The sequence below is a fragment of the Colossoma macropomum genome, unplaced genomic scaffold (genome assembly GCF_904425465.1).
Source record: "Colossoma macropomum unplaced genomic scaffold, Colossoma_macropomum, whole genome shotgun sequence".
NCBI classification, from domain to species: Eukaryota; Metazoa; Chordata; class Actinopteri; order Characiformes; family Serrasalmidae; genus Colossoma; species Colossoma macropomum.
This window is the reverse complement of record NW_023494807.1, coordinates 3,655,131-3,727,219: the sequence shown is the minus strand read 5'-3', so window position 1 is coordinate 3,727,219 and position 72,089 is coordinate 3,655,131. Positions and strand designations below refer to the sequence as shown.

At 38.0% G+C, this 72,089-nt stretch overlaps 2 protein-coding genes across 2 annotated transcripts in view; one reads left to right on the top strand and one right to left on the bottom strand.

Annotated features, from left to right (window-relative positions):
* The window catches only part of rnf152 (ring finger protein 152), a 1,883-nt gene extending 826 nt beyond the window's left edge, over window positions 1–1,057 (top strand). Inside the window, exon 1 of the mRNA XM_036556341.1 lies at window positions 1–1,057. This exon is cut by the window's left edge and continues 826 nt beyond it. The gene's annotated coding sequence lies outside the window, so the exon portion shown is untranslated.
* Window positions 1,058–19,526: 18,469 nt separating this feature from the next.
* Window positions 19,527–53,121, bottom strand: gad3 (glutamate decarboxylase 3). The gene is made up of 15 exons (XM_036556379.1): window positions 53,017–53,121; window positions 49,278–49,419; window positions 36,908–37,150; window positions 35,551–35,641; window positions 34,184–34,296; window positions 32,478–32,593; window positions 32,193–32,272; window positions 32,047–32,101; window positions 29,531–29,647; window positions 29,352–29,416; window positions 27,475–27,553; window positions 27,220–27,369; window positions 23,998–24,105; window positions 22,532–22,621; window positions 19,527–21,117 (listed from the first exon to the last, which is right to left on the bottom strand). Exons 2-15 carry the CDS (start codon window positions 49,402–49,404, stop codon window positions 20,944–20,946), a joined length of 1,608 nt encoding a protein of 535 aa, XP_036412272.1. The 5' UTR covers window positions 49,405–49,419; window positions 53,017–53,121; the 3' UTR covers window positions 19,527–20,943.
* Window positions 53,122–72,089: the final 18,968 nt, after the last annotated feature.

Here is a 72,089-nt window from a genome sequence, read left to right as displayed (position 1 = left end):
TGGGACACTCTGAGCAGCTGCACACGAGCTCACCATGCCCAAAGACAAGTGTCGGCTTGAGGTGTATAAAGTCCCCCTGCATTGGGCTGTGGAGCAGTGGAACTGTGTCCTCTGGAATGATGGAGCTCCAGCCACTAACTTTGGAATGTGTTCCAGAACTAATCAGCAGCTGACTTGACTAATGTTGTTTTGGCTAAATGCAATCAATTCCTCACAGCAATGTTCCAACATCTAGGGTAAAGCCTTATCAGAACAGTAGAGGCTGTCACTGCAGCAAAGAGGGGACAAACTGCTTATTATTACCCTTGATTTCAGAAGCAGTGTTGGATGAGCAGGTGTCTACAGACTTTTGGACATTGTGTCCATGTGTTCAGTGCTGGAGTTGACAGGAAGCAAAACAGAGAGACATGAACTTCATTTCTGACAAACAGTTTATTTATGATTTTCTACTACCATTCAGTATGAATGCAAAGCTGGACTGGATGTATGTTTAGCCATTACGGGAGTCAAAATGCAGTGAGGTGGACAGATGTGAATATTTGACTGTTTATTTATGTTTTTCTTTATGATTCAGCATCTTTTCTTGCAAATGATTGACTAGACTGGGCTTTGTACATTTTACCATTTGATCAGCACTGAGGCTGACAGGAAACACAGTGGACAGACATGGACAAATAGGAAGATGAAACAAAAATGGATTTCAAATTGACTTTATATATGATTTCTACATTCTGAATGTATGAAGTCACTTGAATTTCTAAAGGATAGTTTATTTATGGGGATGAAATGTTAGGCCAGGTTGGTACAGCAGACCAGTCTTGACATTGTCCGCAAGTGAAGCAGAAACATGGCCACATATGAATTTTTGATAGACTGTTTATTTCTGATTTGCCAGGTTTGTTTACAGATGGGAATCGAAAGAGAGAAATGTGGTCATATATGGAATCTCTGATTTCTTTTACTCATTTTTTATGATAATAGAATTCAAAGGCTAGACTCAGTGTGCACATTGAACCAGTGGTGAGGCTAACAAGAAATAAAAATAAAATAAAACAGAGAGACATGGAAATATATGATTTTTTAATATGTTGGACTGTTTATTTAATGAATCTAGAAATCATGCCTTATTTATAAACATTTTAAATTAAATATAATCTCATGAGATAAATTGATTTATACATTTAACCAGTTCTGAAGTTGACAGGATGCGTACATGAACTTCTGATTTGATAGACTGTTTATTTATGATGTCTACATAACTTCACATCATTTCTTGCTTGATGTCCCATTAAGTGATTCCCAAGCATATATACATTTCTGATATGTTATACTGTTTGTGGGGGTGGGGGGTGGCATGGTCCAGTCTTCTAGCTCCAAGCAGAGGCCAGCTAGATCTCCAGCCTAAATTCTTAGATTTTGCTCCCCTCACTCCGTCATTCTCCCCTCATACTACCACCATATGTTGAAGGCATAGGCTGAATTATACAAAGTGTAATTTCATATAAAGAGATTTTTAATTTTTTTCTTCTTCTTATTTTTTTTTTTTTAGTCCAAGTGGAGTGTTTCTCTTGATCTGTTCATTGTGAAAATCGTGAAAGCTGTCATGTTGAAATCATGTAGAAAAATAAAATCTGACAAAAATTGACTTTTTTTTGGACAACAATAATATATTCAAAAAAGTGACCTGAAAAGGACCAAACAGGGGATTCTGTTTTGTCAGAAACTGTGCCCTGATTGGTCTAAGAGCTGTTTACCACTGGTATTCCCAAACTTAAACTGTCCTCCCTGGAGCAGGCAAGTTGTGCAGCATGAGTTGCCATGGTCATGTCCCCCAATAAAAAGTGATCTACTGTCATAAAACAAAAAAAAAATCCAGGGTTTGCTTGAACTATGCTTGAAGACAGGCCCGCAGTTTACACGACCTCTTTTATTGGCATATAAAGCCCTACATGGGCTCGCTCCTGAATACCTGCAAGACCTTATTTCCCATTATGAGCCACCATGATTACTCAGATCACAGAGTACTGGCTTTTTAATACTTCTCAGAATTCAGAAGGTTTGAGCTGGGAGAAGAGCCATTTCTTATAAAGCCCTCAGAAAATGTTTGGGACTCAGACTCAGTCGCAATCTTCAAATCTAGGCTGAAAACTAGTTTACTTTTGGTAGTTAATGTTCCCCCTTAGATAAAGGCAGCAGATCCAGGGGTCCATGGACGCAGGGAATTATAGTAAACAGAGACGCTGGTGCTGTTGTCCCGCCGCTCGCACGTGATCACTCAGGTGATGGTTTGTGGACGGTGGAGCGGAGGAATGCCAGATTGTTTCAGGGTGCTCCTGTGTCTGTGTGTCCTTGGTTCTCTCCTTTTAGTTAAGCTGTTATAGTCAGATCTGCCGGAGTCGTTAGCCGCACTCTGGAAATGTTCACATTCTGTTTTACATACACCCAAACAGAACAAAACTAATTCCATCTCCCTACCTTTTTCCGAGTAAATGACTGCTCACCTGTCCAGCCGGACACTGATGGATGATTGTCTGTGGAGCTCTCCTGCTACCCGTTTCAGACCAGTTGCCCACGCCCCAGTCACCGCCACTTGCCCAGCTACCGCCACTTGCCTTGGATTAGCTGCCCACCCTACACTGAAGATTTCATGGACTCCTAACTATTACTACTACTACTATTAATATTAGTAGTATAATAATTTTGTAGGTAGTTTGACCAGAGGAGGATGGGTCCCCCCTTGTGAGCCTTGGTTCCTCCCAAGGCTCCTCGCCCCTGGCTTGCTCACCTGGAGGATTTACATTTCATGTTAAAACTTTGTCTTTAATGGATTTCTGTGAAGCTGCTTTGTGACATCAGTTGGAAAAAGCGCAAAACAAATAAATTTGACTTGACTTGACGACCTCCAAAAACCGCATCCCCCAACAGCTAAACTTTCTATCATAGTTACAGAATTAGCATAACAATAAACACAGTTTATCTCTTTAAATTACATCGGTGTGAACATGTGAACAAGACTGTATCTTGGCTGAGAAGTATAGTGACTGTGAGCTAGTTAGTTAGGTAGTTAATTAGCCAGAGTGTGATTGTACATTAACATTGAGCTAACCATCTGTAGGCCTTAGTATACAAGTAGACTGAATGAACTGGCCATCTCACCCCTTCTGCACTTCGGCCCTGTGGTTCCTTGCTCTGATATACAAACAAATCATGCTCTTTCACTTTATCATTTGTTTGCATCTTTTATCATGCAGCAGTTTGTCTCTATAACCATTAGGGGTGGGAATCTCTAGGCATTACGATTCAGAGGGCTGCGATGCGATTATAAAACGATTATCGATGCATCTTTTTTTTCTATACAGCATTTCTATTTACTCACTGTGTGAGCACAAGTTTCAAGTTTCAAGTTTATTTGTCATTTGCAGAACATGTCAGGACATTTATGCATTGAAATGCTTGTGGTGAGGCTCAGCTAATCACTCTACAGAAAGTAAATAAGTAAAAATAAAAATACAAGAAAAACCAACTGAAATATATTAAATATACACAAAATATACACAGAACATAGAGACAATATACATTTTAAAGTGACTAAGTGACTCAGTGTTATTGTTATTTAAAGTGACTTGGTAGTTTTAAAGCAAAGTATTTGTAATGATCCATAATGAATTTACTTCCAATATCTCTTATTAATATCTCTTATTAATCAAATGGAAGTGATGTGGTAAGTGATCTAGAAGGCTCTCATTCACTGCTCTTGTTTGGAGCATGAGAAGCTGCTGCTACTCATCTGCAATAAAATGCGCAGGTACGGTGAAATAAGCTATTCTCGTTTTCTTTAGTGATTTTATAACTTTGGTTTTGATCTCGTTGTAGAAACGGGGTGGCGGTGGGGTGGATCGCTGTGTCAGTAAAGTATCTTCGAGACATAGCCCTGTTTCGCAACGACTGAGAATTGGCGTGAAGACTGCAGGTCACCTAGCAGTGATGCGTTATTCACATTTATAAGCAGCGCAGTTGGTTTCCTGGTACGTTAAATCTGCAACGAGAGACTGTCACACAGTAAAAAGTGCTGAAGATGAAGTCGCTTCTCTTTCGAATTCTCCCGTTCCACCTTAAATGGTGTCGCAGTTACATTCGGTGCCTCAGTCAGAATTTAAGGTGGAACGGGAAAATTCGAACAAGAAGCTGGAGAATAAGAAGTGACTTCAGCCTCGTAAAACAGTCGAACGTTGAGAGACATTTTACAATAAGCTGCTCTAGTTTTGAATAAAAGTTTCCTGTCCGAAAGGGGAGGAAAGCGGTTGTAGGCGAAGCTTAAAGCAGAGCGAAGTAAATCTGCGCTCTCGTTTATAATTTTTAGCCTATACTAGGACATCAACACACACTGAGACATACTGGACATAAAATGTTGTGGCTCCCAAGACGGTTTGATTTTTGTTGAAAGGGCAAAATGGCTCTTCTTATCATTTGTGTTGTGACTCCTGATCTAACCTGGCTTTAATGCAGAGGGAGCCGGTCGGATTTCTCACTCATCCAGTTGTGGTTTTGTTATGTGCCGCCACAGACTGTCCGGGCGCTGCACTTCCCCACTTCCAAGCTCCGCCTTTTGCGTTCCATGAACATTACGTTGTAAATTGAATATTTAGAAAATCGTTTTCTGACATTTGTTAATCGATTCAGAATCGTTCACGTCCGCATCGCGATGCATCTAAGAATTGATTTTTTCCCGCACCCCTAATATATATATATATATATATATATATATATATATATATATATATATATATATGTATAGTCACTTATATGTACACTCACTAAAATCTACAATTATTGTCCATTTTATCAGCTCCACTGACCATATAAAAAGTTTTAAAAGTAGTGAACATAGTGAAAATGCTTGTAAGCAGTTATAACTGTAAAGAATGCTTAAACAAGCATTGGTGCCGACTGCAATCAGACATGTGCACATCAATTATATATATATATATATATATACCGATCAGGCATAATATTATTAGCCCCCTTTTACCCTGTTCTTCAGTGGTCAGGACCGCCATGGACCCTCAGAGAGCAGGTACTATTTGGGTGGTGGATCATTCTCAGCACTGTAGTAACATTGACGTTGTGGTGGTGTGTTAGTGTGTGTTGCGCTGGTCTGAGTGGATCAGACACAGCAGTGCTGCTGGAGTTTTTAAACACCTCAGTGTCACTGTTGGACTGGGAATAGTCCACCAACCAAAAATATCCAGCCAACAGCGTCCTGTGGGCAGCGTCCTGTGACCACTGATGAAGGACTAGAGGATGACCAACACAAACTGTGCAGCAGCAGTGAGTGGACACAGTGGACACAGACAAACAGACAATAAAATGGAATGACATTGGGTTATGAAATGTTATAATGTAACATTGCATTTTTAAGAATTAGGACCGTAGAGTATTACAATAACAATACTTTACTGACAGTTAAAAAGATGAAAACTTTGCCTTTTATCAGTTTTACTGTCATCAATGACTAAATGTCATTTACTGGACCTACTCGACAAACATCATGTTTTTAAAAAGGCTTTATTCTAATGTGAGTAAACTCCAGCCTTACACCACATTGAGTGTCATTCCTGTAACTGCTGTGCTGTTGCTGCACTGATATGATCATGCAGGCACTCTCAGTATTAATAGTCTCCCCTCTGACCTTGGTGTGGTGGTCTTCGAGTCATGCCTCTGGGCTAAAAGGTTAGGTGTAACATGATCCTCATAATGCAATGAGCAATCAGTATTGGTGCATAACCTTATAAGTGTATTATGTCCAGAGTGCAATTTGTTAACAGTTATTTTCTGATTTTTTTTTCCCTTCTCACCAATTTAGTCTTGGTCAGTTCCCACCCACTAGCAGGGTCTCCCCTTATCACACAAGGCTAGGCTGGCACCTGCTTTCTCCACTCACAAAGTGAGCGTCCACATCATTTCAAACTACTCCTAACACAACTTCATTGAACAGCTCAACATGCTTGGAGAACATGCTGACAATTCAGTTGTGTCTGTTGTTTGTGTGGAACTGTGTTCTCTGGAGCGATGGAGCTCCATTCAGTTGTTAAGGATGAGTTGGAGTGGTAATCATCCAACATCAGTACTTGATCTCACTAATTCAATTGTGGCTGAATGCAGTCAATTCCTCACAGCAATGTTCCAGCATCTAGTTACTGCAGCAAAGAGAGACAAGCTCCCTATTAATACCCTTGATTTTCGAAGAAATGTTGGAACAGCAGGTGTCTACAAACTTTTGGACACATAGGGCAACATTCATCAAACTCATAAAAACATTCATAAAAAAGCGCCATGCAATGCAAAACATGCAACATGGTAAATAATATTATTTATTTAATATTCATATTCATCACCTTCACCGTGTCTTTTTAACACTGCAGTATTTTCACCGGCGTCCTGGGCAAGAGCCTATCAGAATGGACAGGTAAATAAGGTCATACATATTAAAGACCAAGTGAAGCTCTGGTTGGCTGCCAAAAGAAACAAAAACACAGAAATAAGGAAAAACTCAATTTTTCTATGTATTTTAAGGGAGGAAGTTCTGCCAAAAAACAGTAAATTATCTGATGAAGTTGAAGTTGCTTTTAACTTTTAATCAAGACACAAAATGATGTGTAAAAATTAAAATAATAACATCTAAAAAATCAGTAAATAAGTCTTTTTTCTCCTCTGTTCTTCTACAACAGCAGTGAGAAGGTTTGTTATGCTGCTCTGTCGAGTATGTACACTGATCAGGCATAATGTTGTATCAGCTCCACTTACTATATAGGTGCACTTTGTAGTTCTACAGTTACAGACTGTAGTCCATCTGTTTCTCTGCCCCCTTTTACCCTGTTCTTCAGTGGTCAGGACCCCCATGGACCCTCACAGAGCAGGTACTATTTGGGTGGTGGATCATTCTCAGCACTGCAGTAACGCTGATGTGGTGGTGGTGTGTTAGTGTGTGTTGTGCTGGTACGAGTGGATCAGACACAGCAGTGCTGCTGGAGTTTTAAACACTGTGTCCACTCACTGTCCACTCTATTAGACACTCCTACCTTGTCAGTCCACCTTGTAGGTGTAAAGTCAGAGACGATAGCTCATCTGCTGCTGCACAGTTTGTGTTGGTCATCCTCTAGTCCTTCATCAGTGGTCACAGGACGCTGCCCACAGGACGCTGTTGGCTGGATATTTTTGGTTGGTGGACTATTCTCAGTCCAGCAGTGACACCGAGGTGTTTAAAAACTCCAGCAGCACTGCTGTGTCTGATCCACTCAGACCAGCGCAACACACACTAACACACCACCACCACGTCAGTGTTACTGCAGTGCTGAGAATGATCCACCACCCAAATAGTACCTGCTCTGTGAGGGTCCATGGGGGTCCTGACCACTGAAGAACAGGGTAAAAGGGGGCTAACAAAGTATCAGAGAAACAGATGGACTACAGTCTGTAACTGTAGAACTACAAAGTGCACCTATATAGTAAGTGGAGCTGATAAAATGGACAATGAGCGTAGAAACAAGGAGGTGGTCATAATGTTATGCCTGGTCGGTGTATATATGCAATTCGTTGCATGTGTCATGAAGCATGTTTGTAAACATTGTAGAAAATATAATTTAGTCTGCAGTAGCGTCTTACTGTCAGAGGCAGCTCCTTGTTGTGTTATAAATTGATACCGTCATATTTAAGTGAAGCAAATGCGCAGCCACGCCTCACATCCTGCAAGAAGCCAAACTCGCCAGTAATAACCATCAGAGTAAATCTGGCACTGCATTTTATGAATCTGGCCCATAGTGCATCATCCATGTTGGTGGTTTAACATAGGCATTATTCAGTTATTAATAAAGTGCATTATTCAGTTATTAACGAAGTGCATTATTCAGTTATTAACGAAGTGCATTATTCAGTTATTATATCTATAGATTAATGGGTGTTAAATGGCTTAAGTAGCGATATCAGTGGTCCAATAAAGACATTAAAGCACCCTTTCTCCATTGCCCCCAGTGTAATGCCCACCTGCCCTGCTACTAGATATGCTACTGCTGCTTGCTTGTAACATCATAGCAAACATCTCAGAAAAACAGCAGAACAAAAGCATGTTCTGAAGCAGCTGCACTAGCTGAAGGGCACATATGAGCCAAGGTCACGTTTCAGGCCCAGCAGGACGTCTCGGTGGAGAAATGTTCAATTAAAAGCCTTTCCGTTAAATCGTCGTATCCAAGACATTATTAAAGATGCTATCTGCACCCTGTTTGACTGTTTGACATCTGATCAAAGTCAGATTGCGATGTGCTCTCCTTACAAACAGGAAACGTGTGAGGTATTGCACAGCAACATGAACTGTCAAAGGAAGTGCACTCACCTTTTAACCTAAAGCTGATTCATCACACCTCAGTGTTTTTCCAACTTTGACATGACTGATTTAGCCCATGACAGGCTTGATAACACAGGCCAGCGATACTAGAATGCAATTTTTCATCATATTAAGGAAAAATAAGTATCCAGATACTTTTTATTTGAATTTACATACGAACCCAATTCCAAAAAAGTTGTGAAATGCTTGTAAGAACAGAAAGGAAATTCTGTTTAACCTGTATTAAGCTAAAAAAAGTATAAATTTTATCTTATAAACATTCCAAATATATTGCCGGCAACCCATTCCAAAAAAGATGGGACAGGAGCTTGTTGCCCACTGTGTTACATCACCTTTCCTTTTAACAACACTTAATAAAAGTTTGGTAACTGAAGATACAAACTGATCCAATTTTTGAAAGTGGAATTTTTGGCCTTTCTTCTGTTATACAAGTCTTTAGCCATACAGCCATTGCCTTCATTGTCTTATTTAGCACTTCATAATGCATCATGCATTTTCAACAGGAGAAAGACAGGTCAGTCTAGCATCTGCAATCAGATTACGCAGCCATGATGTTGTAACATGTGTTTCCTGTCATGGTCATGTTGAAATAAGCATGGACGTCCATGAAAAAAACTGCATTTAAAAGCAGCATGAGTTGCTTCAAAATGTGTATATATCTTTCAGCATTAATACTGCTTTCACAGTTGTGCAAATTTCTTCACTAATGCCCCTTCATACCACGACAGACCCTGATTTTTTAACTTTATGCTGGTAACAATCCGCATGGTCTTTTTTCTGTTTGTTATTTCCATAAAAAGATTCCAAAATTTAAAAGGTTGACTCGTCAGACCACAGTAAACATTTCCTCTGTGCATTATTTCATTTCAGATGGGCTTAAGCCCAGAGAAGTCGGCAGTGTTTCTGGATTTTGCACATTGTTGGCATATAGTTTACACTTTGTATAGTACAGCCTTAACTTGCATTTGTGGATGAAGCGGCAAACACCAGTTTGTCTAAGTATTCTTGAGCTCACGAGCATTTAGTTGCGGTTTTGGGCCTTGCCCTTTATTCAAAGATATTTGTCCAGATTCCCTAAATCCTTTGATAATATTATGCACTCAGGAGGGTGACATACTAAAAATTCTTGCAATCATTCGTGGAGAAGCGTTGTTCTTAATTTGTTGCATTATTTGTTGACACATGTTGTGCAAAGTGGCAAGGCATGACCTATCTTTGCTCATAAAGGTCTAGGCCTTTTCTGGATATTTGCCTTTTAGCCAAGCAAGATTGCATCACCTGTATAAGTTTTTTGTTTGTTTGTTTTTAAACATTTTCCTAGTTTTAAAATTTTCCTGTCCCATCACTTTTGGAATGTGTTTTTACCAAAAACATGAGAAGATAAAGCGTTAAGTATCTTGTCTTTGAACTATTTTGTTTAAATATAAGTGACAGTGAATTTATAAATCACAACTTCCTGTTTTTATTTACATTTTATCTACTGTCCCAGCTTTTTGGACCTGGGTTTGTACATCTGCTTCAGATTTACTTGGCATTTATTGCTTGTTAGCCCCAATAGCCTCATAGTTCCAGGTCAAAATGTATATCGCAAATCTTTAGACAGCAATCATTTCCGAAAAACAAGGTGTGTAAAATAAAAAAATCATGTAGATGTAACAGATTTCATAGCGGTTCTGTCAGGTCTGACTGGATGAAGTGAGGAATTTGCATCTGTTTGATTTTGGTTCTCCTGATTCCTTATAAAGGGTGTATTAAGAAACATTTCAAGGTCACTATAAGAGACAGATGTTTGATATCATTTGACAGGTCTGCAAAAGTCAGAGACCACCATTCATTTATTTTATTTCCAGTCCAAAAAACAATTACATACACTACTGTAATTTTCCATTAGATATAAAAGAATTCACTTGTGTAACGAGGGACAATGTCAACCTCAGTGAATGTGTTTTGGATTACTAAGATTTTGAGATGCGGAAAGTGAAACCAACTGCTAAGACTGAACTTAGGAGGTGTGGAATAAAGTCCCTGCAGATTTCTTTAAAAGCTAAAAAAGCGAGACTTCTGAAAAGAGTGGAAGCTGTAACAAAGGTCATACTATATACTGAAAAAAATTATATTATACAAGGAGATTCACTTGAAAGAGGCCCCGAATATTCTATAATAACGCTCTCTAGGACGAAGCAATCTCAATTCAAACGTGCAATGTGCTTCTCAGTATATGGAGCTTCAAACAAGCTGGGATGCCCCTGCAACGGAGCGATGAGGTAGGCGGCGGACAGCCGTCGTGATGTTTAACCTCTGTTTGCAACTTCCGGGTGCACACCCCCGTAAGCCTTCATGTGTCTGGCAGAAAACTGAGATCACTTCCAGCATCACCTGTAATGCAATCGATTACACATACATCAAGTTATGTAATGCATTTTTGTGGTTCAGATTGCTTCATCCTAACGGGAGTTACAACAGAATATTCAGGGCCTCTTTTGAGTGAATCTCCCTGTATATAGTTATTGAGGCTTCTTTGTAACTGTCATGTAAATATGTGTACAGCGTTTTTTCTTGATGCTAAAATTAGTAACTACAAACTACAAAATATGTAATTGACTGGAAATTAAAGAAATGATAAGTGTTGTCTGATGTATATCACTGCTTTTCAGAAGAAAACCTAGTATCTTCATTATCATTTTCAGTTTTTGACATAATTTGAAAATACCTGTTGTCCTTTAAATTGTGTGTAAATTTCATGATGAATGGACCAAAAGAAACGGCCCGAAATGACTTGGAAAAAAGTCCATTTTCTTACATTAAAAGTAAAGTATGTTTTTTCCTTCTCCTGTACAGTTAGCATTTTGGAGATACAAGGTTTTCTTCCAACAACAGCGATATGCTTTGTACTGCATCAATTTTGGAATATCACAATCAGATATACTTCATTATAAGGAAAAAAAAAAACAAAGCAAGTCTATTTAACCTTAACTTACCAACTATCGGTGATCAACTTTTTATTCTTTTTTAAAATATATCATGATGTCTCTAATGCAGACAAAAATGAATAATTACAGTCAAAATTACAGTCAATAAAAGCTCAGATATAGTCACTGTTACACTAGTTGAGAATAACTGTATTGGTTTTAAGGGCATTTATCTAACGGGCTAATATTAAATTCTTAAGAGCTGGTGCAATCGCACCCCATTATCCTCGCAGCTCTAACACTAAAGAAACAAACTACAGACACTCTTGGCTGCTCAACTGTGTCTGGTTTAGAGTTGGAATGTGTTGAACCAGTTTTGCATACACCATAAAAATGAATAATATGAAAACAATCATATTAATTATATGGTTTTTATAAGAATAGACCTCGGGGGTTGTCCGTGAGGGCCGGCGCCCTGAGGTGCATGGCAGAAACCAAGAATAGTTAATTAGCAACCCCTCTCCCCCGCCCGCATCAGGAGCTGTCAGTGGCGTCACATGACACACTCTCCTGCCTCTTCGCTCACTGGCTAATGTTCTCACCTCAGTGTTTCTGAAGGGAAATTTCATGCACAAATCTCTCCCGCTGGAGAACTGTAAAAATAGCCCAGCTCTATTACACTGTACTGGTGCAATCTCCACGGCCTGGAATCCAATTCCAAAAATGTGATCCTCACAAAAGAAACAGAAATATAACGGATGGATTTATAAACAGTTCCCTGGTGGTCCCGACTGGATGAAGTGAAGATTTTGTTTCTCTTGATTCCTTATAAAGAGTTTATTTGAAGACAGTTCAAGGAGACATTTCAAGGTCACTGTTCATATCTACCCGAACTTCTAAAGACGAGACAAACGTCGATTTGATAGTCAAATCATGTATATCTCATCAGGTAGGGTCACAAATTAGAGTAAAGCGTCAATTTTTGGAATGATCTAATAGAGTATGCACTCATTTTGGCTGAAAATAAAGCTCGGAATTATTTGTCTACTTTTAAATGTAAAAGTTTTTGCACCTTTAGGCCATGGCATGTGGGACGTGGTGGTACTGCTAGGGGGCCCATGGCCATCAGTTTTTTGATTAACTGCAAAGATCGTTAAAATAGAGACATTTTAATCAAACATAGTTTTAAAAATGTCAAATATTGGGGATTATTTGCAAAAAAAAATCTTCGTTATATGCAGGATTCGCAGGAAGTGTTGCCATATTAACTCATTTTTAATTTGTCCTTGTTTTATGGTCGATCATAATATTGATGCTGTCCATATCTTTCCTTAATGTCTGCTTCATTTTCTCCTCCAATCACTGCTTAGCATCATTATACTATCTGCCATTACCTCTGTCATGCTTTTTAGCAGTGAGTTAGCATAAAAAATGTGCTTTGAATTTGAAGCTTCTGAAAAATTAAAAGACGTGATTCAGTGACAGGGTAGAGGACGCCCTCCTTCCAAAGCTGAATACAAATTAATAACGTGAGCCAAAGTTAAAGAAAAAGTCGCATTGTCTTTGTTGGTTGCACAAACTTTCTACTTCCACACAAGTCATCAGAGGTAAGATATAAATTAAAAAAAAAATTCTACGTCTGCCGTGCAGTGTGCAGGGGTTTTGGGCTTTCTTCCATCTTTGTTATGTACATTTCAGCTGTTTGATTGTAATTTATGATGTCTTCATAGGGTTTAATGTTGTACTTGTAGAGAGTGGACGCATGCTTTATTGGGAAATGTTGCGTGATCTCATTAATATGTCTTGGTGTTGTTTTGTCTTAATTGGGAAAAAATATTTTCATTCACCTTTATAGCGGTGATGTGCCCAACACTGCGGTTAGTATGCCGCCATCGTGGTGCTGCATAACACTCATGAAAAAAAAAAATCACTAGCCATAGCCAGGCAGGGGCCCACTAGATATGCCCAGGGGCCGATAACTTGATGATCCGGCCTGTGCATGTGTTTTTTTTTCTTTCTACATACTAAACTGCACACATTCGCACAAATTCATGCAGAAGTGGCAGGCAGCAGAGGAAATGATTGATGGCGTTGTCGGGAGCAGTAGCATGTGCCATTTTCTGCGCTAACAGTGCTAAATCACCTGTATGAAGGCTCCTTAAACAGACCATTAACACAACACACAAAAACAATCTGTCCTCTAGGCACAGGCAAGCATAAAGAGTGCCATGTTCCACAACATAAATAAATAATATAATAAATAATTTGTGTGCCTTTGGAATTTGTTTGAATATGTGTGGTTTTTACACACACACACACACACACACACACACACACACACACACACATATATATATATATATATATATATATACACACACCAATCAGGCATAACATTCTGACCACCTCCTTGTTTCTACACTCATTGTCCATTTTACCAGCTCCACTTACTATATAGGAGCACTTTGTAGTTCTACAGTTACAGACTGTAGTCCATCTGTTTCTCTGCATACTTTGTTAGCCCCCTTTTACCCTGTTCTTCAGTGGTCAGGCCCCCCATGGACTCTCACAGAGCAGGTACTATTTGGGTGGTGGATCATTCTCAGCACTGCAGTAACACTGACGTGGTGGTGGTGTGTTAGTGTGTGTGTGAGTGGATCAGACACAGAAGTGCTGCTGCACATGCGAATACATGTGTTATGAAGATCCTACGTAGGTACCTTTCAAATAAAGTCTTACCCAATATTCATTTCCTCCTACCCAGGTGCGTTTTAAATATGACTTGAAAATGAATGATCACAAGCTGGGACTAAACAAAATTGTCACACATGAAATGGAGGAAATGAGCTGAATTTCAGTGAATCATCTGAGCGTTTGAATTTTTCATAAAGGTTAAAGCTGAGTGTTAAAAAGAAAAACTGATGTCTAATTGAATGACAGGATTCTGAAGAAAAGCAGGTGTGCCTGATTTTTTTTTTTTTTCTCAAGCAATAATAAATAAAGATGACTGTTTATCTACTACAGACGGCATTAAAGAAAAAAATTCCACTGATTTTTCTATAATTCTGCAAATCATAAAGATGTAAACAAAGAAGTTCAGAGTAGTTTTCAGGGGTTGTTTACATGTTAACCATCGAATTGTGCAGAAAATTTGAAAAAAATAAGTAAAAGTTGGAAGTGAGCTAAACAAGGTTTCCCTCTGCTGACCAACCTAAGGAAGTACATGATCAACACTAAAATAAAATATATTGAGATATACTGTCAGTGCAGCTCCAAAGTAGTATGTAATGTAAAATATATTGTCCAAAAGTATGTAGCCACCTGCTTCTGAAGTCAAGACTATTAATAGTGAGTTTGTCCTCCTTTGCTGCAGTAACAGCCTCTACTCTTCTGAAAAGGCTTTACACTAGAGGTTGGAACATTGCTGTGAGGATTTGATTGAGCATTAATGAGGTCGGGTACTGATGTTGGATGGTCAGTTCTGGATCACTACAAATCATCCTAAAGGTGTTGGATGGAGCTCCATCACTCCAGAGAACCCAGTTCCGCTGCTTCACAGTCCGATGCTGGGGGGGCTTCATGGGCACTGTCACGTCTGACCGCTCCGGAGTGTCTCATCCTATTGCCAATGCTTTTCTATGAAGAGTGTACAGGCTGTGTTTGTGTAACTAAATATTTGTTTCAGCAGTGAAATTATTCTGCAAAAGTCTATCAGAGTGGTTTGATGAGGAAATGATGCAGTATAGAGACATCAATTCTGATTACAGTGATGGTGATAAAAACCAGGGGTCACAATGTCTCCGACACAAATATAGCCATTTTATTTGCTTTCCAAAATGACCAGTGAATGTACACATCTTCTGAGGTTTTATATGAAATGTTGATGATGGGAAAGTGTGGTGAATCAGAAACAGCAAGTTTTCTTTGGGGACTATTTTAGCTCACAACGTTCTCCATTTACTTTTTCGACCATGAGTGTATTAAAAAAAATGCTTTAGGCCAAAGCTTGTCTTACAAATATCATTAAACAACAATTTAAACAACTAAACACTCTTTAAGTATCTCTAAAATGAGACATTTCACATTAAACCTCTCTGAACGACTGCTTACAAATCAACGTTTGAATTGGAGAAACTGGCAGAATTCCGTAACTGAATTGACTAATTAGAAGGGGTGTCTGATTAGGTTTGGACAGATGAGACATGTAGTCCCAATCTAGGCAAAACAGAAACTTCTGATCATTATTAGTAGTTTTTACAATATATATGTCTTCACACATCATCTATAACCATAAACATATCCTACTTTTATCAGCAGATGGCAGTGGTAGACTAAAAAAAACTCTCCTTATGCTCTGTGGAACCCAGTATTGTAATAATTTCCCAGTAATGTAATATCACCCAGAAAATCTAATTAAAATTTGCACTTAACTTGGTCAAACATGCAATAAATACCTTCCCCAATAATGTTATACATATCTAAACTAATAATATGATAATAAGTATAAGAATAATGTAATACCTTATAACATTATTGGGAATTTGTGGCATTTTCAGCTTGTAAATATAGTAAATTTCTAACAACATAATAAGATATTTATGTGTATATATGCAAACGCTCAGCCCCTCCAAGGCCAAATGAAACACTGTTTCTGAATGATCCTGTGTTTGTTTCAGAAATATTTTTGTATGTATGTCCTTCAAGAACAGTGGTCACCAACCCTGGTCCTGGAGATCTGAAGGTTCCAGCAGAGCTCCAACACAATCTGCCACACCTGCTCCAGCTAATCTACCTGTTACGTTCTCATATGAAATTACAAAAAGAAAAAAGTAAATATTTATTTCTACATACACAAATTTTAAGACACATTGTAATGTCCAGTTATGTCCAGTAATGTCCAGTAGTGACGTAAATGGTAACACTTTCTATGAATGTCACCTTTGTAAGCATCTATAAACACATTTATAACATGTTATAATGTATTCATAAGGCATTATAAACATGGTTAGAAATATTTATAAAAAAGAATTACACTGAATTATACTTTATAGCCATGTTTATTATACATTATGAATTGTTAATATAATGCATTATAAATAATGTTGATAACATGTTATAATGTCAGTGCCAAAGAAGTCAGTCCCAGCTTGGAGAGTGTAAAGTAAAAACAAATACCAAGCTAACGGTGGTGTACATTACCTTTCCCACATTGGGTAAAACACTGATGGCAGCCCTAGTTTAAACTCTGACATTTGAAGCCTGTAATGTGCTTTACTGTGTATGTTTTAGTGTTTCAGTAAATCCTTCAGTAAATACTTCAACTTGAAGCCTCACTCTTAACACTTGAGGAGGCTTTAGTACAGTATGCCTCACTTTACTTAGAGCGGACAAATACGACTTATGAGCTCTTATACTTTGTTATGATCAGTACTTATAATGTATTATGTTAACATTCATAATGCATAATAAACATGGCTATAATGTATAATGCATTTTTATAAATATTTATAGCTATGTTTATAATGTGTTATGCATGCATTATAACATGTTATGAATGCGTTTATAGATGCTTACAAAGGTGACATTCATAGAAAGTGTTACCACATAAATTACACTTTGATTAGTGTTCTAGACTCACGCACTACAAAACGCAATCATTAAACATCTTGGTTTATTGGAAAAAAAGTACAATCTTATGTCTATTTGTAGGTGATGTTCTGTGAATTTGAGGACAATGTTATTTTTTTAGTGATTTCAGAGAAAAAGTAAATTAGTTTTTTTTCCTTTTCCTGTACCAGTTTTTTCCATTACCATTTTGGAGATATGAGGTTTTCTTCTGACAGCAGTGATAGGTAATATGTAATGTAGCTTATATATAGTATGCTGGACACTTAGTATTATATAATTCCCAGTTAAAATAAATACATTAATTAATTAAAATGACGTATTATATTATTTAGGATAGGATAGGACAGGATAGGATTCTGTTCAGCCCTGTTTCTGCAGGACCAAAAACTGACCAAAGCGTCCTTTCTGCCGGTTTAAACATCAAGATCCTCTTACAATAACTGAGACATTTGCTGAAGCAGCAGTTGGTGGGCGAGGGTGCAGCTGTGTGCTTTCTGCAAGATGATTCAGTGTGGCTTCAGATGTTTGCAGTACACAGGTGTTCATTTAGTTGTTTATTCGGTGTGTATCATGCATCATAAACCTTCCTATAGATACATTTATGAATTCATTCATTTTCTTTTTTAATTCAGAGGTTTCGGAAAACATTTACAGCATTCCCCCAGTTACAGCAGTTACAGACAATACGACTGACACAAACACTGAAATACATAGGATTACTTGTAGATATAAATAAAGTAGAACAAAACTAATTCAACAATATACTGATAAGATATATATAAAATAAAATCAACTAAAACTAATTTTGCCATAAATGAAATTTGCACAATTTTCCATGTTCCCATTTTCTATGTTCCAATGGCCAAGACATGTTGAATGTCCAAAAATGTAAAGGAGAAACCTGAACAAGTGTAGATGCGAAATAACATCACAGCTGTGATCTTATTTTGCGTCTACACTTGCTCTTATTCGCAATAACACATGACCTTGAGTGTTCTATTGCTTTTATACAACAGTTAAATAAATAAAGTAATAAATTAATAAACTGGGCCGCGAACGCAGCGTTTAATATGTTTTAATGTTCGCAGTTCCTTCACCAAATTATAGTTCCTTAACAAGCAGCTTGTTGCTACATCAGAGTAACAAACTCGGCTCACTCGCTGCACAGCCGGCAGTTCGTTCTCCAGCTCCTTACACTAAATTCCCAAACTGTCATCACCACTGAGCAGCTTTTCAGTCGGCAGCTGTGACAGAAGAACAGCTAAACAACCTGGAATCAGCCAGAAATGAACCCAATACCATTCACCAAACGTGTAGTCTGATCTTCAGAGTCTGACCAAATCAGACTGAGCCATAAAACTGCCGCAATATCAAGTTTAGCACAGTTTTGTACATTTTTTTCTAGATCAATATTAATTGTTTTGTTCCAGCCAGTCTTTAAAGCATCTTACAGCCCATTTAGTTTGGCGAATGGTGTTGGGTTCATTTCTGGCTGATTCCAGGTTGTTCAGCTGTTCTTCTGTCACAGCTGCCGACTGAAAAGCTGCTCAGTGGTGATGACAGTTTGAGAATTTAGTGTCGTCTCATCTTCAGAGTCTGACCAAATCGGCTGTCGGTCAAATGTGATCTTAAAAGTATCCATTTTCTGTTTGTGCAAAGTAAGAAGTAAAAACGTTCAAATGGCTTGAGCGTCTCCTACAGCTGTCAAAGTCGTTGCTTAGCAACGGCGTCTCAGTGATACAGTTTTTGTGAAAAAAAGGTGATGTTATGGCGAAATAACAGCACGGTTGGAACACTTCTCGACCCATCAGCTTGCATGGCCGGAACTAACTGTTGTATAAATTAAGCAGTTAACATCCTACCATGTAATGTAGCATGTCTGAAAATGCTGATCAGTTCCAACTGACATCAATTGCGGTGAGAGAAGAACAGTAGCAGAAGAACTAGAAACTGCTATATTAGTTATAAATATATATATATATCAATCACTAATATAAGGTAGTGATGGGGAGTCAATTCCAAAAGAGTCGATTCTTTGACTCTAGCATGTCTGGGAGTTGTGGTTGACTCTGAGCGTCAACTCTGCAATAACTGGCTCGAGGGCCAGTTTGTCGAAGGAGTTTGAATAAGAGTTTGAGTTTGTTTAATTCCCAGCTTTAAACAATGCCAGCGTTGCTCCTCAGTCTCTGCAAGCTCTACTCGCAGTTTTTCAGAGAACATTACGTAAATGTATGTAAAGCCAAACAAAGCTGAAAGCTTCTTACTCAGATTTTCTGCTCCACCTTAAATGTTCCAACGGACACATTCTGGCGCCTGCGCACCATAAAGGTAGCTGCTGTCTTTGTTAAAATTAAGTGGAGTCGAGGAGTCAAAATTACAATTTACTTTCTCATAATTATGATTTAGGCCCAATCCCATTTCATCCCTTGCCCCTACCACTTAGCCCTTACCCCTCCGTTTTGCATGTGCACACCTAGGGGTAGGGTGTCCTCCTGATTTTTGTTGAGATAGAGGGGTAGGGTGGAGTGTTGGGGTTACACAGCCCTCCAAACAGAGGTTTTTTAGAGGCACACTCCAAACATAGTGTTATGAGAAAAAAAAGGAAAACTGGCAAGATGGCTGAGCAAGAGACCAACGAAACCCACAAACCTGAGAATTTTCTCTGTTGAAAAATTACGATAACCATTATTTTATCTTAGTTTGATGTGGCTTCAATGTATTATGCTCCTTTTCTTCATAAAAACCATAGAACATTGCAAGTAGTTTGCTGATGTCTCGGTAGCTAGCTAGCTAAATTTGCCATTCCACCTTAAATGCAGCAGTTCTGATGCCTGAATGTAAGTGCTGCACCATTTAAGGTGGAACGGGAAAATTTGAAGCTGGCGAATATCCGTCTCCAGCTGTAGAATTACAGGTGGGCGATAATAACTAATAATAAATAACTGCCCCCCTTTGAAGGCATATTTTTCCCAGTGAGGTTGCAGAACTTTACCCTCCTCTGCTGTCACTGCAGACTGGAAGGGTCGCCTACAGAGCAGCACTAGTAGCCTGTTAATGAAGTAATGTTCTTAACTCAGTTCCAAAAGTTCAAAACTTAAAAACAAGGGGTCTCCTTAGTATCCTGATAATGACTCAGTATCTCATAATAATAACTTATACAATCTTATAATTACAACTTATTTTCCCATAATTATGACTTAATTATCTTGTGATTAAGTATCACATAATAATGACTTAGCATCCCATAATTTTTCTCATTATTATGAGATTGTAAGTCATTATTATGAGATCTTAAATTATATTTATGAGAATCCTTTTCATTGTGACACTGAGCCATTATTGTCACATACTAAATCGTAATTAAGAGACATATTCTCATCATTATTAGATATCAAGTCATATATATAAGTTATTCATTCATAATTATGAGATATTAAGTCATAATTATGAGAACCGTTCCACTATATGGCCTTTTTTTAAGTGGCATTTCAGCTTTAACTTTGCTGCTAGTGCTGTTTTTTATATGATGTACTTTTGTGCATGTTATAGACAACAGTAAGCAAGTCTAATAAAGACTACTCAACAAATCAGTGCAGTTTGAGGTGAATGTATAAAGATTTAGGCAGTCGCTTAGCATGATTTCTGTGAATAAGCTTCTATTATTTGATAGCTACATCAGCCTTGTAGCTCCAGTGCAAAACTAAAAAAGCAAATTTCAGACACCAAACATGTCCTGGCTGACTGACTACGTTGAGAGAAAAGGGGAAAAACTGTGTATATTTAAATTTTGGCCGAAACATCACTTTAATTCTGTCCTTTTCAATAAAGACTAAGAAGGAATTCTGCCACAGAACAAATCAACACAGTGTAGCTTCCAGGCTTAGGGAAAGTGTCTACGTCGAGCTACGACAGAAATGTCTTCAAACAACCCATATATACTGAGACTGGTGGCCCATTTAAGTCTATAGAAAGTGCAGTTTAGTAAGTAAGTCCCATATTCATTCAGCTCTAAAGCTCACGGCCCAGACGGGCGATTTCATCCAGGAGGAAGTCCACGTCTTCTTTCTGCGTGGCTGGGTTGGAGAACACACAGCGGAAGAAATTCACTTTGTCTCCGAGAGGCTGGTAGCCAATCATAGTCACTCCTTCCTCCATCATTTTCGCCTTGATTTTTGGAGCCACCTTAGAGAGAGGGTGATGTGTTTTAGTAATCAAAGAACAGCTGTTGGTGCCCAGTTATGCTCCAGAGGAGATTAGTTCCAGCCTCAATCTAACATACTGGCTTTAAGGAACCCCTGATTAGCTATGCAAAGAGTATGAGCAGCAAATGTAGTGTGATATATTCAAAAAATAAACCAACATATAAAAAAATATATGTAGTGTAGTATATAAGCTAGCATGTATTGGATATATTGGCTGATACATTGACTATATTGTATACAGTAATGCATATAGTATGTAGGCCAATGTCATATTTAGTTAATGTACATTGCAGTATTAGTTCATAATTGGTTAAAAGGGACAAAATGAAAAGTTTAACCATTCCAGCATCTGTCGTAAAAATTCTTACTTACGTCCATCAGGGGTGCCACAATGGTCTCTGAAGTGAGGTTTTCCAGGTTAAAGACAAGGAAAACCTCCTTCTGATGCTGTATCTTGAATGTGGGAGAAACGTTTGAAAACCTACACCTACTTTGTGGTGGATTTTTGGGTGTGGGCTGTTTTGAATTTTAGCTGTTGAATGCAGGAGGAGATCAGATAGCTAACATCACTGCCAGGAAGCTAAATATATTATTTTAGTCATTCAGTTTTTGACCATCATTATGGAGAGCATGATTACTCAAATTGCAGAAACGACTCATAAAATGAGGAGGACAACAAGCTAAAAGCTAATATTAGCAAGGTAGCTACATGGTTTTCTAGATACCTTGTCTCAGTTGGGCTTCTTTTCTTTGGCTGAAAAACTTGTCTATTTGTATATTTTGTGCTGAATAAAGGTAAAAGTGCTTTTTTCTTACAACTGTGTCTGAGGTAAGAGTTACACCAGTGCTAGCTTGGTCGTATTTATTAGCCTATAGGTCAGTCAGGAGTTGTTGATGCCACAGGGATTCCCAATGCATGTATGACGTATTTGTGCAATGCATGCTGGGTATTGTACTGAGAGAACATTCATGAACAACAATATAAAATCATGAATGTTGTTATACTGATGAAGCTGAAGGAAAAATCAAATCAAATCAAATTCAACTTTTAAGACAGAATGCTCTCAATTTTTTCCAATTTTTTCAGTATTTTTGAGTCACCAATGTCTAACAATACTAATTTAGTTGTGCAAGTCACTGTGTCTTAATATCATTGTTTATATCTTGTTTATATCTGTGTAATTTCATGACTAAAATGCAGACATTAGCATTAGCACTAAAAATAAAAGCTTTATCAAACACAAGATCATGGTTGAAACCAAATTCTGCAGGGTGCTAGATGTTTGGACACTGGGTAAGGCTTATATTTCATTATTTTGCAGCTGTTAGCCAGCAAACAGGTTGTGGTTGTTTTTGTTTTGGACATTTCTGATAGTAGGTCAAGTGGCCCTCACCATGTGAAGCTCTCTGTCTCTCTCTGGACCTGGAGGCATGTTCCTCACACGGGTTGGAAGGTACCAGAAGCAGACGTTAGTGTGTTCTGGCTGAAGTGACATTAGATATGAAGTTAGTATGGAAATGGCAGCACAAGTAGAGTAAACAAATGGTCTGAAGACATTGACCCCACTATAGTAAATTATATCTATAATGAATATAATAAATAATCACTCTTGTAATGAAATCTCATACAGTACCGTACCCTTTATATTGTTCCCAGTCAAAATGGCCTTTGAGTGCAAGTTATTGATTTTTAAGAAGATATTTCTGAGGAGCCTGGGTTCGATTCCCGGCCGGGTGACCAGGGTCATTTCTGTGTGGAGTTTGCATGTTCTCCCCGTGTCTGTGTGGGTTTCCTCCGGGTACTCCGGTTTCCTCCCACAGTCCAAAAACATGCAGTCAGGCTGATTGGACATGCTGAATTGCCCCTAGGTGTGATGTGTGTGTGTGTGTGACTGTGTATGTCTGTCTGCCCTGCGATGGACTTGCGACCTGTCCAGGGTGTATCCTGCCTTCCGCCCAATGACAGCTGGGATAGGCTCCAGCACCCCACCGCGACCCAGAAGGATGAGCGGTTTAGATGATGTATGTATGTATGTATATTTCTGAGGAGATTAGATATAATCAACTTGTGCAAGAAGGAGGAAGTTAAAGGACAATTAGTGAAAAAACAAGACTTTCAAAAACCGTAATTCAAAAGAATTCTCCTAACAAAAGTGACTAGAGAACCCAAAATTCTAGAAACACTAGAAAAACTTTCAAAGTGAAGCCAAGAATATGGGTCTAAAAGAACACATAGCTGTTAAGAAGCTGTTACTGAGAAAGGAAAATAGATAAAAGCGACTTAAATAAAGAAGCTGCTGGTGTTCTCAGTACAATGGACTGTCCACTTCAGAGTCCAGTCCTCAACATCACTGAATGTATTAACTTGGATTGCGAGAAGCAGAAAATGAAACCAACTTCTAAGACTGAACTTTGAAGGTGTGGAAAAATATCCCTGCAGATTTCTTTGAAAAACTAAAAGCAAGAATAGAAGCTGTTAAAAGGTAAAAGGTGGACACACTAAATGCTGAAACCATGAATATTGTATATTGTTGAGGCTTCTGTGTAAATTTCTGTTAAGTATATGTTTCTGCTTTTTTCCTGAAACTGCAGAATAAATAACTTGTACTTAATGGCTGTTTTGACTGGAAATTAAATAAATGAAGGATGGTCTACGGCTTTTGCTCATTATTGTATCTCTAACAAGATCACATTATTGGAAAAGTAAAAAAATACAACAACAACAAAAGTGTTCAGAACTTGTATTGGTCCAATCATCATGAAATGTTTACACTGGTATTTTTTTAAGGAGTTTGGAGGTTTTGATAGAACAGCAACAATATGAGTTTGTGTGGTACCTGTGCAAGATCTGGTTGCTTACTTTGCTTTGAAAGACCAACTGGAAGTCCTTTCTGCTCTTTAGCTTGTAGTAAAGGTACTCTGCGTTTTCCAGGCAGTGGTTGACCTGTGATTCGAAACCTTCTGAGCCCTGGAAAGCATTCGTTTAAAAGTGAGTCAGAAACAACTATAAGGACACCTCTCTATAGCAATTGTTAGCTATCCCTCATTGGACCTTGGAGAGAAACACTTACCAAGGCTTGTTATTCAGTAAATACTTCATTGTGGTATGTGCTAAAGTTTGGAGACCCTGCTAAGTTAGTACTTAATAGCACCTCTTTTGCAGATGTCACGTCTTCTAGTCTTGCTTTAGGAATTTTCCCCCAGTATTCCTTTCAGAACACTTGCAGTGCTGCAATAGTCTTGTGCTGTCTTGCATGCTTATCATGCTTATTATTCACAGATTTTCAATAATGTACATATCAGGGGACTGTGAGGGCCATTCCAAAAGCTTTAGCTTGCATTTCTTGAGGTAGTTCATTGTAGATTTTGAGGTGAGTTTTGGATAAATGCCAGTTTCTTTAGCTTTAGTTTCTTGACTGAATGTGTCACATTTGCACTGCCATACTGTACAGTGGGCAAGGTGTTCTTTTCATCACATGCTGCTCCTTTTTTCTGCAAACCTACCCTTTGTAAATGTGGCCAAAGAGTTCCATTTCTTACTTCATTACTCCACAGCACTTGTTTCCAAAATGCCTCTGGCTTGTCTAGATGTTGTTTTGTATACTTCAGATGTTGACGTTTGTGATGAGTTCACAGGTGGGGTTTTCAGTGAATGACCCTTCCATGTAGATCATGTGCAGGCGACACACAACAGCAGAATGGTGCACCACCACTCCTGTGTCAGCTAAGCCTTTCTGCAGTCTTTTGCTGTTATATGGGGGTTTTGCTTTGCCTTTCTAGCTGGCATATGTGCAGTTCAATGTGAGAGGTTTTGTGATCTTCCAGATCTTGCCTTGACTTCCACAATCCCTTTAACAATATGTTTTAATGATATTTATGACAGCTTCCTCTTGCTTTCTATGCGTCATTGATCTTTATTTTCAGATCCTCAGCCAGCTGCCTAGAGGAGCCCATGATTGTGGAATATTAGCACAAGTCTTGAAGAGTCAGAGAAATGTTTGCGCTCTGGAATTGCCATCAGCTGGTAATTCCTAATTACAATTCCTGACCTGCCTAAACAGTCCAAAAGAGTCAATTAAGGCCTAAGTAAATAGTTTGTAACAATTGGAAGGGTGTCCAAACTTTTTTACATGACACAGTTACTATTTTTGTCCTCATTTTTAAGTCAATCATTTATAAATAACTGTACAGGACACATAATCTGACTAACACTTTGCATGCAATTGTAGGTGGAACTGGTAACGTGGTGAGCAGATGTTTCTAATGAAGTGCATTTGAGTTATTGCATGTTTGGTCTGTTTTAGGCAGTCGCTGTATTATCGCATGCACTGTAATTCTGCCACTTTAAATGCAAAGCAGTTCTGTGCTTCTATATGTAAATCACATTAATATAACCCTACTGGGGTCCTATGTAAAACATAGCTATCAGCGCTGAGTAATCAAACTATACTCTTTCACAGAAAACTGCTCGAGGACAATAAACTCTGCGTGAGAAGTGTAAATTAGCATTGAAAACATCAGTGTACTGTCGGCTGCGCCTTCCAGTCTCATTATGTTTTTCTTTCTTCCTCCTCTTAAAGACTCAAAATCGAACCAAACTGGTTGTTTGACAGAATGGCAAAATATGTTGATATTAAAAAAAAATAAAAAAAACATTCAGTGAAGAATGAATCAAAACACATATCCATATGTCCACATATAAGTCCATATGTGCTGACTCTTCTCTAAGCTGATGGTGGTGCACATGACTGTTTCTTGTCCTTTCTAGGTTAAACATGGGCATCTGAACCTTGTAAAAGACATTCCATGTGTTTTATATGAGGCCTGTAACAAAACATTAACATGTGCTCTTCCTTATATGTTGCAGTTTACAGTCATAGTAAAGAGCTATGACATAGAGCTGTCACTGTTTGTCACCCATTGGAAATCAAAACATGAATGGTATGTTGGCAGTTAATCCATATAAGGCCTTCTGTTCTGCTCCTGAAGTCCTAACCAATGGATACCTACCTAGATACTACAGGGAAGATATCTGATTGGTTCATTTCAAAACATAGCAATGAAGTCAGAGAAGTACCACAATAACATTTTTCCCCCCAGAAATCGTTAGGCTTTCTCTGCGGGCCTTGAAGGCTCTGATGTTTGGCCTCTGAAGTACGCCTAGACTTGCCATTGTGCTTCAACAATTTGAGACTATATACAGAATTTAAAAACTTATACCAGACTTTAAAGTGGGACAAGAACTATGTCAACTATTGACATCAATATCTTGATATCATCAACCCTCGCAAAATGAAATAGGCTGCAATACATTCTCTTTTGATTTTCAAGCCTTTTTTCAAAAGCTCAAAAGTTTGCAATCAGTGTTTTTTCAATGATATCAAGTTGTTTGCAGATGCATGTACAAAATGATTCTTTCAGAAATTTCACGGCTTTAAAAAAATATGTAGGAAGCTGTAAACAAAGAAAGACATTTTAGATGCATCCAGAATGATGAACAGAACTGTACATGATTCTAAAATGAAAAAAAAGCTCTATAGCATCACCAATGAAGTTATAATAAAGTTATGATCCAAATATTCAACATATATCAAAATCATCTTAGGGTTGATATCTTGACAAAAAAGTTATATATAGATAATTACAGTGTGTATCATTTAATCTTCTTGCTCTGAAAATACTTGAAATATTGTAGAAATCACCTAAAAATAGCTGTTGGTGTGTAGCTTATAACATTTACTTCAACATTGTATATACTGTACATTGTATAAGTCATTACTGTATAAGATAATAACAAGAATTATTAATGTGACTAGATATTCCACATTTTTGACAACCAGACAACCCTGACTATGAGAGTAAGGACTTTAATGCTAATTTCTACTAACACCCCTATGAGAGTTCAAATAGTATGTTAGTGCTAAGCTAATGGTGGTGCACATTTTATTTTTTCCAATATGTTAAAAAAAGTCCTGATTGGACCATCTTCCACAGAGTGCTTCAAGAATTTAACCCATTTTGTTTCCAACCAAAACTTAACAATGAAAGGAGAGGATTACTAGAATAAACAACAGCAAACTACCTTAGCTTTCCACATGAGCCACAGCTTGAAGATGTCCACATGCCTCCCACACTGGATGCTCTTGTCTCCAGTGTCATAGGACACATCATAGTGTTTATCAGGCTGGAAAAGATACTCGGCACACAGTTGGTTGCACTCCTGAAGCAGACCCTGACAGCAACACAAACAACAGCTTTATCTGCAGCTTTACCCACAGCTGGATCCATATATGTTGTTTTCTTTGCACGCACTTTGAGTTATTGTGATTTCACTGACCTTCTTTCGCACTAGAATAGCTGAACACTGCAAAGGGACGCCCATCATCTTGTGGGGATTCCAGGTGATGGATGAGGCCCTGTAGTGGAATGGAAATTAATGGAATTCCTCACTCCAAAAGCACTAACTTTGCATAAAAATGAATAAAATCTTGTAGATACCAATTACCATGACCACGTTTAGAGTAGCCTTAGGGAAAAAGACTCCCAGGGTAAGACGTCCCACGCTTTCCTCTTTTTTTTCCTACTGATCAATTGATAGCACCAAATTTAATGACTATGGCCTAATTATGAAATCTCGTCTGAATGATGGCATTCCTGGCATTCCTGTCTGACATTGGATAATAGTGATTTACGGATTTATGTTATCACCAAAGTCATATCAAAGTTATCATTATGAGGTGTGTAGAATGAGCAGTACCTTTGGTTTTTTGGGAAAAAGTTTTTGTTCTTTTGAAATGAAAATGGAAATTAGGACATCTAAGACAAAAACTCCACCAGTCAAAGGGCAAAAGGTCTCCTCTAGCATATTACTTCTAAAATACTACTCACTGCCTGGCTGGCTACATGCCAGATATAACGACTGTTAGCAAGAATTGGGTAACATCTTTCCTGGAGTTGACAGATTTACATCCACATCTGATTTGTTTTTTTTAATGTGCACTAATTATTTGTACTTATTAGTTAAATGTTAAATGTTACTGCTTTGTTTCATACTACTACGATTACTACTACTTTTATTAGTGCTATTACTATTATTTCTACAACGTTTACTATTACTACTACTATTACTACTATTATTACCACTGTTAATACTACTTCTAATGTTATTATGACTTTTACTACTATTATTACTAGTACTATTACCACTATTATAACTTTTGCTACTACTATTACTATTACTACTAGTATTAGTACAACTACTATTACTGCTACTATTATTATTACAACTACTACTATTACTATTACTCTTAACATTATTACCATTACGAATATAACTATTAATATCACTACTATCATTATTACTATTCCTACTACTGTTACTATTACTCTTACTCTTAACATTATCGCTAATATTAGTACTTTTGCTACCACCAGTATTATTAGTACTATTCTTACTGCTATTACAATTACTCTTATTATCACTAATATGAATATTACTATAAATATTACTACTATTATTTTCACTAGTACTACTACTATTACTACTGTTACTACTACTACTGTTATTATTACTACTACTATTACTACCGTAACTACTACCATGACTACTACTTCTATGACTATTTCTATTACTGCGACTAATACTACTAGTACTATTACTACTACTTCTATTACTATTTCTATTGCTACTATTACTACTTCTACTACCAATAACAGCAATAATAAAGTTAATATGAATTTACATATTGTAGTATTACAGTAATGTGAATTTACATATTAATTACATTCACAAATAAGCAATTGTGATTAGATTTACTATAATCACAAAAGCTATTTCATTAATAAACGCATTTGAAATTTCAAGTGTTTCTATTTTACTGTTATTAGTGTTTTGCTTACTGAAAAAAAGTGGAATCACTAAGATGTTAACTGATAAAGGCCTCAATGTCATTTTCTATAATATTTTCATTTTGTTATGTTGATTAATAACAGTTTCTTTCTCATTATTAAGCTTTATTGATTACTGCCAATGTTAGCACAGGTTCTCTCTTAAAGGAATAACCTGGCCAGCATAAACAGCATAAAGCATAAACAGCATAAAGCATTGTCTTTCTGGCTATTCGAATACTGCTTCTTTAAAAATGTGGAGGTTTGAGTAGCAAAAATGTTTTAAAAAGCCTATCTCTAGTTAGTGGTGCCACTGAGTTCACTTACCTATCAATGCCCTGCAGTTTCAGCCGGTGCCTCTTAGACAAGAGCAGGCCGCCTCCCCAAGCTGCCTGTAAGAAGATGAAAGCCAGCCTGAAATCTACACTTCATAGTCTTCACATTTGTTATGCATACAGTCTGGCACAGTGTGTATGGATGGAGAGTAATATAGAATGAGTAAATACATCCACATGCATCCACAGGCCAAATCTCTCACAGATGTCTGCTATGTCATTCAGAGGGTCAAAGGCTCCGTACACAGTAGTCCCTGCAGTGGTGTTTACATAGAATGGAACCAGACCCTGTGGACACAAAACAAGGTTATGTTCTCTATTGTGGTTACTACACACTGTCAGAAAAGGTTCTGTGCAGGTACATTTTTCATCCATCAAGGTACAAACAATGTAAATGTACCCTGTAAGGTACAATAATTGTTTTAAGGTCCAATTGTGTACCTTGAAAAAGTTGAAACAATAAAAAAACCTGGAGACAATTTACACCAATCAGGCATAACATTATGACCACCTCCTTGTTTCTACACTCATTGTCCATTAATCAGCTCCACTTACTGTATAGGAGCACTTTATAGTTCTACAGTTACAGACTGTAGTCCATCTGTTTCTCTGCATACTTTGTTAGCCCCCTTTTACCCTGTTCTTCAGTGGTCAGGACCCCCATGGACCCTCACAGAGCAGGTACTATTTGGGTGGTGGATCATTCTCAGCACTGCAGTAACACTGATGTGGTGGTGGTGTGTTAGTGTGTGGTGTGCTGGTATGAGTGGATCAGACACAGCAGTGCTGCTGGAGTTTTTAAACACTGTGTCCACTCACTGTCCACTCTATTAGACACTCCTACCTTGTCAGTCCACCTTGTAGATGTAAAGTCAGAGATGATAGCTGCTGCTGCACAGTTTGTGCCGGTCATCCTCTAGTCCTTCACCAGTGGTCACAGGAAGCTGCCCACAGGACGCTGTTGGCTGGATATTTTTGGTTGGTGGACGATTATCAGTCCAGCAGTGACACTGAGGTGTTTAAAAACTCCAGCAGCACTGCTGTGTCTGATCCACTCAGACCAGCGCAACACACACTAACACACTACCGCAACGTCAGTGTTACTACAGTGCTGAGAATGATCCACCACCCAAATAGTACCTGCTCTGTGAGGGTCCATGGGGGTCCTGACCACTGAAGAACAGGGTAAAAGGGGGCTAACAAAGTATGCAGAGGAACAGATGGACTACAGTCTGTAACTGTAGAACTACAAAGTGCACCTATATAGTAAGTGGAGCTGATAAAATGGACAATGAGCGTAGAAACAAGGAGGTGGTCATAATGTTATGCCTGGTCAGTGTATATATGTATATATATATATACACACTGATCAGGCATAATGTATATATGTAAAATATTAATCATTAGAGACTGGGGGAGTCAAAAGAAAGGAATACAGAAAAAGAAAGAAAAAAAAGAACAAAAAAGATATTAAAACTCAATAACTACCTTATAGTTAGAGATCAAAGCAATACTTCGCTCAAAATACAAATGGCTAACAATAGAATAAAAGGATGAGTCCATTAGCATAACATTAACTGGCACTTCAGATCAGAGGATCATTCTTGTCCTCCCTGTACATTCTGATGTTTTGCCTGCTCCAACAGGCCTCATTCAACTCATCAGCTCATCAGTAAGCACTTCCTGAGTTGAAGTGGTTGCGTTAGCGCAGTATGGAGAACCACTGATCTGAAGTGCCATTTAGCATGATGCTAATGCTTCAGTTTAACTACAAAGTAAGCCATGTTAGCGTCTGGGGCAAAGTAAAGTCAACCTGACGTTTTTTCCACTGCACATTCAAAAACAAGAACAAACCCAAACAGAAATGGTTCCTGTTCTTGTTCTTTTTCAATCATCATAATCACAATTAATAATGTAATTATTATTTTGATCATTTTATGGCACTCTAAAGCATCTTATTTGGCTCATTAGTCACCTCGCATATAACAATATACCACACTATTCTGGGCACACCCACTCACAAAATGTCTACTTTTATACAGAATCAAGAAAAGTTTCATTTTCCCTCTTGAGCTATTTCCTACTAGCTATCTTGCTTATTAATTTGCTATAAAAACAGCATAGACTAGCATCGCTGGTCACAAGCAAAACCAGCATATTGCTGCTGCCGGAAGAAAACCTCGTATCTCCAAAATGGGCCGTTTCTTTTGGTCCGTTCTTCATGAAATTTAAACACAATATAAAGAGCAACAAGCATTTTCAAATTATGTCAAAAATTGAAAAACAACAAAAATGGAGATTTTCTTCTGACAGCAGCAATATGTTGTATTTTGGATGCTGGTGTGCTGGTCAACTAGCATGATCATGCTGGGTGACTAGCTAAACCAGCACCACACCAGCTTATGAATTCCATGCCGGCCTGTGCTGTTTTTTTCAGCAGGGTAGTTAGGATAACACTAGATGTGCTGATATGAAATAACATGTTTGCCACTTAAACTGATGCAAATGTCAACAACTACAGATAATCATGTGTAGAATCAAACAAATATTATATTAACAGAGTTAAATAACTAGTTTGCCTATCTAATAGCATGCTTTTTATGAAGTAATCACTTCGAAAATAACAATTGACACATCAACATATCATTCTACTTGATATTCTAGTGCCTAATGGATATTTGACCCACCTTGGACTCTGCTGTTCTGATACTGGATTCTAGTTCTCTTGGAATCATTTTGCCCCTTACAAAATAAAAAAAGCAACCCATTAGGATTAACACAATGCAGACAACCTCAAAGCTCAGTATGTTACAAACACTGTCCTAATTTTTACCTCTCATCACACTTCACCAAAATAACATTTTCAGAGCCAATCCCGAGGACGGCCGCAGACTTCTTGATAGAATAATGACTCTGGAAATAGGGCAGACATCAAAAATGTTATTCATCTGGGAAATATTAATAATGCCACTTAGAGACCCCCACCTTTCACATCAGAGGGAGCACATTAATGTTGTATAATATTGGAATAAAAGGCACAGATACACAATATGCCTCATTTGGACATCAGCAGGGTAAAGATAATTGCATGGCAGCGATAGCGAGGGAGTGAGCTCACATGTGCAGAGGTGAAGAGGGCGAGAGGCGGCACGGCATGCATCCCTGCAGTTTTCACCCTTGGGAAGAAATGATATCTGGCCAGCAACACACTGTAAAGATTAGACATTGTGCCTCCTGACGAAATAAAATGGGTAAAATAGAAAAGGGGTGAAATAGAAACTTTCCCACAGTGTAGCAAAGTATATCGCTGCTGTTGGAAAAAAAACCTTGTATCTCCAAAATGGAAACTTTACGGGAGAAGGAAAAATCCCATTGTTTTGAAGTAAACCTGTCCCAAAGTCTGAAAATCAGTTTGGAACATTAATAATTGTCACTACTGAAACACATGTTCTGCATTTAAGTGAATGTTTTGTGTTTTAATGTAAACTATTCTGTTTTATGTGTGTATAACTGTGCAAAGCTGTCTTTGCTAGTCATGTACTCACTAACATTTCTGAGTTCAAAATGAACCAAAATTCTGTCTATCAACAGTCATAACCGAAACATTCGGAAAAGTTTCAGCAGTGACAAAATGGAATGTTTAATGATTTGTTTTAATAAAGTAAACATAACTAAGGTATAGGCTCGATCAAACAAAAGAATTTTAGTCTGAAGTTCAAGTCAGTAAAAAGTCTGAATTGGATTTTGAACTACATCTTTTAACCAGTTCGGTAGAGTGATTTTTATACTCACTTAAGTTATCGAAAAAGGTGTTCTGCAACATTAACTTTTTTTATTTAAATATATTGTAATACTACAAGTCTTGGATACCCTGAATGTGAACACCAATTGTAGCCTGACCAATGAGCTTGTCAGATGCTAGATATAGAAAACAGCAGCTGCTCTGTAAAATATTAAAATGTCTGTTGTAAGCTTCAAATAAAACATGGACTGTCTTTAACAAGCTTCAAATGTCTGTGTTGAATTTAGAACAGCCAAAAAATGTTAATGTGAATTGCTGTTAGCTTAGTGCTAACATATTACTAAAATCCCATAGGGATGATAGCTGAAATTGGTACAGGGTTTCCCTCAAATGATCTCAAATTTTAATTAAATGTATAAAAACTAACTAAGTTTTCAGGTTGAAGAATGGCGTTCACTAGAAATGAAAAGGCATTTTGTGTGCTAGAATATGCTCGAACACAGTCAAACGAGAGTGTGCAGCGTGCATTTTCGAGAAAATTCAATAAAAATGCACCAACTGGAAAGCAGATTTGGACATGGCACAAAAAATTCAAAGAGGAAGGCTGTCTGTGGAGGGCTAAGGGATCTGGACCACCACCAGTATCGGAAGATATGACATTTGTGAAGCTGTGAAATCGGTTATAAAATCTACATCCCTCTGAATTTCTTGTTCGAATTTTGAACCAATTGTTCCAATTATGGCCCAAATTAAAGGTGTAGCTCTAATATTCATGGTTCACCACTAATCTATAAAAACAAAAGATGAACAAAAGCACAGCACATAGCTAAAACAGTGGTAGCAGTCATCTTAAAGTCAGGTTTGTCTTGTTTTGATCATTTTTATAGATCAGTATGTCATTCAGTATCAGAAACCCAATAAGCAAAGGTTTAGGCATGCAGTTAGGTTTGTCTGGTGGTTATAGTATATTACTACATTAGCCTCACAGCCCAGGCACAAAACTAAAGACTTTCACAGTGAGGAGAAAAATGTGTGAATTTGATTTTTATCATAACCATCGCTTGAATCTTTGAGTATATTACCTGGGCAGAAGATGCCATCTCCCTCCTTTTCAGACCAGCCAATAATGGAGTGCATTTTCTTGAGGATGACGTCTTCCATGAGGATGAATACTGGTGCAATCTCATAGGTGAACCTGCCAGCACATACATTTATTTGTTAAAAAAAAGCATGTTTATGTACACATTTAAAAGATTATGGTTCTTCAATGGATCTTTAGTAAAGAAAATGGTCTATATAGCACCAAAAAGTGTTTTTTTCCCCTATTATTACGATGTCATGCTTGTTACAATAGAAGAACCCTTTTTGGTTCTATATAAAACCCCTTTCAAAAGGGTTCTGTTTAGAACCATCTACAGCACATTCTCAGTCAATCTGTAGAACCCTTTTACAATGCAAAAAACCCTTTAACCATGCAAAGTTTCTTTTGAGTGGTCGTGGTTCTATATAGAACCATTGGTAGCACTTTCTATGAATGTCACCTTTGTAAGCATCTATAAACACATTCATAACGTGTTATAATGCATTCATAAGACATTATAAACATAGCTATAAATATATTATTATTATACATTATAGCCATGTTTATTATGCATTATGAATTGTTAACATAATACATTATAAGTACTGATCATAACAAATTGTAAGAGCTCATAAGTCGTATTTGTCCGCTCTAAGTAAAGTGAAGCGTACTGTACTAAAGCCTCCTCCAGTGTTAAGACTGAGGCTTCAAGTTGAAGTATTTACTGAAGGATTTACTGAAACACTAAAACATTCACAATAAAGCTCATTACAGGCTTCAAATGTCAGAGTTTAAACTAGTGCTGCCATCAGTGTTTTACCCAATGTGGGAAAGGTAATGTACACCACCGTTAGCTTGGTATTTGTCTTTACTTTGCAGTCTCCAAGCTGGGACTGACTTCTTTGGCACTTACAGTATAACATATTATTAAAACTATTTATAATGCATTATATTAACAATTCATAATGTATAATAAACATGGCTATAAAGTGTAATTCAGTGTAATTCTTTTTTATAAATATTTATAACCACATTTATAATGCCTTATGAATACATTATAACATGTTATAAATGTGTTTATAGATGCTTACAAATGCGACATTCATAGAAAGTGTTAACGAACCATTTTCTATACTAAAGAGCCCTTGAAGAACCATCATTTTTAAGTGTGTAGTCTACAGATATATGCTGAATGTAGTTAGCATTTGCCTAATATTCATTGATGATTGCTACCTTTAACTACCTTTAGCTCATTTTACGTCAGTTTTGATTTGATCTAAACTATTTCAAGCACCAGACAGAAAGACAAGACATAGACCACCTGCTCAAATGGTGTAAAACAAGCCTTGTGTTGAAACATGTACTGACATGTTTGTGTTCGCAGTTGATGTGACCCATTCCCCTGCTAGTCCAATGACGTCCAGTCCAGTTGACAGCTGGTTAAAGAAGCGTGGGTGACCTGGTGGTTAAGAACAATAAGGTCAAGACAGGCCTCTAAGTTTCAGTCTAACAAAGGAAACTTTAAAGAGTACAAGTGGTACATTTTCCTTGTACTTTGTTTTATTTTTTTTCTCTGTAATTCATTTTTACATTTCCAACCTTTCTTTATCCCCAAGAATTAAGCAGGCATTTTTGTTACTGTGCCTTGAAGACTGACATATGTAAATCACTTCTATTCTGATTGGCTGGTTTGTATTGTGCCTCACTCAGAAAGCAAGGTGGGCTGAAACATTGAACAAGCTGTGCTGCTCCTTTCAGATGTGTAGAAGGCTGAAGTGATGCATCCTGACAGCTAAGAACAGCACAACGTTTGACCGCTTTTTTGTCCACATCTTTCACTGCAATAACTCTGCTGCAAACTGTCTGCAGTAACATCACTCTGCATCACTTCAATGTCAATAGGTGGGCCTAAACTGCAATAGACTGAATGAGCATCACGTGACATCACAACCATGATTAATTCAAAACAAGACGATTTTGCATCTTTTCTATATTTTCCATATTTGGACTGTATGGACTAGTAAGTGAATGGTGTGTTTGTTTACACAATACATCCACCTTTTTAAAATAAAATAAACAAGCAAAACTGGATTTCTGTGATATGAGCCTTTGAAGCAGTCGTGTAATTAAAGGGAAATTTCTGCATAAGTAAATTATTAAGACGTAAGCAAAGTAATTTGGAGTGGTTTAATGTGAAATGCTTCATTCTAGAGAAACTTGTTCACAGTGGTGGTGATAGGAACCAGACGTCCAAAGCCATCTCACAGAATGTTAGTACAAGAAGTGGTTAGATATATATTGCTCAGTGTCAGACACATTGTTTTAAGAGGAAAGGTTTCGGCCTAAAACATACTTTAAAAACAAAATGTGGGGTGGAGAGATACAAACAGGGTGTTACAAGGCAAAATAGTCCCTAAAGGAAATTTATTTTTTCTTTACTTATTTTTATTTACTATAATTTTACCATTATTAACATTACAATATAGAACTCAGAAGACATGTGCAGTTTCTCTGGTCATTTGGGATTGTAAATAAAATGGATATGTTTGTGCTGTGAACATCACAACCTCTGGTTCCTGTCATCACCACTGTAATGTAATCACAGTTGATTAGTCTCTCTAGAATGAAGAGTTTGTTTACATCTGCAGAGATTGTGGTCAGTGATATTCCCCTTTTAACTATTATTATTATTATTATTATTATTATGCTGCATGTTAATGCTAACCAGTCTTGACTCCATATTTCAGGGTGTCCCGACAGTCTACTAGCAGCTGCTCCAGGTTGTCGGGCTGGTCCGGGAGCTCCAGGCTGAAGCCCTCTAGACCTTCCTTCAGCTGGTGGGGATGGTGGAAGTCCAGCACTTTGGAGCTGCGGTTCGAGGACTTGCTGATGTACGCCAGCAGAATGTTGAGCAGCTCCTGCAGGAAATGCTTGGTCACCTCCTCCCCGTTCTCTGCAGGAAGAAGATCTAGACAAAGAAAAGCACAGATTACATTTGATTCTCAGTGTTTATAATGAATCTATTTCCATTTAGAATATTCCAAGTGTTTGCTGTGTCTGTTTGCAGACTGATGAAGACTTAAAGCCAATGTTTGTGCCATGTACTCCCCCCCTGTGGTTTTCATAATAAAGGAAGAAGATCAGGAGCCATATTACAGAAATGTAATCTGTTTAGTCACCATGACAACTTCAGTTAGGATTGAATTTAGGTCAGTAGCTATTACAGAACGGCATTTCTGAAGTAATTGTGTTCTAATGCTGCGTTCGACTAGATCATTATGGCTGCCAAATCATTATGGCTCCTCGCACAGTCAATAGTAATAAAGCACCACTTCTTTCATTATCATATTATAATGATCGTTAAATGTCATTTTTTTCCCCATAAGAATGAATAGTGGGCATCCCACATATATCACAATGATTCAAGTACACTAGCAGCACCTTATTAATCATATGGGATGCTATGGCAACCACATAACAAGCACCTAACTACACCATAGCATCCACCTAGCAACATGCAAGCAACCACCTATCAACACCCTAGCAACTAGGGGTGGGTAAAAATTGATTCTTAGATGCATCGCGATGCAGATGTGGATGATTCTGAATCGATTCACAAATGTCAAAAATTGATTTTCTAAATTTAAATTTTTAACTTAATGTTGACAAAATGCAAAAGGCGGAACTTGCAAGTGTGGAAGTGCAGCGCCCGGACACTTTGTGACGTGCACATAACACAACTGGATGAGTGAGAAATCCGACCGGCACCCTCTGCATTAAAAGCTAGATTAGGTCAGGAGTCGACAACCCAAATGTTAAGAAGAGCCATTTTGCCCTTTCAACAAAAATCAAACAACCTTGGGAGCCATAATATTTAATGTCCAGTATGTCTCAGTGTCCTAGTATAGGCTAAAAAATATAAACGAAAATGCAGGCTCAGCTACTTTGCTCTGCTTTAAGCTTTAGTTACAGCCGCTTTCCTCCCATCTCCACCAGAAAACTTTTCCTCAAAAGTAGAAGAGTTTCTTGTAAAATGTCTCTAAACGCTCGACTGTTTTACGAGGCTGAAGTCACTTCTCATTCGCCAGCTTCTTGTTCGAATTTTCCTGTTCCACCTTAAATTCTGGCGCCAGAATGTAAATGCAGCACCATTTAAGGTGGAACGGGAAAATTTGAAAGAGAAGCTGACCTCATCTTCGCAACTTTTTACTGTTTGACAGTCTCTCGTGGGAGGTTTAACGTTCCAGGAAACCAACTGCGCTGCTTATAAATGTGAATAAGTTCATTCGTCTCCAAATGTTCGTCTTAAATCTCTCTCTTTGCCTTTTCGTTAGCTACTAGCTCGGCAAGACTGCGTTGCTATGTGACCCGAAGTCTGCATGCCAGTTCTCAGAACCAGGGCTTTCACGCTATGTTGCACACTTTGGAGCTGAGATACAGCGTCTAGTCCCGAAGATATTTTACTGACACAGCGACTCCCCCCTCCCCCACTCTCTACAACGAGACCAAAACAGAAGTTACAAAATCAAAAAAATACATAAAAGAAAATGGGTAGGATGGCTGTAACCTGTTCTGTGTGGACATCCATTGCCACTGGATCTTTTCTCACCGTAACGGCGCATTTTATAACAGATGAGTGGCAGCCAGTGTCTCATGTGCTCCAATCAAGAGCAGTGAATGAGAGCCTTCCAGTTCACTTACCTCATCACTTCCGTTTGTTTTATTAATAAAAGATATTGGAAGTAAATTCATTATGGATCATTACAAATACTTAGCTTTAAAAGTATCAAGTCCTCACACACTGAGAAAATTGAAATCCTGTATAGAAAAAAAGATACATCGATAATCGTTTTAGAATCGCATCTCTGAATTGTAATCGAATCGTGAGGTGCCTAAAGATTTCCACCACTACTAGCAACTACTTCGAACATTATAGTACACACTTGGCAACACCCTAGCAACCAGCTTGGATACTATAGCAACCACCTAGCATCATACTAGCAACCACCTAGCAACACCCTAGCAACTACTTGGAACATCATAGCTAACACCTGGCAACACCCTTGCAGTCAGCTGGGATACCATTGCAATGACCTGAAAGAACCTAGCAACCATTTAGCAACACCCTAGCAACACCCTAACAACCAGCTTGATTACCATGGCAACAACTTAGCAACACAGTACGATCCACCCGGAATACAATAGCAACTACTATGCAACAAACTAGCAACCATGTAAAATACCATTGTAACCACCTAGCAACACCCTAACAACCATCCTGGAAGCTGTGCAATCACTCTTCATTCTCTTTAATAAATGTACTTTTCTAGTGTTAAGTCATATTTGCTTTAGACCAGCCTACAGACATAGCAACTGGTTAAATGTATAACACTGACTGTATTTACATGCAAATATTTTTGCCAATCCAATTGAATACATTCCAATTACAGATTAAGACTGAGGTGTTTATATGAACTCAACTCAACAATCTGATGGAAAATCTCCACTAACATACATATTACAAGCAATCTGATCCAAATTTAGAGTACCACTTATTGTAGACGTTACCATGACAATGAGCATCACGTTGAGTCCAGTCAGAGTGAGTTGAGCAGCAGTGAGCAGTGCTTGTGTTTTTAATTGCTTTAAAATGATGTCAGACTCAGGAAAACATCCTTCACATGTCCTTATTAAAGAAGGCCGAGAGGAAGACGTCGCATTCTGAGACACATAAGATGGACGCCCGTCACACCGCCGTCTTTCAAAGCTCAAAGCATAAACTTTGACAGCAGTACATTCATTTAAGGTGGGGTGGGACAATTCAAACAAGACGCTGGTGAATGAGAAGCGACTTCAGCCTCGTAAAAAAAACGTTGACAGACATTTTACAAGAAAATCTACTTTCGTGGAAAAGTTTCCTGATTGAGATGCGAGAAAAGCAGCTACAGCTGATCTAAAGGTTAAAGCAGAGCAAAGTAATTCTGTGTTTTCATTTATATTATATTTTTAGCCTATACTGTCAGCACATACTGAGACATATTTACAGCCATGATGGTAGAACGAATGTAAAATGTTGTGCCTCCCAAGGTGGTTTCATTTTTGTTGAAAGGATAAAATGGCTCTTCTTAACATTTTGGTTGCTGACCCCTGAGCTAAGCCTACTAATAAGGGGTGATCAGCGCGTGGGACCAGCGTGGGACCAGCGTGTGACCGTTTGCTCAAACTGTCCGTGGCCCAGTCAGGATTACCACCAGCCCAGTTAACGACCGCGTTCTGTGGTTCAGATTTTGAGTGGATTGCCTGAATCCTGTAGCAAAATTGTAGCAAAAATTATCTCTATAGCTACACAAAAATTTTTACGGGGCTACAGCTGTTCACTACATTTCATAAATCTGTAGCAGCTGCAGCTATTAGCTACAAAAAACTGTAGTTAACTACAAAAAGTAGTGCGCTACTTAGCTACTCCCCCCATCCCTGACCTTAAATGAGGCAAATGAGGCCTGCAGCTCTTTAAGCGTTCATCTGGGTTCTTTTGTGACCTCCTGGATGAGTTGTCGATGAGCTCTTGGTTAAACATTGGAAGGCCACTCCTGAGAAAGTTCACCACTGTAAGCTGAAGTAATTTTCAGCACAATCTCAGCTAATACAATGTCATTCAATAAATATTTCTACACAACATACTCATGAATTTGCCCATAAAACCACAGTAGCACAAATAGAGCTTTTTTCAGTTGTTATTGAAAAAACAGTGAAACCATGTAATTGAAGGAAAATTTGGTGACACGTCCTATGGATACACAAGCATTTATGAGCCGTTATATAGCATACATAATACCCCAACCAATAAAAAGCGAACACATCCAATTTGCATGCATGAGACGCCAGCTGGAACACAGCCAAAACCGTGTGTCACGCATTTGCCAGTATCACAGCATGATATGGACTTCATTACCCAGAACTCTCAGGAGGATCACATGACTGGGCCACTTCCCTCTGACTTGGAGAATGCTACGGACTCCAATACCCACAATCCTCAGGGGGATCACATGACTTCTGAGCATATCTCACGCTCCTATCAGCGCTCTCGTTCTCCTGAGTATTAACTATGTGCAGCTGTGTTTTAGATCATATGATCAGGACAGCATAGTTTATAAGGCCGGGCTTTAGTGAAGTTCAGTGTGAGGTATTGCTTCTTTACGAACTTACTGAGCGTTATTTCTGATCTTTTGTCTGCTGTGTATTTGACCTTTTGTTTTGCTTTCTCGACTCTGCCTTTAGCCTTACCCCTTTTTTTGGATACTGTTGCCCGTTATTTTGCTGTGTTTTTGACCTTCTGGACTGTTTTTCGACCTGCCCTTTTGTCTTGCCCCTTGGTTTCGTTCATATATGATCATGGTTGTGTTTTGTATATGCTGTTTGGTTTTGACCCATGCTTGTTTTTTGACTCCGCTTTTGCTTAACTCCATTAAACTACCTTTCGCCCTTTTACACCGCGAGTGTCTGGATTCTGTTGCATTGGCACACCGTGAACAAATGATGGGGTCAGAGCAAAACAGTAAAAGCACCCAGATCTGCTTATCTCTGACGTGACATTCCATCTTAGCTAAGCTTTAATAGTGCTTTGCAGTAGTTTATGTCCTTGCACTTTTTTTGAAAGTGATATTTCAGTGAAGATTTTCCTCGTGCCTCAAACATAGTCAGTCAGTCAAAATAGAGTATGGTGCAAAGGTCAAGGACCACCTTTCATTTAGTTAATGTCTAATCAAAACAGCCATTAATTGCTAGTTATTCATTTTCCAGCATCAGGAAAAGACAGAAATTGTTTAATTGCTTTCAGTTAAAAAAAAAAAATCTGCAGGGATATTTTTCCACACCTCCAGGACAAGTTCAGTCTTAAAAGTTGGTTGCACTTCCCAATCCTAGAAATTCCAAACACATTCAGTGATGCTGAAATCTGGGCTATGGGGTGGTCAGTCCGTTGTTCTGAGAACACCAAGGAAACAACTCCAGATATTTATATATATATCTTGTATCTTTGTATCTTTTATATATACCCGTAACTCCATGATCTGATTAACTAGAACACTGTTGGGTCTCTGTGTGTGTATCTCAGTGGTACTTCTTCATGGTCTTAATGAGTTTTTGCTGTTGAATCTTGATTCTTGCTCATGTTTATAGAGACTTTTCTTTTCGAGTCTTGGTTCCACTGAGTATTTCATACTGATGTTCTTAGAGAGTTTTTCTTCTCAAGTCCAGTTTTCTTTCAGTGATTCTTTTTCATGCTCTTAAAGAGTTTACCTTCTGAGTTCTCTCAGTGTTTTTTTCTGGTTCTCTTAAGTTTTCCTTTTGAGTCGTGTTACTTCCTTATGTTCTTGGGAAGTTTCTCCTTTTGAATCTTGGTTCCTCCCTCATTGGTTCTTCTTAATGTTCTTAGGAAGTTTCTCCTTTTGAGTCTTGGTTCCTCCCTCTGTGGTTCTTCTTCATATTCTTAGGACGTTTCCCCTTTTGAGTTTTACATCCTTGGAATCAGCGCAACTTTAGCTAATAAAGTGGCAATCAGGAAAGTAACACTTCCCATGAATACTGTATTCACAATACATCATAAATGCATTTATGAGGCAATATATAGCTTACACAACACTCCAACAGGGATGGAAGTAACAAATTAAAATTACTCTCATTACTGTAACGAAGTTTATTTTTTGTGGATGTATACTTTTTTGAGTATTTTTTAAAAACTGTAGTTTTACTTTTACTTAAGTATTTTTATTGTGAGGTATTGTACTTCATTACAATTCGAAATGCCTCCATTCCAGAGTTAAAAAAAGATATACAGTTTTTTTTTTTGAGTTAAAAAAAGTCTCCATGAACTATGCACCAGGAAATGACATGATCTACGGCAAGACAGCAAGCTGGATGCTCATTCCATGTCAGGCGGGTAAAATGAAATGCTGCAGATGTGAACTGGAGTTTAAAAAATGGAGACACAAGAACTAAATACAGACCTAAATGAATCTGAATCACATCCAGCTGAGGCTGAAGTTGAAGAAAATCCTTGGCCACATTTAAGGGACAAATTCAACGTCAAGAGCAAGAAAGGTGACAGCGTCATTATGCAGTGTCAACTTTGTTTACCCAGAAATGTGGAGATTACCGCTTACAAGAACTCTGCACCCAACCTGTGCAAACATGTGCAGGTAAGTTAATTATCTGTAGCCACCGAATTTCAGATTTATCTGTAGTAATGAGCTTTGAGTAAGTAACTTTGCTGATGTTGGTTCACAGGGTATTGGTAGCAAAACTTGGTTAAAACTATAGAACTGGTGTTCTAGGAAAAGCTAGCTTTCAAAAGCTAACGTTTTGTGTTTTTAAGCTACACCCATGCCAGACACATTAGCTACGATTCTCGCTCGGTTAATGCTAACGTTTATTTGATCTCAGACCTGATAGAGGTTGTGCTGTGAAGGAGCACAAATGATGGGAATCAACATTTTTATTCGACCTAATCTTTCCTGTTATAGTGAACGCTGTCATGTTGCGTTTTTTACTTAAAGGGGCAAAAGTAATTTATTGTAATTCTTCTGTTATCGTTTCCGTCCTAAAGATAACATGGTACAAAAATTCATTAGCTTGGCTATCCATCAGCTGAGGTGGCATTATAATGTTGCTCAATATCTTTCAGGCAGAAATGTATGATAAGACAAAATGAAAGTTATATATGCACCCTTCGTGTACCATGTTTATAAATTACAATATGAAAATCAGATGGTATCAATTGTTTATAATGTAATTACTATAACAATGTGCTTTTCAAACAAATAATTTTATTTTTAGGCACATCTGTAAGCAAGGAATGTACTTTATCAAAAGTCAATACTAAGTTTTGTATGAATGTAATAAACTCCAGCTGTATGATAAAGGCACATTGCTTATATTCATTCACACTGATGGTTTTGTTTACAGAGGAAACATCCTTTTAAGCTAAAGGCCTACAGTGGCCTTGTAGCAGCACGAAAGCGAACCCTGGAAGACCATGGACCAGCAAATGTCCCAAGCAAGCAAACAAAGATATCTGATGTGATTGAAGTTAGTGCTTCCAGACGTGTGCCACAGCAGTGAGTTGACAAGCTTATGATCCGCTTTATTTGTGAGGGTCTTCAATCCATTTTCTGTTGTTGAAGAACCTGCATTTAAAAATCTTTTGTCAACGCTGAATGCAAGGTCCTTTCTAGACCCGCTCTTCAAACTAAAATACAGGAAGCTGCAACTCAAATGAAGGTAAATTTAATATCACATCTTAGAACAGTTACCTATGTTGCCACCACCACTGATTGCTGGACAGTGCACCACAGAAGTTATATTGGTGTCACTGCTCATTGGATAGATGAAGAAACATTGGAAACAAGATCTGCTGCACTTGCCTGCAAGAGGTTGAGAGGGTCCCACACCTTTGATGTTCTAGCCAGTGCCCTTAATGACATTCACTCTCAGTACAAGATAAGAGAGAAGGTGGTGAGAACCACGACTGACAATGGTTCGAACTTTATTAAAGCATTCAATGTGTTTGGCAGTCAGGATCCATCTGAGGAGGCGGAGTTGGAGAAAGATTCTTCTGAAGAGCTCCAGACAGACTACCTGGACACATTCAGCATCTTGGACGAAGACAGTGGTCTTGAATACCAGCTTCCCCAACATCAAAGATGCGCAGCCCACCTGTTAAACTTAGTTGCCACGACAGATGCTGCCCAGGCAGAAGAAAAGAATGGTACATACAAACGGCTATCGCGTGCAGCCTTTGGAAAATGCCAAGCATTGTGGAACAAAACAGGCCGGTCATATATAGCCGCAGAAATTGTTGAAGATGAATGCAAGCTCCAGCTCATCCGGCCAAATCAAACTCGGTGGAACTCTGTATATATGGCTGTAGAGAGAATCTTACGGATCTTGCAGCAGGAGGGGGAAGTCGGTGAAAAGTTTGGTGTGACAATGTGAGTATTGTTTAAAATTTCTGCTTTAAGCTCATCTCTGTTCCTTTCCTCTGCATCTCCCTTTAATGACTACAAAGACGTTAAATGGTAAACTCAGTAGGGGATATTGGCTTTAATTTTGATTCACCTGGGTTTATGCAACCTGCAAAATGAACTGTCTGGTACATTACTGAATTCGTCGGTATTTGCTACTCTTTTTACCAGCCTCATTAAAATCAAATGCTAAATATGGTAGCTGGCTAAACTATTTTACTGGCTTCTAAACAAAATCACCTGCTTTTGGTTGGTGATGGGCGTTAATTTCCCACCTTGCATTAGTGTTAATGAATAAAACGTGTTTCATTGTCTTTTTACCTACTTGAAAATTTCCATATTAAAAGATTCCTGCAAACATACCTTAACATTTGCTATGTGCTGTACAGGCTGAGTCCAGCTGAAATCGCCTTCTTGAATGAGTATTGTATTGCCATGAAGCCTGTGGTGACGGCTTTAAACATCCTTCAGTCTGAGACAAGTGCATACATGGGAAGGCTACTTCCTGTGATCTTCCAGCTACAAGCAAAGCTCAGAAGGATGGAAGCTTCCTCCAAGATGTGTCTGCCACTCATCAGAGCCATTCAGGATGGTGTCCAGAAGCGCTTTGGTGGGATGGTGGAGGACCCTGAGCTAATAGCTGCAGGAATCCTTCTGCCAAAGTTGAAGACCACTTGGACTGAGAATGCTGAGGTCATAGAGGCAGGTATGGGCACATTAAGAGTCGGCATGCAGTTGTCAAATTTAACATAGAAATCCTCTGACTGTAGACAAACAAGAACTTGTAGGATATGCTCATAACAGTATTACTAATAATAGTAAAACGAAAGCAACAAAGGTTTTTATTAACATATTGACCACTTGCATCTTTACACAATGCTAAGAAAGACTATGGAATTAATCAAAATGTATAGCGGCTAGTAGGTTTTGCTATCACTTTAATACAGAACTTCCCCAAATTTCTAAGTATAATAAAAAGCAAATTGAAAAAAAAAATGGAGGTAACTAAAAATGACTCTGAGTCCTGTGTGCTCTACATGTCATCTTGCATTCGTGCAATATCATAGGCATCATGATTTTGACTACATATCTACTGTAGGGGAAACATTTTTGTTGGGATGTTAGGCCCATGAAGAATTATGTTTCAACATAAGTCATTGTATTTGTCACATTTGTTGTTATACAGGTTTAGCCTACGTGAAAACTCTCCTTGAACAAATGACTCAGGGTGACAGTTGGGCAGCATCAGATGAAGATGATTTCTTCTCTTCAATGAAATCCAGAAGGACACAGAGTACAGGGGAGCTTGACGGATACCTTGATTGTGTCTCGGACAAGATGGACCTACTAAACTCATTTCCGTACATCAGAAAACTGTCCCTAAAACTCAATACTGGCCTGCTTGCATCTGCCGCCTGCGAGCGTCTGTTCAGCTGTGCTGGACTGGTGTTCACTGCAAAGCGAGCAAGACTGAGCTGTGCTAACTTTGAAAACCAGCTCCTGCTCAAACTGAACAGTAAATTCACGGAGTAATAATCTACAAAAATTCCACAATTGTGGATTTTTTGTGTGTGAACAGGTGTGCTGATTTCACCCATCTAAATGTTTTTTGTTTTTTTTTTCTGCAGGTCAATCAGTCCTCTCACATGCAGTATATATACTACATACTTGTTTGGTTGCATATTGTAGCAGAACCTCTTTTAGTTATATGGGGTACCAGAGTTTTTCTCATTCTATGGAAACAAAGAAGGGAAATTTTAGTTTTTTTATTTTTTTTTTTATTTTTTTTTTTATTCAATTCCTTTTTTCCATGCCATTCATTGCTAGTGTTTGGAAAAACTATTAATGTGGTCACCCATTGACATGTTTGATTATTTGTTAGCATATTTTGTATAATTTTATTTCAGTTTAATTGTATTTTTTATTTATGTATTTATTTATTTAACACTTTATATATATATTTTTTATTTTTATTCCATTTAAAATTATTTATGCATTGTTTATTTCATGGTTTAATTTAATTTGTGAATGCACTTAATTTTGTAAAGGTGATCTGAAATTAAAAATGTTATATACATGCTATTGTCCTGTATGCATTGCCTGGGAAGTGTCCTAGATGACCATGTATCTGCCAACCATACAGTTTAAAAGTAACTTTTACTCAAAGTACATTTTAAATAAGTTACTTTTTACTTTTTTTGAGTGGATTTTTACACAAGTAATTTTACTTATACTTGAGTACAATTTCACCATAGTAACAGTATTTTTACTTGAGTAAAATAATTTAGTACTCTTTACACCTCTGCACTCCAACCACTACAAAGCAAGTGTATCCCACTAGCAACTTTGCATAAAACATTTGCATAAATGAGACGGCAGATCGAACACATTCAAAAACATGAAGAAATTATGGTGTCACAGCAAAACAGTAAGAGTATGTAGACTTGCTTATCTTTGATGTGGTGTTCCATCTTAGATAAGCTTTGATACTGTTTTGTATGTAGTTTATATTACTTTTGAGTCTTGGTTCCTTGGTTCCTCGGGTGTTCTTCTTCATGTTCTTAGGAAATTTCCCCTTTTGAGTCTTGCTGTCTCTCAGTGCTTTTTTTCTCATGCTCTTAGGGAGTTTTCCCTTTTGAGTCCTGGTTCCTTTTATGGCCTCTTCTGCATTCTCTTGGGAAGTTTCTCCTTTTAAGTCTTGGTTCTTCTTAGAGGTTCTCCATAATGCGTTTAGGGAGTTTTCCCTTTGAGTCCTGGTTCCTTTCGTGGGCTCTTCCGTATTCTCTTGAAGTTGCCAGCTTTGAGTCTTGGTTCCTGACAGTGGTTCTCCGTCATGCATGAGTTTTCCCTTTTATGTTTCTTTTGTGGGTTCTTCTGCATTCTCTTGGGAAGTTTTTCCATCTTAGTCTAGGTTCCTCCCTGAGTGGTTCTTCTTCACCATCTTAGGGAGTTTTTCCTTTTGAGTGTTCTTCTTCATATTCTTGGCAAGTTTACCCTTTTGAGTCTCGGTTCCTTTTGGTGGTTCCTCTGCATTCCTCCCTCAATGGTTTTTCCTTTTAAGTCTTGGTTCCTCTCTGTGTTTTTTTCTGATACTCTCAGGGAGTTTGTCTGTGGTTCTCCCTCAAGCTCTTGGGGAGTCTTTCTTTTGAGTCTTGGTTCCTCTCTCAGTAGTTCTTCTTCATGCTCTTAGAGAGTTTTTCCTTTTGGGTCTTTGTTCCTCTCAGCTTTTTTTCCTCATGTTCTTAGAAAGTTTCCCCTTTTGAGTCTTGGTTCCTCTCATTGTTCTTCCTCGTGTTCTTTGTACAAATTTTCTTCCGAGTTTTTGTTCCTCTCAGCGTCTCTCCCTTATAAACTTAGGGAGCCTTTCCTGACACCATCTCCCTCGGCAATGCTGTATCTGCATTTCTGGAAAGCAGCTTTGGGACACTGTTTGATGCAGAAAGCGCTATACATATAAAATTTAAATGAACTGAATTAGAGACCAGAAGTTGGTGGAAAGTGCTGCCAATCTCTGTAATGCACCCACACACAATGCAGTGTTGTTTATTATTAAAAGTGACTCAGCAATAAAAGCTTCTGAAGTGCAAGTGCTGGTTAAAAAGGAGAAGAAGCAGCAGAGGAATTGTCTTTGGTAGTTCACCATAAATGTATGTTTTTATTTGTACTATGCTAACTAGATTTTCAATAGCCTGTAAAGTACGTTTTTGGAGCAACTGGGCATGAACAGAAAAATTACTGAGAGAGTTGATAAGGCCTGCTCTTTGGTTTCTGAGTGGACTGAACAACTATTTACAGAGAAACCAGCCCAGCAAAAAGTTATTTCTCTGTCAAAACTATGAAGTATCGTCAGTGTTTATGTAGCGTGTCCAAATGATTTATGTGAATCCTCCTGCAACCTTGTGAAGTATCTCTATTGGGAACAACTGCGTGTCTCTGAGTTAGGACAAGCGTAATTACGGCGGAGGAGAGGGATTTCTGGGCAGATGTGTGTTCTGTTTTGCTGCTGAATGCTGAATAGGAAAGGCTTTGAGATTTCAACACCTTTTCATCTCAGAGTTTGGCACAGTGCCTCACCTTTGCTATGGACGCTGCTGAAGTCACTGGCTGAGTGCTGTCCATCGGGTTCATCAGCATTTGCAAATGAACCTCCGTCCTGTTTGCTCCAGTTTATCAGCTGACTGACATCCTGCTTGATTTCCATTGAGTTCACTGAAATCTGCATACAAACATACAGACACACACCACACACTGTAGTCCTATAGCATGTGTAGCATAACCTATACAGTACTGTTAAAGTAACTCTTACCCCCCCATCACTTATTTAACCTCCAGACAAAAGGATATTATTTACAATTTACTCATTTTCAGGAGATACTTCTGATTAGATTAGATATTTAACTGACTCATGGCTTGACTTAGACTCATCCTTATCAAACTCACGGCTCTACTCAGACTCTCCTTTAACTGACTTGAGGCTCTACTCAGACTCGCCCTTAACTGACTCACGGCTTGACTTGGACACCCCCTTAACTAATTTGCAGCTCGACTCAGACTTGTCCCTAACTGACTTGAGGCTTGACTCAGACTCGCCCTTAACTGACTCACGGCTTGACTTGGACACCCCCTTAACTAATTTGCAGCTCGACTCAGACTTGTCCCTAACTGACTCGTGGGTTGACTCGGACACTCCCTTAACTGACTCGTGGGTTGACTCGGACACTCCCTTAACTGACTTGCGGCTCGACTCAGACTTGTCCTTAACTGACTTATGTCTCAACTCAGACTCATACTTAATAAGCTGACAGCTTAATTCTTAACTCACTTGTGGTTTGACTCAGACTTGTCTTTAACTGACTTGCAACTGAATTCGGACTCACTCTTAACTGGTTTGTGACTTGACTTGGACTTGCCCTTAACTGAATCACGACTCAACTCGTACTCACTCTTAACTGACTCATAATTCGACTTAGACTCACCCTTAACTGACTCACAACTAAACTTGACCATAACTGACTATTAAATTGATTTATTCTTGTGCTTAATTAACTCATGACTTGAACTCACCCCTAACTGACTTGTGATTTGACTCAAACTCGCCCATAACTGACCTGCCCTTAAAAGACTCATGACTCTAATGAACTCACACTTAACCGACTCATGATCTGACTTAGACTTGGACAGAACAAAATACTACATGCAGTAAATGCAGTGTTGAGACAAGCAAAGGTGACTTGAAATGTCTGCTACCATGTAATTTGGATAGCAAGTACGCTATGCTAACCAACTGCTCTGAGCTGTTTCCTTTCAGCACTGAATGTACTGCGTATAGAGCTTCATTACTGTCCTTTAACCTGAGGGGTTTTCTTTAATGAAAGGCTCATCATTTAAGGCCGTGTCAAACCTGACAGGTTAACAGTAGGAGTGCCTGTAGCTAAAATGGGACTAAAACTAAAATAATCTACTAAAAACTCAAAACGCAACTCACATTCACACCCCAGAGACTCGAGATTTGACTCAGAATCCATGAACATCTCTGGTAAGAGCACACAGTAAAAAAGTAAAAAGCAGTTTGGTTCAACCTAAGACACTCCAAATCTACTCCTGATTGGTCACTGTTCTGGCTCTTGGCCCTACCCCCTCCTTACTACCTGTACCTATATCTTGTTTATTATCTGTGTGTAAATAGCACTTCCTTTAATATGCGATCTGAAGTGTCGACAGGGTTCATTTGCATTCCTTGGTCTTGGTAATAGTACTAGTTCAACTGTTTTCAACCGTTTAAATTTGCAGCTCCATTTTCCCTTTATTACCTAGTCTTCTTGTGGATTTCTCTAATAAAGGTGGTACTAATCATCATAGAGCATTGACATTTCAACTGTATGTGTAAAGCCCACTCATAAACACATTTTTCAAAAGGGGTCCATGATACATTTTGCAATGAGACCCATCAAATGTCCTAAGCTAGATTACATTGTTGTAGCTAACTGAAACCAGACAGAGAAAGAATTTGCCAACATGCTAATGCTAGTTCATAACTGATATGTGACTTGACTTGGACTTGCCCTTACCTGAATCATGAGTCAACTCATACTCACTCTTAACTGACTCACAAGTAAACTCGGACCTTAACTGACTCAGGACTTGAACTCACCCCTAACTGACTTGTGATTTGACTCACGCTTAACTAACTTGCAGTTCAACACAGACTGTCACACACTGCATGATACGTTTTGCAATAAGACCCAACAAATGTCCTACCAAGCTAGATTATGTTGTTATAGCAAACTGAAACCAGACAGACTGGAAATAACAAAGAATTTACCAACATGCTAATGCTAGTTTGATACTATAGCAATAATCTACACTCAGTCTGTCCGCATAGTATGACTTTTTACACTTTTCACACAAAAAAATAGAAAAAAGTTACTAAAAATGTTTGTGGGTGGAGCATGAAAAGGTCTGCAACTCCCATCTTACATATCGCTGCTGTTGGAACAAAATCTCTATTTATGTCATAATTTAAAAATACCTGTTGCCCTTTACATTGTATGTAAATTCATGAGGAATGGACCAAAAGAACTGGCAAAAATTATCCTTGGAAAAAAGTCTGGTTCCATTGATTTACATTAAAAGTGAAGTAGGTTTTTTCCTTCTCCTGTGAAGTTACCATTTCGGAGATACGAGGTTTTGTTTTGACAGCAGTGACATGCAAATGATTAAAACATTTCGAGCATTTCTCAGCTGTAACTGCTATAGGGGAATATTTTAGGACAAAATCCAGTTTTTAATTTCAGAAATGAAAAAAAAAAAACTTTTCCTGTGAGAATCAAATCAAAGATGTGATTTGAGGAATCTTGACAGCCCATCCTGAGCACATGAATGGAGTTTTCCTCTGACTTTAAAGTGCAGGTTATGCCATGTTCCTCGCCAGTGCTTCGACAGCACTGTAGCCCTGACACTCTTTTTAATTAAATGGAACTATTAACGTTCACATTTATACCTGATCACAGAGTGGCTTTCCAGTGAAGACACTCTGAAGCCAGCTATTCTGGTCTTAAAGGTGCTAGATGATATTTGTTGGTATAAAAGATAAGATAAGATAAGATAAGATAAGATAAGATAATTCTTTATTATTTATCACACTGGGGAAATTCAAAGGGAGAGCAAGGCACTCAAGAAAAGAAGCAATAAGAAGAGCATTAACAAAGTAATTAACCTTGATAATTACTTAACAAGGTTACATTTAGTACTATATAAACAATAATAAAATACTAAACATAAATAAATTGAGATAAAAATCTAAATATAAACTCTATCCTTCACATAAAAAATTTTATATATATATATATATATATATATATATATATATATATATAATTATATATATATATATATATAAATTTTGGATTGCCTTCAAATTCTAATTGATTAAATTACCTGATAATAGTAAGCTAAGGGAACAAGAATCTGTCCTCTACTCTGTCAACTCATTGTTTGAATTACATAATTACATAATTTTACAGCAGCTCAGTACTTAACTTTTTTACAGTGTTTAAAATGTAATTTGAATGTCAAAGTAATTAAATTGTAACTACTGTGTAATTAACTTGTAATTACATGATTATATCTAATTGTACAGCAAAATGGCAGTAATAGCGCAAGAGCTTACTCCTCCTGGGTTTTAAGAAACATCAGTAAGTGAATGCTCAGGCTTAGCCCACATCCTGCTGAAGGACAAATAAGGAATTCTAAGAATCAGAGGAATAAATACATAAACATGGAACTAAATCAGCGAGATCTGTGTGCCACTTACCTTGTTAGCTGAAAGTACCTGCTGATGCTGCCTCCACTTTTAGAAGTAATCATGTCTATCTGTGGTTACACCTTTATGTGTTTTCATCTGGGACGAACCTGAGACATCAGCCAGCAGCAGAACGGGGTGTGGCCTACACCTGGTATGTGACGCTCAAACAGGTTCTGATGTAAGATTGAACACATCCCCAGCCTGTGCATCGTTTTATCCTTTTGTTTGCACGGGGGGTTTGTGTACATATTCTGCCCTTCATCACCACAGACAGATGACTAAGAGCAATGAAAAGGGAGCTTAGCTGAAAGTCAAAAGATGCTTTTATCAGCTTTGTTATTCCCTGGTAGGATCAAAGTGTTCTACTCTATTCATTACAGAACATTATTTCTTGCATATTTTACACTCTATTTCCTGAAGAAAAGAGTTCAAAAAGCATTTACGGATGTGTTTAAAAGGGCTAGGAGTGGTGTATTGACTCTGGCCAACCAAGCTGAGAACAATGAAATATCAAAAATAAAAAAAATGCAAAGTAAACAGCAACAGCACATGAGAAATAAACATTATTTTGGCACACATTAGCCTATACATATTTATGAATTTGTTTTAGAGCACTAGAAGACGTGCGTTGACTCTGAGCAACCAGCCAACATCAAAACAACTGTGACGAAACAATACATGTTAAGACACACTTAAGAATTTCTGTCTGTTGTGCAATAATGTACCATGTTCAAGCTGGTATTATACTTTAACGGTTTGTACAGTTTTATACAGCATCCAGTGTTAAATTCTGTGAAAACAATTACAGGTAGATTATACTGTATTAACCACTTTCACTGTAAAACATAACAACTGCACTAACTTTTTTTTGTTTATCCATTTGTTAAAATTACTAACGCAAATCTATTAACACACACTATTTCTTATATAATCCCGAGTTACTAAAGTAAATCTAGTTGAGATAAATTAATTTGGGTAAGTCCTACACACTGAAGAGTCTTTTGCCCAAAAAGCTTCCCAGCATTCTTAGCCGTTTTGCTGGGCTCTGTTAATTAACTCTTATTTTTTTCATTAGTTCTCATTGCATAATGTTATTTTTGTCAAAGCACATGCTCATGCTAGAACTTCAAGTCGGATACATTTTATGTATTTTTGTTATTCTCACCATGATGTTTTATGTCCAGGTTTATCAGTTCAGCCTGTAGCCAGGAATGCTATTGGTCAGTGAATAACAACCCCCGAGCAGTTTCTGAAAAGATTGGCAAGATACATAAAGTAAGATGAGTTCTCAGAAATGTCTGACTCTTGTTTAATCCATTTCTTCATAACTGTATGAAGAAATGGATAAGATAATATGCAGCCATTGCACACACCACCATTTGTTCATTACTGTATTAAACAATCAAATAAAACTAGAAACGCGCATTTCCAGAAGGAAACACAGAATGGTTGACCAGGGTATATTTTGGTTTGTCCATCTGAATTCACATGCCCAAATTATAAGGCAAATTATTCAGTTTACAATGAATGTAAATTTAAATTTTTTTTGATTATTTATTTATTTTTTTGTAAAAAGCTCCCCTCAAATTAACAGAACATGTGTTGTATGATCATACACATATTGCTATATGCTTACAATTTACTGCTGAAAGCCAAAAATCTTAGACGCTCTTTGTATTTTTTTATGAAAATAATTTTTACAGAGCAGATCACTGAAGAGACGCCACCTGTTTATAGTTTATAGCCCAGATTTGTGGAAAAATGGGTCAACTTTCAGAGTTCAGCTTCTTTTAGTATAAGGGTTTAAAATTACATCACCCATCTATTTGACGGGAAAGAAGACACTTACAGCCTCATACGACCCCCACCTTTTGAACATAGCTTAAAAAATATGAAAGTTATGAAGAATATGACGAAGTGCGTTTTGGAATCACCGGTATTCTCAAAGAGTTGAAAAAGGTTAAATGGTTCCCACTTCCTGCTAGGTTGTTGCTAGGTACCTTAGCATGCTATCCTAGGTGGTTGCTATGGTGTTGCTAGGCAATTGCTATGGTATCCCATGTGGTTGCTAAATTGTTGCTAGGCAGCTGCCTTGGTGTATAGGGTGTTTATGTAGTTGTTTGTAAGGAGTTGCAAAGTGCTGGCTACATGTTGTTGAAATTGAATGTGAGTCTATGAGAGGAACGAGAGATAAAAAAATGACAGATAGAGGAGTGTGGGTCAGTATGACTGTGGATTAGAACTTGAGGACCTGCCCTTAGTAAGTACATGCATTTTGGTGTCTGTTGAGCAAAGGAAAAACCTGGGCTGGGGTTTGGGTGAAAATAAATGGGACTCTATGAGAGGAACAAGGGATGAAAAAATGACACATAGAGGAGTGCGGGTCAGTATGGCTGTGCAGTACAGTTTGAGGTCCAACCCTTAGTGATTTCAATTAGTTTGGTGGCTGTAGGGCAAGGAAGTAACAGAGTTTGTGTGGTGGAGAAAATGAATGGGAGAAATGAGGGATGGAAAAAAATGACAAACAGATCAACATTTAATTTGCGCTTGGGGGGCCTGCTCTGAGATAGGATGTGTAAACGATGTCTTTTGGTCTAGCAGGAGTACCGTAGATGTTTGTGTAATTTTTCCACTACATTCATTCCTGTGGGAAAAAAATTTCGGAATTTAACGAAGTTTGTATGAAATCCTTGCATCCCATCAAAAAGCTGTATACAAGCCCGAATCACACAATCAGATTGGACAATCTGGAAGTGAAACAGTGTTGATATTTTGAAAACTGTGGAACGAGTTTCGCACAAAAATCAGACAGAAAAATAAAAATAAAAGAGAAGAATAATATAAAATGAAAAACAATATAGTTGTGTCATGCACAAACATCATCATCATCATCATCATCACTTTTATAGTGCCTTTCCCATGCTCAAGGATGCTTTACAATCAATACATAATCAACAATACATAATACAGAACTCACACACACACACACACACACACACTCCACGGTTCCCACAGCTAGCGGAAGAAATTTCAGTGACCACAGCACAGAGTCACTCAGCTAGCTAGCCCAGAAAGAGTCGTTCGCAGCGGGGGAAAGTCTCATGCATCACACAGGAGGCCGGACTGGGAAGCCTGAAAGACTGAAGATGTCCCTTTGCCACAAAGGGGTAGCATTTTCCTGCAGCCGAACACCACCAGTCCAGGCAGCCTCATAGCTGCAATGCAGCGTTACCCAAGCAGCTGACCCAAGAGGCCTTGTGGCTGCGGCGTAGCGCTGCTCATGCAGCCGAACACTACCGGTCCAGGCAGCCTCACAGCTGTGGTACAGCATTAACTAAGCAGCCAGCCCAGGTCATGCGATGCCACGTCGATCAGTCCAGAGAGCCCTGCAGCCGCGATGCAGCGTCACCCAAACAGCCAGTCCAATAAGCCCCCGAGCCACAGTTGGAAAACCGCTCTCAGCCACTATCTCAGTGGATATGATGGTAAACATCAAAACAAACAATACTAAGCTAACAGAAAACCGATATAAAGCGGCAGCCATATAGCGCCAGTGTACTTTCAGCAGAACACGCACGCACACAAACATAATAATGGGGTTGTTTCACAGTTGATATCGATGCTTTGCATATGGATAAATATTTGCAACAAAGCACAATTAAATGAGAGGTTGACCTAGCTAGGATGAGTAAAATTAACCTAAGTAAACAGAGAGCAAACAGAAAAAACATAACTGGAAAAAAAGAGTACTGCCAGTTAAGTTAACCCCTTAACAGGCCGGCGGACCCAAAGTTTTATTGCATACTTTTATTACCTAAGAATAGCTCAACCAGTTTGCATTGAAGTCCTTGTAGTTACTAAATTATAAGCCTTAGTATGTAATAAGCCTGGGGATGTTAAGGGGTTAACTTTATATGCTAAAGAAGTGTGGATGACTGATAAATAGAAAGTACCTATAGCTAAATTCTAATGTTATTCAACAATAAGTCTACATTTTGCGATATGTTTGCACATTTTTAAAGTGAATTCAACTCATTTTATAGTGTGGATGCTGTAACTTTACTGAAATAATATTGTAACAATGCATTAAAACAAACAGCAAGACTCACCACCAAAAGTACATTTCTGAAGCAGAAATGAATCATCATCTCCACTGAAATCTAAGCTTTCCAGTTTTCCATTGTATAAATGGTAAAGGTTTAGCTGAGCTGCATAATAACTATGAATCAGGATTAATGCAACAAGTTTATTCTTAATAAGTGATAAAGTTAGTAAACATTAGCCTGGCTAGCTAACAAGCTAACTATGTAATAGCATATTAGCTTACCTAGCACAACTAAACACAAAAAAAAACAAAACAAAAAAAAACCTGGGATATCCAAGCAAGTTCTTGAGTCATAAATGTCATTATATATCAGACTTTAATGTAGAAACTTTCACTTTGTAAGTATACATTATTTTTGTAAGTATATAATTATCATTGCTAATAATGCTAATTTCAGCTAGCTATGGGTTTCGGTCTCTGTGGGATTTGTGGTAACAGGTTAGCACCTAGCTAACGGTGGTGTAGATTCACATTTACACTGATGCATGAAATATATTTTTACTTTGTATTTTGGAGTTTTTAGAAGGATACTCTAGTAAATACATCTAAAAGCTTAACTTTGAGTACTATTGGAGGATCCTGTTAGCTTGCTAGCCTTTGAAAAAATAGCTGTTGGTATTTTTAAAAAATGAATGACGTATTTGATCCTTTTCCAAGAATATTTGACTTTTTAAAATGTAAATCAGATGCAATTTAAAGGCAGTTTCAAAACTGCTGTTATATGTAATATTATTTCATAATGTATGTATGTATCAAATGTTTATAACTGTTTGTACTGCATTTAATAATTCAATTACTGTAAACAAACATCACAGTTTGAGTGAGGTACTTAACTACCTGGCAACTCTGCTTGTATTAAGTTATTGTAAATTTACAGTGCAACAGTAACATTACAGTTACACACTGGAGAAATATTAGTCCTGTTTATCTATTATTAAACAAACATTGATTACCAGCCTGAAAATGCCAAATTTGAATGTTTACCTTTCCAGCATACCTGGTGAATAAAACTGTAGCTTTGAACAATTCCAATAAAAATGTGGTTCTTGAATCATGTGACCCTTTTGATACAATAACTATGTTTACTGTTCCTTATAGTTGTGATACTTACAGGGCCTACATTCTACATGTTTCTTGTATTTAACCTTTTCTTTGAGATCTGTTTATGATGTTTGTGTGGATTATGTAACTAAAACAGTCTAAATTAATTTCTACAGGACCGTCTTCCAACCTTAAGTTACCCTGCATACACATGGGCAGCAACTTTTTGCCTCGTCACCCCAATTGCTGATCCCTCATCGTCTGTGGGCATTTCTGAACTCCAACTGACCCTTGGTTGCCATGGTTTCACTGACGCCAAGCACAAATCAGATGCGTTCCTGCTAAAATTAAAAATTCTGGTGAGAAATCGCTTGTGTGCTTATTTTTATTTGAACTGTGTGGTCTTTGCGATCACAGTTTATTTGGAGCAAAAGCACTGCCACCATTATTCCTTCTCTAGTAGGAACATTATCTAGGAACTAAAAATTGAGAGTACTCTTTCATAGTAGCGGAGATAAAGCGCATAATATGCTGCTGAATGCTCAATTCCTATTGGTAATCGCAACTTTGTCGCATCGCCGATTCCACCCACTTCGTGTCACCAACGTTCGCGCTGCCTCCTGTCACCAGAAATCGCCAGCTCTCTTTGAAAACGAATAACCTCCGTTCGCCTTGTCTCGTCGCATCATTGCCAGTGTGAATGCAGGATTAGAATGAAAAGCTGTTTTGGTTACTGTGCCTTTAAGACTGATCTATGTAAATGAGTTCTGATTGGCTGTTCTGTATTGTGCCTTTTTCACAAAACAGTCTGGTCTGAAACGTGCTTGATAACGTCAGTGTGAATGGGTGGTGCTAAACTGCTCTAGGTTGAATAGGTGGATATATTTGCATTGTTTTTTGAGACATCACAAAAACAGCATATTTAAAACAGGCCGTTTTTACAGCTTAGTTTCCGTGTATGGGAACAAATTGTACTTTTTGAATGTTTTCCAATGTTTGCACATTATATGAAACTGTTCTATGTCATAAAAGCAAGGAAATTTGGGTTTTCCATGACATTTAATACATAATCATTAGATGCAGGTGTCATAGTTGAAGAACTGGCCTACAGGTATCATTTTACTTGCAAATGTTTCAAAGCATCACATAGCTGTAAGGAAAATTTCAGTGCAGAACCAAACATATGCATCACTTGACTGTTGCTGTATTTGAGCGCAAGATAACACAGTGATACCTTAGCTGGCATTAGCATACGTCTTGGGTGATCCAATTACAAGTGCACAGCAAAAAGCACAGGTGTGAATGGGTCCAACGTGTATTGATCCAATCTCTCAAACCACTTTCGGAGGTGATCCGATCTCCAACAATATGTTGATTTAAATCAATCTGAGTTAAAGTCTTCAGCCCATGCTCAAATGCATCTGGAATCAGTCCCAGCACACCTGTTAAACCATTAGAATCACTTACACTGTGATATCAACCCTTCAGGAAAACACTAACCCTGATTTATCAGCATTCATCAGTCCACTGGCGTGATAAGGTTGGCACCCTGCTGACTGTATGCCACTGCTGGTCCACCCTCGGACCACTCAAATTACGGTCCTGCCTTCAATGTTTAAATAGTTTTTAAACTCCTCAGACAGATTTTAAGAGCACACAGCCGTTTATTTTGGAAAATAAACAAATGAGAGAAAAAATAATCATTGGGCCTAACATAAAATTATATTTTTTTAAATATGGTCGCAAAGCGTCGCTGTTCAGAGAAAAACATATATATCCGTTTATTTTATACATTTCTATTATATTCATGCACAGCTGACATCCTTAACATTGTGTGAAATTTTCATGCTGAATGGGCCAAAAGAAATGTTCCAAAATTGCTTGGAATAAAATGTCTTTACATTAACTTAAATTAATCGTAAAGAACATTTTTACCCTCTCCTGTAAAAAGTGACTGTCTTGGAGATACTTGTGTTTCTTTGTACAGTGATGAAATACTGCGCTAGACTGGTTTCAGCTGTAATCAGCTTTTTTATTTTACTATTAAAATCATTTACTAAACTAATCAACAAAGGATATCTAAAGAAAAAAGAAGGAAAAATTACGTAAATTGGGCCAGTGGTGGAAAATGAGTGATGAAAAGTGGAATTTTGTCTGATACGCTGCTTGAGCAGCAGTGGGCTGCCCGGAAAACGCTGAGCAAAAAAAAAAACAGTGGGCTGCCGGCTTTGCCATCAGTGGGCCAACAGTGGCCTGCAATCTGGATAATAGCATTAGTGACTATTAGAAACCGCCAGGAACTATGAGTCTGGTATATGAGTCTGAGTTTAGTCTTGAGTCTGTAGTAGAGAATTTTAGCTTAGTCTTGTTAGCTACATGCATTGTACTGTACAAAAGCACTAATGAGAACCTCTCAGGTTTAACATGGCTTCAAACAACAAGCCTTTTGTTATGCAAATTATTCCATCTGAAGGACAAAACTAAAGCAAAACACAGACAAAAGAACTTGAAATGGTATGTCTGTATGCTGGAACAACAGCTAATCCATCTTCAGTCAGTTTTAAAGGATTGTGATGTGTAACTTACTAAACCTTCAGCTAGATTAGCTGACAACTTCAGCTATACCAGCTATTGCACTAGCTAGCATAGTTGCTATTCAACAATTTAAGTTGGCTAGCATGTAGTTTGAATAGCAAGTATGCTAGCTAGCATAATAGCCAATCTAGCTGAGGTTTTGGCAAAAGTTGATGTTTTGGCAAACCAACTTGAAACAGTTGGATAGCATGAAGTGCTAGATAGCCCAACAGCTAATTTAGCTACTGTCCGCTAAAGTTGTGAGCTAATCTAGTTGAAGTGTTGGTCAGTTAGATTACATTTGTTTAAAACTTTAGCTATTGCGCTAGCTAGTTAGAATACATGCTACATGAACTATTGACGAATCACTTGTTTCAAGTTGTGTTGTGCTTCAGTTCTGTCCATCAAACTGGACAAGGTTTTTCCTATGATAAAGAGATAATTGGCATTGCAGTAATGACCCTGCATGACTCGCAAAACTGACACTTGAAATTTCACGTGTAAAGTTGGAAATGAACGGTTTTATTCATTTCCTGCTTTAGGTTGAGGGTCTTGGGTTGAGTTTAGTCAGTTGCGTTCATGTTTTTTCTCAGGCTGAAATTTCAAGTTTGAAGGCGAAACACTCAATTCTCATTTCAGGGTGAGTCCATCATGCGACTTGAGTTTGACTTGAGTCTGAGTCACTTGTTTTTTTTATGGATGTTAATATCAGGTGTAAGCAGGGCCAGGGATCCAAACATCCAGGGTCAAGTTCCACCAGAAAACAACTTCCGCTATTAAGGAACTTACATAAACATAAAAAAGTGAAAAGAAATGTAAAATGACAGGAACAGAACACAGTCCAGTTACTGAAATGGTCTGAGAACAGGCTACAACAGACAGAGGAACAGTGAATGTGTTATTATCTGGACAGATCGATATTGCGTTAGTGACCTACATGGCCCAGTGCTGAATCGGCAGCCATGGTAACTTCACTGAAAGGAGATGTCCATTCTGTTCCCTTAACTCCATACATTTATTCCTCAAATTGGTAAAAGCTCTGGATAATAGATGGGCATGGTTTTAGGAGAGAGAGAGAGAGAGAGAGAGAGAGAGAGAGAGAGAGAGAGAGAGAGAGAGAGAGAGAGAGAGAGAGAGAGAGAGAGTATGGTGACCTGTCTGTCAGATGGGGAGAAAATTGTGGGAAAAAAGAACAATGAATACATTGTAATTTCTGTATTAAGGTCTGACTAACCTGAAGCATGTTTAGTGTCGGGTGTAGGCAGAACACACCGGTTCATCCTGTTCCTTTCGTCTGTCATAACAAGTAGATTGAACAGACACAAGTGACAAAAATCATGGAGCAACCTAAAGCACCTTTGATCCCAATGAGATGAAATGAGTAAAAATTGTATAAGCAGAAAAATGTGTCAGTAATAAAGGGAGAACATCAATATATTAACATGCTTCATTAGTCATAACACTATTGTTGCTATTGTTACAATATAAGTTTGCAACAATAGAAGAACCTTTATGGTGCTATGAAGAACCCTTTTCAAAAAGAACCATCTACAGCACATTCTCACATTATCACTGTGAACAACCATTTAAGGATGCAAAAAACCCTTTAACCATTTAAAGGGTTCTTTGAGTGTTCATGGTTCTATATAGTACCATTTTCTTTACTAAAGAACCCTTGTAGAACCATCATATACTAACTGACTTGAAATTGTTGTCAGCTGAAGGTTTAGTAATTTACAGGTTCCTTTAAAATGTATTAAAACCTAAGATGGATTATATTTAAAACTTAGTGTATTTTCATGTTATGAATGTTGTATATTTTAATTTCTTATTACAACAACAATAAAATTATACCAGTCCCACTTTGCATTCAGTGTCTCTAATCACTGTGTAGTTACACCTTAACAATACATGTAACAACAGGTGATGTATTCACTGATTCAGATGGATTACAGTAGTGCAGCTTATTAAAATATACAAGAGTCAACCTCAGTTTAAACTCATGTAACTACACAAGTGTCTATTTTGTCTTGTGTAATTACACTTGTGTAATAAGATGGACGTATTTTTCCAGCAGGACAGTTCTGACTGTAATGGATGTGTAATAACCAACATTGAGTATTTGCAGTGCATCTGCACAGGAAATGCCTACTTTCTTAACATTTAGCTGTAGCAGTACATGTGTGCTGTGACATAGCAACCAAGTTTGAATAAAAAACTTCTTGTAAAAAAAACATATATCCTGTGTTGTAATACTTTCTTTAAATATTGTGATATTACCCTAAACTATGTTGTAATGTGACAATATTTTCAGCAGAAGATCACTATTTGTCTTTATGTAGGTACTGTGAAATCATAGACTGATATTAAATATAATAGGATTTGGTCATTGATTACTGTATTACAGCATAAATATTGCACAGCAACTATGTAAAAGTTATACTTTAGAATAACAGCTCCTGTGCAGTTGCTATGTAGTTACAGTGTAATTACAGATTCCAGACACTGCTTTTGGAGAAAAGTAACGGAAAAACAGCAGTTCTTACAAATGTAATTACCCTAAACTGATTACCACTATTATTATTATTATTATTATTATTATTATTATTATTATAGATGGACTGTGAAGGCCATCAGCTTGCACCTCTTGAGATAGTCAATTGTGGATTTTGAGGTGTGTTTAGCATCATTATCCTGTTATAGAAGGCATCCTCTTTTCATCTTCAGCTTCTTTACAGATGATGTGATGTTTGCTTCCAGAATTTGATGGTATTTAATTTGATCTATTCTTCCCTCCACTAGTGAAATGATCCCCGTTCCTCTGGCTGCAACATAAGCCCAGAGCATGATTGATCGACCCCTGTGCTTAACAGTTGGAGAGAGGGCTTCTTTCATGAAATTGTGCACCCTTTTTTCTCCAAACATACCTTTATTCATTGTGGCCAAAAAGTTCTTCAGTAGTCCACAGGATTTGTTTCCAAAATGCAAACTTTTGATGCTGAATTTTGTGGTGAGGATGCAGGAAATGTTTTCTTCTGATTTCAGTGAAGGTCATATTTGTGCAGGTGGCGCTGCACAGTAAAACAATGCACCACCACTCTAGAATCTGCTAAATCTTCCTGAAGGTCTTTTGCAGTCAACTGGGTGTTTGAAGGTTTTCTTGTGTCTTCCACACTTCAACGTCACCTCCATCATTCCTGTTGATTCCCATTTCTTAATTACATTATAAACTGCGGAAACAGCTACCTGAAAATGCTTTGCTATCTTCTGCTGCTTGTTTGGACATAGATTACTTTAATTTCCAGAGTGCTAGGCAGCTGCAAAATGGAGCCCATGGCTGATGATTATTGGGACAATGTTTAAGGAGTCAGAGTATTCTTAAAGCTTTGCAATTGGCATTACTTGGCCTTACCTATGATGACTGTGAACAAGCCATGGGCCTTATAAGCTAACTGAGGTCTGAGATCTCGGCAACAGTTATCTGAGATTTTCACTTTATGCCTTTGGAGATCAGTTCACCTTCTACTCCCTTAATTACTGACAGTAACTAAAATTTTGCCCAGGGATGCCCAATTTTTGGTTGCAAGCCTCTGTAGGAGGTATGTATGTATACCAGATTCCATTACATGCTTTTTTAAACTCTTTTTAAGATTGCTGACTGGACTTGTCATTGTTTCCAAAGCACAGTATGCTGAGTTCAATGAGTTTCCACTGTTTCCAAAGCACAATAGGAGGTCAAACTCACCAGATCTCGACCACACCTGCAAAACTACATCACAATGCAGGCCTACTGTGACATGCCTTGAAGGCAGTGTTATAAGGTAGAGGTCCATGAAGAAATGGTTGGCTGCGTTTGGCGTGGAAGAACTGGACAGGCCTGCAGAGAGCCCAGACCTGAATACCTTTAGGATGAACTGTAATGTCGACTGTGAGTCTGAGCTCATGTTGATACTCTTGGTTTTGAATTGAGATGTTCAACAAGCATAGACATGATGAGTTTTATACTTTCTGTACTCTTTATCTGTCACAACATGACTAGGATTACTGTAGATATGCACACTGTGTTTGTATACACAGTGCCTAACCACACCCAAACAGGAGGTTTTGATTATGAAGCAGAGAAAGTTATGAACATTGGTGAACATATTATTAAAAAATATAATTATTCTAATTTTGGCTGGCAGTAAATTCAATGTGGTTAATATTTACATATTATCACTTGCCATTTCTACATTTTCTATAGCACTCAAATTTCTTTGTTTGACCAAACAGATGCCCAAAACTGTCCAGCAACACTCGGAATCACTGGGAGAGGGACTAAGCCTTCCTCAATGAGAGCACCCGGGCCAGCTGTTCTCTCACAGACTAATGACTAAACCTGGGACATAAACTCAAGACTCAGACCAATGATAGTCCACTGTTGTTTATAAGCAACAAAAAAATGAGAAATACACAATTTCCCCCTTACCCTAAATGTAATGTTTAGTGTTTGGGGCTCGCTTCTTCAGTTCTGCACTGGAACTATGAGGCTAGTGTAGCTAACATGTCAATTTCGCATTGTGCAAACTGTATTTCTAATCCATCACACACTTGCCTCAAACTGTATCAAGAAGTGAAGTAATATTAAACATACTTATGGGCCATTTTATGCAAACTCACAAAATCACAGCTCAAATATTGACTTTAACTGTTTACTGAATGATTGAACAGAGCAAAAACACTCCTTTGGCTCGGAGACCCTCGATATCATGTTTACTTTATTAAAACAAATGACTGAACATTTCATTTTGTCACTGACAAAACAATCAGAGCACTACCAAAACTTTACCAAATGTTTCAGTAATGACTGTTTCAGTAGTGACAATTTTAGCTAATTTTGAGCAGAACTCAAAAATGCCAGTACATGACTAGCAAACACAGCTTTAAACAGCTGTGCACACAAAAAATCATAATATGTTTATTGAAACATAAAAAAGTGTACATTATTGCAGGAAATATGTGTTTTAGCAGTGACAATTCTTAATGTTACACACTGATTTGGGACTTTGGGACACATTTACTTCAAAACAACTGCTCACTTTGTGGCCATGAGGGACAGGGATGCAGACTCACTTCCTGCTTTAAAATGCAGGGGTGTGGCTAAAACATTGCTCAGCCTGTGGACTAAAACTCTGTATTTCAGCAGTGACATGAAAATGTGCAACACATTTAAGTTTTTATATAAAAGAATTACAATGAATTGAAATATTTCAACTTAATTTTATTAAATTTTAATTTTTTTCACAAATTGAAATGTAGGGGTTAGGGTTTGGGACAGACACCTCCCAAAAAAGTACCATATAAATGATTATTGCACATCATCATCACTGTCCAAAGAAAGTTTCCAAACTGGCAACTTTACAGGAGAAGGAAAAAAAAAATCTTTAGTTTTAATGTAAGTTTAATTAGAGATTTTATTCCAAGCAATTTGAAACATTTCTTTTGGTCTGTTTATCATGAAATTTTCATGCAATGTGAAAGCCAGATGCTAAAAATATAGAATTTACAGTGTGATTCAAGAAGATTCATCCGATTTCGAAATGATTTATTTCACCTGTAAATCACTACAGATCAATGCAGTAAACTGTAAATGGTTTAAGTGAGCATAAAGTTTGTTATGTAATTTTACAAGTGCTCAATATGAACCTCCTCCGGCTGTACAGACAACATCAGCACCATAGTCAAATTCATCCCATACTGGATTGAGCATGTCGGGTGTCGCTGCACTCACAGCTCTTTAATGCGATTTCAGAGATCATCCAGTGTTGTGGAACCAACGATGAACGCTCTGAGCTGTTGGAGGTTCACTGTCCACGAAAATCACGTTGCACAGTTATGACGGATTCACTCTTATTGAAGTGGAGAACGCAGAACACTTTCGGCTCAGGGGTCGCCACCTCCTCACAAACTGAAGGGAGCCATCCTCTGGTGACAGTCAGAAACTCTATGACCCCCTTTTTCAATTAGTATGTGATTGGTTCCTAGGCGCCTCATGGTTGTAAAAATACGGCACTTTGAAATAGGATGAATCTTTTGAATCACCCTGTATTAAGGTTTAGCTTTAAATAGATCATAATACAATCCGTGCCAATAAAGTTTTTAATACTTAATTGTTTTCCAAATAGTTTTTTTTTTTACTATGGGGTCACAGTTTGAACTAATTTGTTAGAATGGTCCATATATGTTAACAACATCTGTTTTAATTGGTCAAATTGTGCCATGTCTGATCTAAAGCAGTGCTGAAACTGGGCTGTAACTTCAACAGGTGTGGGTGGCCTAAATTGTGATTAGGTATCAGAAAAACAACAAATCTGAAACAGCATATTTTTATAGCTTGGATTTCATATATGGACCAAATGATCAGGCGAAAGGAACATGAACGAGGTTTATATACAACACTGAATTGTTTTATTCTAAAAACATTAAGCACATTGGTATTTCTATTCTTTAGGCTCTGGGCAACTTTGCTCCCAAACTTTTTACACTTTGTTTTCACAGTATACTATCTTCCTAATGAATTTGCATTCCAAATTCCAAAATTCCAAATTCTAAACACTTAATCCAATTGGTTCTTTCTTTCAACAAGCAGGGAAGGCACTTGGAATCAAGTCTGCCCACGTACTTGGCAGAAGCGACGGGACACTCATTGCATTGACAATGCCAAGTGACGATGCGCTAGTCACATTTTCTCCCTGCTGGCGCAGTGACGACTTAGAGCCGTGTGATCAATGAGGCTGAGAGACAGGGAGAGAGAGATAGAGAGTTGGGACAGTCAATGCACAGTCCTCGTTAAGCAACAGTGACAACAAAGTGATTTATCAAATGCAAAACCTGTTGCGAAGGACAAATTGACTTAGCCGGCAATTAGATAGCTCTAACAGCTCTAACACATAGTGCTCATGAAGGATAATGGTAAAGATGCACATAACATATATGTACACCGATCAGCCACAACATTAGCAGGTACTATTTGGGTGGTGGATCATTCTCAGCACTGCAGTAACACTGACGTGGTGGTGGTGTGTTAGTGTGTGTTGCGCTGGTACGAGTGGATCAGACAGCAGTGCTTTTGGAGTTTTTAAACACCTCAGTGTCACTGCTGGACTGAGAATAGTCCACCAACCAAAAATATCCAGCCAACAGCATCCTGTGGGCAGCGTCCTGTGACCACTGATGAAGGATGATCCACTCAGACGAGCACAACACACACTAACACACCACCACCATCATTGCAAACAAGTATCTCCAAAGTGGTAACTTTACAGGAGAGAGTAAAAATGTTCTTTATTTTTAGTGTCAGTCAATATAAAGATATTTTATTCCAAGTAAGTCCATTCATGCAGAAAACTAAAAATAAAAAAAAAGGTGATACATGTTTTTGTTATATATATATATATATACACACATACATGTAAGACCCATTCTTGGTGAATGGTGAAATTAACGTGCTTTCATCCCTTTTAAAACAGACTCTGACTGGATGCTGGATTTAGAGGAGGAGTCAGTGATCAGAGTGCAGAATAGTGGCTGAGGGGGGAAAGTGAATGTTACTTGCCGGTCTGCCAAGAGATGCTCAGGTCTTTACCTTGGATTCCAGCATGTCGTGCTTTTTTTTTCTGCTGTGTTCAGCACTTCAGATTCCAGCATGTTTTAATTCTCGCTACTTGGACCAGCTCCTACTTCTTCCTTCAGCCTCTGACTGCATCGTGTTGCTCCATTGCTCTGTCACTTTGTCATGCTTAAGGAAGATACAGCTTTAAATAAAAAGATGCAAACTGAAAAGATGAAAACTTGCCAGTGGTGGTGACCGCTGCAGATCAGATGTGGATTCAGAGCACAGCCTGTTTTCTCATTGTGAAGGAAAAACGATTTGGCTTAACTGCCCTACCAACGGGATGAAGCTGCTAGCTTGCTGAGGAGTGCTGGGACCACACGCACACAGTGAGGTGAGGAGATCAATGCCATCCTCTTGATGCAACTGGATGCTCTGCAAAGATAACGGTCAACTTCCTTTGAACTCATATTAAGATTTACAATTAGCTACACAGCTTGACCGCCAGATCCCAACAGGTTTCTAGACCACCACTTTTATTTGGTGCTTCCCAGCATGCTCTCATGCACACTCTTAAAAAAGATGGTTCTTTAGTAAAGACAATGGAGAATGTGTTGTTGAAAGCTTGACATTGTAACAATAGAAGAACCCTTTTTGGTGCTATATAGCAATTTTTTTTTAAAAAAGGGTTCTATTTAGAACCATACACTCTCAAAAAAGTTGATTCTTTAAGGGTCCTTTTGTAATGAAAATGGTTCTATGTAGAAACATGAACATTCAAAGAACGCTTTGCATCATTAAAGGGTTTTCGCATCATCTTCAGATTGAATGAGAATGTGATGTAGATAGAACCTTTTTGAAAAGGGTTCTATATAGCACCCAAAAGGGTTCTTCTATTGTTATGATGTCAAGCTTGTGACAATAGAAGAACCCTTTTCAAAAGGTACTCTATAGAACCATTTACAGCAACATTCTTAAGATCCCTTTCATTACACAAACACTCTCTGAGTGTTCATGCTTCTATATGGAACAATTCTCTTTACTAAAGAACCCTTGCAGAACCATCTTTTTTAAAAGTGCATGCAATACATTCTCTCTATCAATCTGAAGAACCATTTCTTTGTGCACAAAACATGTTGAGCATGCTACTGTTTCTCTGAGTGTTCATGGATCTATATAGAACCATTGTCTTTACGAAAGGACCTTCAAAGGACTTTTTTAAGAGTGCAGTAAATATTCAGACATTTGTTTTTGCTAAATAATATACTTCTCATGCTTAAAGTCACATCAGATTTACATACATAGCACCGTTTTATTTAATACGAAGATTTTCTGAAGAAATAAGTGTTTTATAAGAATAAACAATGACTTTTAAAGAATGATAGAGGAAAAAGTTATTGGCTGTTATTGGCAATCGCTGCTTCGAGATGTCTGTGGTAAGCAGTAGTTTGCTTTCTGCAGCATTGTGCCTCAATTTAGTCCCATTCCTCCTGGCAAATCATCTCCAATTCCTCAAGTGACACTGATGGACTCACAGGTCTTGAGTCACTTTAGCTGTATGTTTAGGAATTTTAAACATTCATCTTTTCCCCTAATTCAGTTTCTTGACTAATTAGATAAACTTTCCTCTTATATGTCCTGGTACATCTCTCCATCCATGCTTCCTTTGATGATGTGTAATGGCCCAGTACTGCATATTCTGATGCTCCCACCTTCATGCTTCACTGTGGGTCTGGTATTCTTAGGATAATACATGCAACCATGGTGCGAAACACAGGCATCCTGGAGGGTGCTTGTGGGTCTAAACTTGTTTTGAAGTTCTGCAGACCATTAGGGAAAAATAGGCGGTCGAATACAAATTCAGGGAAATTCAGGTCGTTGTTTAGCCTGCTTCACTCACAATCTGTGAGTTTCTGTCTTTGTTATTCTCAACTAACTAGTGATGCTGCACTGCTCTGCGTCAGGGCGGCACTGTAGCACATTGGTTCACCCACTTGGTACCTCTGCAAAATGTTACGATATGCCATAGCATATCTGTGAATCTGAAAACCTGCCCAGTTTCACAGTTTGGTGAAAAGAGTGGATTGTTTCTCATTTATGAAACCGAAGACAAAAGAGGAGACGAGTGAGACCTCAGTTAATGCGAGGACGAGTGCATTACTAAACCAGTATAGAGCACTTCCAAAAGAACAATTGTTCAACCAAACGTGTTTTTGCCACTGAAGCTACCATTAGCACCACTGTGGCGAGTGAGTTAGCAGCCATTCAACGCTGGAGAAGCCAGCAAACGTGGGACCCCCCCGAATACCAGGGGGTATTTCACAAACTGCCTGCAACCCATATGTCTCCAAACACGAGGAGCTGAATTATTGCCAAAAAGTTCCACTTTTGTTTCATCTGACCAGAGTTCATTGTTCCGAAAGAGTTCTGCTTTGTCTAAATGCTCAGTGTTAAACTGAGTGGCTGATAGCTTATTTTCTTAACTAGAACTAGGCTGGTCAGCTTGCTAACAGGCTAAAAGGTAGCAAACATGTTAAACAACTCCATCGTTAATATCACAGGCTTGAATTAACTTACTTCCGATATGATTCACTGTAAAATGGCAGTAAAAAAAGTCTAAAGAATGTCATTTGAATGACTTACACACTTCAAATGTTCGTGTTTTAGTAAGAAGTAGCATCAAATCCAAATGGCTCCATACTCCCGAAATAGTGTGCCAGCTATGAAAGTTTAGAAATTGTAGCCGCCACAGACAAATAATGCATCATTTATTGAGTATGGATGTGGCTGAGTCCCAAATGACTATTTCTTAGCTATATCCAGTATTAAAATTCCTTCATAGTGCACTATGTAGGGAAGAACAGCCTTCCCCATGATAAAATCGCAGTGAAGTGTGGCCTCTTGTCGCTTATTGCTTTATTGTTTGATGTGTAATTGTTGTTCCTGCTGCTTTTAGGTCATCCTGCAACTCTTTTTGAGTGAATGTTGGCTTCTTTCTTACCTTCGTTGTCATTAGTTTGTGAATATGCTGTGAAAGCTTGTGTGGTTAACGTGTCCAGGTGCTGGAATTGGAAGTGCAAGGATTAGTTATGGTTTCCATGACTTTTCTCCTGGCATATTATTGAACTAACTGTACTGACAGGGATTAGGTCTTCATAATGGCTCGGTATCTTTTTCTCATTAGTGTGTTGTTTAATAATGTTGTCCCTGAGAACTTTAAGAAGCTCCTTCACCTTCACCATGATTGCTAATTGTTGCTTAAAATTTTCTCAACCAACAGCAACGTCTTTTATTAAAACACCAGCTGCGATCTGCTCAAGAACTTTTTTTGCAGAGTTAATGTCTAGAACCTTTAATGTAACCTTTACATTTATATCATTTTAATAGTGTCTCAATATATTTTCCAGCCTTCCAATCAGTTCTTTTGGTAACATTTTACTCGTAGGGCGTCTACATAACACATTCATAACAACTTACTTACATAAACACTTCATAACATGTTTGTGAATATTTAAATCAACATTTTAAAATTATACATGTTTTACATGATAAAATAATATGGACTACTACGTCATTTTACTGAGATACATTTTTCAAGATAAAAGTCCTCATTTTTTATTTTGAAAAAACATGTTTTTTTCAGTAAAACGCCTAATTTCTGGCAAAATAAAAATAATCTCACTTTTAATTATTTGTTGCTTTACGTGACACTTTACTATATGCACAGTAAATTACTCATTAATATGCTGTAATCATTCGACTGAATCTTAC

What these genes read in the sequence shown, in the direction of transcription:
- gad3 (XM_036556379.1), bottom strand. Translation starts at nt 49,404, where the DNA reads ATGGAAATCAAGCAGGATGTCAGTCAGCTGATAAACTGGAGCAAACAG. An exon ending in TTGGTGAAGTGTGATGAGAG is followed by an intron (nt 32,102 to 32,192) that starts GTAAAAATTAGG and finishes TTATTTTGTAAG; the next exon opens with GGGCAAAATGATTCCAAGAG. An exon ending in AAACTGCAGGGCATTGATAG is followed by an intron (nt 27,554 to 29,351) that starts GTAAGTGAACTC and finishes ATTCCACTACAG; the next exon opens with GGCCTCATCCATCACCTGGA.